This window comes from Malus sylvestris, chromosome 11 (assembly GCF_916048215.2).
Source record: "Malus sylvestris chromosome 11, drMalSylv7.2, whole genome shotgun sequence".
In the NCBI taxonomy this organism is placed as follows: Eukaryota; Viridiplantae; Streptophyta; class Magnoliopsida; order Rosales; family Rosaceae; genus Malus; species Malus sylvestris.
The window spans coordinates 30,214,454-30,286,542 of NC_062270.1; the positions used below are offsets into that span (position 1 = coordinate 30,214,454).

The 72,089-nt window shown below is 37.7% G+C and overlaps 3 protein-coding genes, 2 long non-coding RNA genes and 2 pseudogenes across 6 annotated transcripts; 4 read left to right on the forward strand and 3 right to left on the reverse strand.

Annotated features, from left to right (window-relative positions):
* Positions 1-5,756: 5,756 nt before the first annotated feature.
* On the reverse strand, positions 5,757-11,805 carry LOC126591410 (heat shock 70 kDa protein 16-like). The gene is made up of 10 exons (XM_050257086.1): positions 11,641-11,805; positions 10,065-11,305; positions 9,342-9,554; positions 8,599-8,694; positions 8,313-8,471; positions 7,885-8,085; positions 7,202-7,348; positions 6,993-7,121; positions 6,782-6,912; positions 5,757-6,383 (listed from the first exon to the last, which is right to left on the reverse strand). Exons 2-10 carry the CDS (start codon positions 11,232-11,234, stop codon positions 6,296-6,298), a joined length of 2,334 nt encoding a protein of 777 aa, XP_050113043.1. The 5' UTR covers positions 11,235-11,305; positions 11,641-11,805; the 3' UTR covers positions 5,757-6,295.
* Positions 11,806-12,786: 981 nt separating this feature from the next.
* LOC126591420 (uncharacterized) lies at positions 12,787-14,127 on the reverse strand. Its single transcript, XR_007612386.1, has 2 exons — positions 13,314-14,127; positions 12,787-13,160 (listed from the first exon to the last, which is right to left on the reverse strand). It is a non-coding gene; the product is annotated as an uncharacterized LOC126591420 (long non-coding RNA).
* On the forward strand, positions 13,055-16,326 carry LOC126591419 (uncharacterized). The gene is made up of 3 exons (XR_007612385.1): positions 13,055-13,286; positions 14,141-15,174; positions 15,290-16,326. It is a non-coding gene; the product is annotated as an uncharacterized LOC126591419 (long non-coding RNA).
* A 5,608-nt stretch (positions 16,327-21,934) lies between these two features.
* On the forward strand, positions 21,935-23,958 carry LOC126591417 (1-acyl-sn-glycerol-3-phosphate acyltransferase-like; annotated as a pseudogene).
* Positions 23,959-25,789: 1,831 nt separating this feature from the next.
* On the forward strand, positions 25,790-29,745 carry LOC126591412 (protein METABOLIC NETWORK MODULATOR 1-like). 2 transcript variants are annotated; one of them, XM_050257089.1, is made up of 4 exons: positions 25,790-25,975; positions 26,479-26,538; positions 28,099-29,328; positions 29,454-29,745. In XM_050257089.1, the coding sequence occupies exons 3-4, from the start codon at positions 28,150-28,152 to the stop codon at positions 29,523-29,525; spliced, it is 1,251 nt and encodes a 416-aa protein (XP_050113046.1). In that variant the 5' UTR covers positions 25,790-25,975; positions 26,479-26,538; positions 28,099-28,149; the 3' UTR covers positions 29,526-29,745. The 2 variants fall into 2 exon arrangements, with proteins under 2 accessions (XP_050113046.1, XP_050113045.1); XM_050257088.1 differs by lacking the exon at positions 26,479-26,538.
* Positions 29,746-31,504: 1,759 nt separating this feature from the next.
* On the reverse strand, positions 31,505-32,916 carry LOC126590378 (NAC domain-containing protein 30-like). Its single transcript, XM_050255848.1, has 4 exons — positions 32,567-32,916; positions 32,212-32,404; positions 31,979-32,153; positions 31,505-31,893 (listed from the first exon to the last, which is right to left on the reverse strand). The coding sequence occupies exons 1-4, from the start codon at positions 32,914-32,916 to the stop codon at positions 31,505-31,507; spliced, it is 1,107 nt and encodes a 368-aa protein (XP_050111805.1).
* Positions 32,917-62,095: 29,179 nt separating this feature from the next.
* On the forward strand, positions 62,096-63,153 carry LOC126591415 (60S ribosomal protein L9-like; annotated as a pseudogene).
* Positions 63,154-72,089: the final 8,936 nt, after the last annotated feature.

Sequence of the window (72,089 nt, forward strand, 5' to 3'; positions counted from 1 at the left end):
AAAAGTATCAAAACTTTATGTAATTGCATAAAAGCCCCAAAAGTACTCCCTTTGAGGGAGTGGCTGGTTTTAGGGAGGGATAAGGTTGGTGTGTGTGTTGATTTGTGAGTTTTGTCAAAAACATGCAAGTGTATGTAAGATAAGATATGTTTTTGAAATAATTCAAACACAATTATTTCAATCATCATTTATACAAATATTTAACACTTTAAATACATAATAAATCATTTAAAAACATATCACATATACTTTATGAAATAATTCAAAACTTTGAATCAAAACACCAAACCTTTTTGTTCTTGGCAAGAACATCAAGAACAATGAAGAACATCCATGAAAAACCCAAATTTTTCCATGAACTTTTTCCACCCAAAAACATTCCAAAACCATTCTTACTTAAGGGAAATAACATCTAACCAAACTAGGGTACTTAGGGGTTCCAAAGAACACATTAAAACACTTTTAACAAGTCAAACAAGAACCCAAAATTCACCCTTTGATTTTGGCCGAATTTTCCCAAAAGCATGGCACCAAATTTTAGCTCCAATATTCATGCTCATATGAACAACATCTACAACATTTGAGATAGCAAATTTTCCAACAAAATTTACTTTCAAAGAAGCAAGAATAAAGCTTGTAACAATTACAACTTTTAGATCACAAACTTATGAACTACAAAACACAAAAGGATTCACCAACTACTAGACCTAGGCGCTGATACCACTTGAAGGAATTATTTTGTAAAACATGTTCATTTGAGCAACATCATATAGCATGCAATTAACAATTAAAGGCGGAATCATGCTTGTATGTACTCAAAAACAAAACATGACCATGAAATTCAAAGCCTAGTAGATTGGTGAACCAATAATCAATTCAAAAATAAGTGAGTTGAAATTAATACCTTTGTAGATTCCTCTTTGCATAAGCAAAGGCTAATCACCCAAAGAGATAGGGCCTTCATTCCTTGCTTCTTAGATCCATGGATTTGGATGGAAGAATAGGTTCTCCAAGTTCCCAAAATTGAGAACCTCTAAGTCTCTACACCAAGGAGAGATTGGATGATGAATGAGTGACCTTGGAGGATTAGATGACTAGCTAATCACCTCCAAGGTGTTGGCCTCTTTAGAGAGAAAATGGAGAGACAATTCTCACCCATTTTCCCCAAAAATAAACCCTTATTTCACTTAATGAATATTTGGCTATAAAATCATTTATATAGTCACTTCTTTAAGTGACCTAAACAACCAAAACCCTAATTCATTTCATCATGGCTGGCCATTTAGGGATTTTTGGGCTTTTGGGCTTTAATGAATCTTTATTCATTAAATTGTCATACAACTTAAGTTAATGGGCTTGACGTTCGAAGCCCATTGGGCCTTAAGGTCCAAAACTATCCCGTAGTCTTTAACGAACTTATTCGTTTGATTAATTAACATATTAATTAATCCTTGCCATAAATAATTAAACCATTCAATTAATCTTACTCATTTCATTTATTTCGTCCATCTCTACCTTACACGGTGTACGATCCATTAGGTTCCTTTTAGCGAGGTAGTGGGCGATTAAAACCATTTTACATCGATTGTGAATTGAAACTATTTTCAATTCTCCCTTTAGTGATTACACACGTTTAGGGCTTCCACAAACCATGAGTGACACCTAGCCGTATGTCATGGTTACCCAAGCTAATCAGAAGAGGTGGAGAACCTATTCAGTCTGGGATTACAAATGCAATACGGTCCTTCTCTAATCTAATACTCTTGACCACATTGTTTGGTTTGATAGTTTATTTTCTCATGTCTACTATCCAATGTGTGTCTTGTGCTTATATGATTACCTTGAATGTGATTAGGAACGCATTCCCAAATCTCATTCATACTCTGGCCAGAGATTCAAATCATATCAGAGAGTATTCTCCTTCAAACGGTTTGAAGGTTAGAGATCCCTTGTTGCGCATTCACTTGTCTCCATAGCTAAGCGGCTTGACCCCAACGATGCCGTGGACACCCTCCTGGTGGGATGACTTTGACATAATCAAAGATCAAGGTCTTAACCACAAGACAACTATGATGCCTCAGGTCAAAGGACTACTTTGCATTATCCCAACCATGAGTTCTCATGTGACATGGAATATGAGAACTCTTCGTTGATCGCGTTCAGTGAACTCATTCTCTATTGAGCACCTACCGTACTTGTCTTGATGTCACACACACCAATGACTAGAGACTAATCACTCTCCCTGAGAGAAGACATAGTACGTACCGATCTTGACGGACTGTCAATGCCCAATTGGCAATCCTATGATCAGGAACGTTTAGGATGTGTCTACGAAAGAATGGTCTCAAGAATCTAACTTCATTAGATTACATTCTCCCAATCACAAATTCCTTGGACTTTATTGTTTAAGCATATAACATTTATATGAGACGGCTCAAACAATAATGTATGCCCTTTATATGTTAAACTGAATTAGTTTAACATGTGAAATGTCCGTAAAGTATCATCACATGATTGGCTTTAGGGCACATTTCCAACACGGAGATGGCGGAGCTGTCGATGGAATTGTTGTCGTTGGGGTTCCGGTTCAGGCCCACGGACAATTAGCTCATCAACCACTACCTGCGGCTGAAGATCAATGGCCGTGATTCTAAGGTTCGAGTCATCCCGGAAATCGATGTTTGCAGATGGGAGCCTTGGGATTTGCCAAGCCATGGTGTTCTTCGGCTTGAAGTTTCCAAGTTATCCATAAACCTACAAAGCAGCAGAAAAAGAGAAAGGGCAAAAAGTGAAAAGAAAAAAGCAAAAGCAAGTTTGTGCAGGTGAAGATGTCTGTAGGTGGAAAAGAAAAAGAGACTAAGTGAGAGTGGTGCGGTGGAAAAGAGGAAAAAGCAAAAGGAAAAAGAAAAAGGAAGAGGAAGAAGATCAAGATAAAGAAAAAGCAGACTGGTGATGGCATAGTTATGGGCGTGACCCATTGAGCAAGCCCTGCCCTTCGCAAGCACATGTTATCCCACTATCCAACCATCTGCCATACCCACATTTGGCAGCAGCTTTTTTATTTTAGAATGATGTAATTTATTTTCCTTATCTTTCGGAAACATCTGTATAAACCCCATCAGAGGGTAATATGTATAAACCCCATCAGAGGGTAAAAAAAAAAAAGCCCAAAATAATGGGTTGACATGTTGTGGAGAGCAAAGGCCCATAAGCCCAAAATAGCACCAACCAGGTCATCAAAAGTACGCATAGTACTTCCTAATTATTCGGCAACCCGCCGCTATTACCACCAATCAGGTGATGAGATGTACAACCCGTACTCTAATTTGGTAACTAGCCATTCATACCACCAACTAGGTGATCAAAAGTACGCCTAGTACTCCAAATTATACATGAGCATTACCCATGCCATTCATACATAAACATTCATGAGCAACACTCATGACAATCATACACAAACATTTATGACCATCATTCATGTCAACATTCATGAGCATCACTCATGACAACATTCATGGGCATCACTCATGACAACATCCATGAGCATCACTCATGTCAATCAACATAAACATTCATAAGCATCACTCATGTCAATCAGCTTCAAAAGCTTCATTTAAAAAAGCTTCAGCTTCAAAAGCTTCATTTACAGAACTCTAGCTTCAAAGCTTCACTTGCAAAGCTTCACCTACAAAGCTTCAGTGCAGGGTATACAAATACTGTCTCCGAACAACCGCCACTTCGGCCCATACATGGATTCAATTTGAAGTCTCCAGCCAACAAACTCTATTGACCGAAGACTTGGGGGACTACATTATGTATCATATATTGGGCCTCAACTGGGCCTCATGAAAAATACTTGGGGGACTTAGCCCATTATTTATGTATTGAGGAACGAGCCCTTATTCTATAAAAGGGACTCCCTCACTTTCATTAGAGAGCACTCATTATTTATGTACTGAGGAGCGAGCCCTTATTCTATAAAAAGGACTCCCTCACCTTCATTACAGAGCAACGCCGCCAGCTGAGCAACCGCCTCGCCGCGAGCATCACTCATAACCCATCACTTATGTATTGAGGAGCGATCCCTTATTCTATAAAAGGGACTCCCTCACCTTCATTAAAGAGCAACGCCGCCAGCTGGGCAATCGCCTCGCCGCGAGCATCACTCCTAACCCATCACTTATGTATTGAGGAGCGAGCCCTTATTCTATAAAAGGGACTCCCTCACCACCATTAGAGAGTATCGCCGCCTACTGAGCAACCGTTCCGCCGCGAGCATCAACTCTAGTCCATCATTTATGCATTGAGGAGCGAGCCCTTATTCTATAAAAGGGACTCCCTCACCTTCAACGTCACAAGCCGAGCCAACCAAGGCAACATAAGCCATGAGCCGAGCAGCCTCGTAACGTGTGCTACTTCTAGTGGAGCATAACAGACCAGACAATTTAATAGACAAAAAAACATAAACTGATACATTATAAAAACCTCATTATGTACGAGAAAATTAAAATCTCAAAACTCAGATTGAGTATGAAGATTTGTAAACATATAAAATTGGCCCAAATAAATATTCAAAGGACCCAGTCAGAACCCTAGCCCAAAAAGTGATGATCTTCTGATTCCTCCCCCATCACGCCGCTCAAAATACAACTTGTCAGCCCGCCAAAAACAAAAACTTGTACAGACAAAAAGGAAGTTTTATTTTGGAATCCCTCCAGTTTTTCCAAATCAAATCCCGCCCCTTAAATCCCACTCTTTTAGTTTCGCTCATTTTCCCTCTCCCTCCAAATTTCAAGACCCAAAATCGATTTCGAATGACCACTTAATACTACGGTCTAGTGGTTTTCCTCTTCACTTGTAAATAGGAGGTCATTGCTTCGTTTCTTGCCTAAAGCGAATTTGAACCAGATTATTGCTGTCTATTATAAGGTTAAGCCCACCACCTCTCCTAGTATAGATAAATATCGTTTGTTAAAAAAATAAAAATAGATTTCGAAGGAACAAACATGGAATGTAATTTAGGAAGTTGTTAACTAGAAGAAAGTAGTATTTTCTTTGTTAGATTTGCATAATGTCATGGGTTTATTAATGTGATAAGGGGCCTTTTTGCAAAACTAATGCTTTTTGGTGATCTGGGTATTAGAGTTATGTGCAGTGTGAAATTTGAGATGGGAAAATGGGTAATTCTGGTTGAATTGAGAGGACTTTTAGGGACAGCAGCACAAATAGGGATTTAATTTGGTAAATTTTTGGTTGAGCAGTGGGTTTTGTTAAATAGTGGGGATTGTTAGCTGTTTGTAAGCAGCACAAGCAAACGACATGAATAATAATTATCTTAACGTATTGATACTAAATATCAACGTCATATCAATAATAATTATCTAATATCAGTGAAATATCTATATAGTATGAATGTCGTTAACCCAGGGTTAATATTTGTTGCAATTTCGTTGTTCTTATATGCACACCTTTATTTCCAACCTTTAATTTGAGTAATACAATAAGAATCAACGATTGAGTAATAAAATAAGAATCAACGAATAAAAATTAACAGGAGTGTGTGATGGAAAAAAGGTGTGAATCGTTTTACAATGTTGAAACTCGAAGAGCCTTCTAACCTACTCATTTCTGCCCCTAAAATGGACCCATCACCGTCTTCGATCGCCAAGTCCGCAGCTGCATACTCACTACGCGAGAATCGATCAAAACTAACCTAAAGAAAGTTCAAAGATGTTATGAGAATGTATCAGGCTACATTTGATGAAAGATTCACAACCTCAAGCTTTTCCAATCACGGAGGTACAAAGTAATTTATTAGCTACATAACAAAACCACATACAAAAACAATTCATCCGGTACAAGGGAGATCATTTTCGGTTCTCGCTTTCGGAATACTGTCATTTCCCACAATGTTAAAACCCAGAAATGAAAAACGAACAGCCCCCCGAAGACAACCTCTTATGCAACATTTTATGCTCGAAAACAAATTCACTCTCCAACACGGTCAGATGATAATGTTTGCAACAAAACGTTCCAATGACTCCTTCACAGGCTTCAGCACCTATGCTCCGTATCACTTTGTGAGACCTCATCAGTTTGCTCAAGTCGATGACATAGGTCTTCGGTGGAAGGACAAGCCAAAAAACTTGGTCCATTATTGACTAACATGTTCTTGTGTAGCGACCCGCTGCCCATCCATTCAAAGGCGTAAAACGTGACTACAAAAGATGTACAGTTGTCAGAACAAACAAGAAACTAAGCCCTTAAACTTAGCATGCATCCTGCATCGTTGCACTCATTTGTAATCAGAAGTGTTCTGCTGGTTAGATCCCTTGTGGTCCTCTCGATTAGGAGCCCTGGATCTGAATATGTGTTTGCACATCCTGAAATGATTAGAGCATGATTAAATTCTAGAGATTGAAAAACAAATGTAACAGTAACAACACAGATGGAATTAAGTGAATCGAGAAACCAGCAGGAAACTAGGGAAATGCGTGTAGTGCATACAAGGGAGCGAGTTACTCCAATCACAATAATTACCCCCCATGTCATTTGTTTCTTATTTAACCCATCAAGGTGTGATATATTACATGCTACCACCTGTTTAGATAAATTTTCAGAAAGGATTGATTTGGCTGGCCAAACAACTTATTGGACTTGCAGTCCTACATTTAAAAGGTCTTCACATACCACGTTGACAGAAAAAAAAAAGAACATTAAAACGAACATGGAGCATTATATTTATAGTAAAGTTGGAAACTAGGAAGTGCAAGAGAATTACGAGTTCAATTCCTCATTCCTGCTCTTTATATCACTTGACCATAAGACTGGGTCAACATTCTTTGGCAACGAGTCTTGTTGTTGGGTTTTTTCCCTAAGCCACTGCTCCACTTTATAGAACTCATTAACAACCTGAAACATGAAAATTCAATCGCTGAAAATAAAATAGTCATATTTATACGAGGCATAAGTAACTAACTGAATTGTCGTACGGATTCTCTATCCATGGGTGGAAGTGAATTCACAGCCATCCGGTAATCCCCAATGCACTTTAATAGATCTCTTGTAGCTTGCATTCTTGCTTCCTCATCCTTATATCGGTTCTCAATTGGATCTACCAGCTAGAATAATCAAATAGACATCAAGAATGGAGAAAGGTAACGGGAACTTAAATTCTCAAATTTCAGGAAGTGGAGAAAACCTTCTTAAGATCTTCCAGCTTTGAAGTATAAGCATTTTCTGTTTCATCTTCTCCATCATCATAAAGCCATTCCTCTGTCTGCTGTAGGCTCCTGGAAATGCCCTCCCTCTCTTGATCACTTGCGAAGCTTCGATATGTGTTGAAGAGCTATTCACATGCATATCTTATGTTAAAAGCCAGCCTATGACAAAAAGTGGCAGCATGAACTAAAAGATCTACGAGAGTCTGACTAAGCTACAGTCAAACATGCTCAGGTATGGATGATGAGATGAATAGAGATACAACAATAAGAGGCTGATATTTGGCCCAATGATACATAGAACTGGCGATCATTCCATACTATAAGACAGTTCAAAAATTTGTTTGCTTAAAGGCAATTCTTAGTCTCAAAGCATGAATCCTAAAGTTTCTAGACAGCAATCTCAACATTATGTATTTCGATCTTCATCGCATACAACATGAAAACTAATCTCTTGAGTTGCAATATATTAAACCCAGGCTATGTAGGGATTAAAACAATTGGCCTCATAAACAAATACAGATTCCAATGCTGGAAGTAGAATGTTAGTGTTAAGTCCTTATGCTGCTTCAGAACAGGTAAATGCCAAAACAATGCAAAGTGTTTTAGGAGGTTGAATCACAAAGCCAAAGAAAACGTGACGAAACAATAATACAGGCTATACCTTATTCCGCATCTCATAGACATAAGACTCCAATGCATTCTTTTTGTCTTTGGTTTGTTCCATAATTCTGTCATGTTGAGCTAATTGGAGCTCTTTGTCTTGAGCTTCTGAAAGTTCAGCCTTTGTCATTCCACCATACATACTTTCACTAACAGGTATCTCTAGCCTCCTGCTAGCTTTATTGTTTCTTTCAGGATCACCCTGGAAAAGCGGATACCTTTCAATAAGTTTACATCTGCTCCAGAAACTTTAAAGAACCGAATTTGACAAGAACTTTGCAAAACCAAATAAGTATGCATTGCAGATTAAGTACAAGCAACAAGATTACTGTAGATTAATTACAAGGGAATTATCGCATTTATTCAAGACTCAGATTTATCTCTAGTTCTTCCAGCATGAAATAAGGGAAGAGTTGAAAACAAACTTACACTAGTATGTGAAGAGTTGTGCTGTATACTACTTTTTTCAAATCCATCTGCAACTGCCTCAGTAGAACCAGAAGCAGTTACATAATCAATGTCCATTGGATCCATTTTTGAATCGGCAAGACCCCTTGTAGAAGAGTCATCTCCGTGTTCTTCCATCACCTGAAGCCATTATAAGATTTATACCACAAAAATTTTGACCATAAAAAATGCCACAAAACAAAGATCCTAGGAAGGAAACCAGTAGATGACAAAGTTAGTAGTGTCAGAAAAAAAAATATTTACTTACCATAGCTGATTCAACAGAGACAACACCGTGGAGGTTTAAAACAACTTTAACTTTAACCCTTGTTTTTTTGCTATGGGAGCATTGGAAAGGGCCAATCTACATAAACAGCAGTCATTAGTTTCAAAGTAACAGTAATCCAGTAATAACAGGTATTTTCATTGCTAGGTAAGCTTAAAAACTAAAAGGATCTAACTGGAATTTGCATAGTAAATATTTTTAATAGCATTTTTGGTGGCATTCCTTTCCCTCTCATGCCGACACAAAAACATTTAAATTTTAAACAGATGAATTGTTTAACATGTCAAAAACTGAGGTTGTCACCCCCAAGTGTTCGATAAATTGTCCAACAAAAAAAAAAAAAAAAGGGATTTCCATCATGGCATCATCCTAGATTCTTATCAAGACTTCAGAGATTAGACATTGAACTTAGCGTTCAGTGGTAACGTGGGTTTGCCTTTGATTCACCTTCACTTCTCTCATGTAGTCATCCTTTATTCACATTTTTTCATGCACCTCCACCAATAAAATTCTCAGTGTCACATATTCCCCTCAAAGATTAGACATTGAACTTAGTGTTCAGTGGTAGCATGTTTGTCTTTGATCTACCTTCAATTCTCCCATGTAGTCATCCTTTATTCACATTTTTTCATGCACCTCCACCAATGAAATTCTCAGTGCTCAGTGTCACATATTCCCTCTCCCAACCCACGGGAAAAGGGGGAATGAAGAGCATAATATATTACCGTAAAACAACAAATATCAGAAGATACACCGGCAGGGACTTCAGTGGGATTAGCGTAGAATGCTTTCAAATGAAATAAACTGCTTCGTCGAAACGTCAGTACTTTAACACTTGGAATGGGTTGCCCTTTTGGAAACAGGATGCCATTTGTCCCTGGGCAAATTGGAGCCTCATCTATTAAGAATGCTATAGAGAAAGGAATTGAATCTTGAACCTGCATATAGATCCGGGAAAACCATTACGCACATTGTGGGCAACTATCCAGATAAGAAAGACATGTTACATATGCATGTACATTTTATAATTAAAGGCTTTAATCCCTTTGAGTCTAGTAGGGATTTTCGGAATGCACATCATATCCACAGCAAGTGCTGTTGTTACCCTTAACCAATAAAATCAAAATCAAGCAAACATCTTTAACGGATTATTATGCTTTCTTCCTTCTTAGGTGCTACTAATGTACAGAACTGAAAATTAATCCTTTTTTAAGGTGGTCCCTAAGCTTAAGCTTTGTGATAGGACTTTTCATACTCTCAAATTTCAAAAACCCGAACCGAAATAGGGAAGGGGGGGAAAACAAACTCATTTCTTGTTGTATACAGGGCATTGCATACAACAGCACAGTGATGCATTGCATATGAACCAATATGTCATAGTATTCTTAACTGAAATAAAGCACTGTATTTTGTGATTAAGATATGAAAAATTGTTTCAAAATACAAACCTCATATTCTCTGACTCGAAAAACAGGACTCAGCATTGCACATTGAAGAGCGCATCCACGTGCTACACACTCACTTGCATTCAGTGTCCGGCGGGGTTCATTCTTGAACACAGAAGCCAATATTCTAGCAACCGCTGGGATCCTAGACCCTGACCCGACAAGCTCCACAGAATGAATCTTATCAGCGGTCAAACCTGCATCAGCTAGAGCTTCGCTACAAGGAACACAAATCCTCTCCAATAAACCTGAAGCCAGCATCTCAAAGTCTTCCCTTTTAATGAAACCCTTTACATCTTTCTCATCCATTAAGCACTCAATATTAAGAGGTGCCTCAGCATTCGCACTCAAAACTTTCTTCAGCTTCTCACATGCTGCCCGTAGCCTGATACTTGCCTTGACATTAGAGTATACATCAATTCTGTACTGCTCCTTGAACTGTGCAGCAAAATGATTAAACAAGACCTCATCGAAGTCTCTCCCTCCCAAGCTTCTGTCAAAAGTATGAGATAGGATCTTCATTTGCCCAGCCTCAAATGATGCAATAGAGACCTGTGTATCACAGTGACCAATGTCAACAAATGCCACATAAGTTGGACCGGAAGTTGAGAAATCTGTTTTGTAAATCCCATAACTAAGAGCAGTTGCAGTACAATCATGCATCAATCTCAAAGGCTTCAACCCAGCAACTGTGGCAGCATCCAAATATGCACGTCTTTGCAAGTCTGCAAAGTACGACGGAATACTAATCACACAATCTGAAATAGGCATTTCCTGATTCTTCTCTATTAGATCTTTCAAATGTGCAAAAAGCATTGCCGTAACTTGAACCGGCGTAAATGTATGAGTCACACCCAAGTACTTCAAATGAATCAAAATGCCACCATCTGGGCCTTCAGAAGTTTCAAAGGGCAAAATTCGAAGGTCACGTTGAACATCAGGCTCAGTAAATTTTCTACCAATCAGTCTCTTCACCTGAGACACCGTAGATTTCGGGTTCATCATTGCAGAAGCAGCACCAGCAGACCCCAGAAACCTCTGTTTCTCACCAAAACAAACCACAGCTGGGGTTTCACGTTTCGATTCATCATTCAACAAAACATCAACTCCCCGTTGCTTCACCACCGCAATTACACAATTCTCATTTCCAACATCAAACCCCACCACACTCATTTTTAACAAAATTTCGACACCAAACCAACACACCAATTCAGTTCCACAAAACCTATAATTTGATCCAAAAACTGCAGACAAGCAAAGAAAAACAGAAATGTGAATTCAATTTACTTCAAACAAGCTTTCACTAACAAATGCTTAATCAATTTTTTTATTTTTTAATAATTGCTGTTATACGTTAATCAAATTCCTAAACGCAGCTAAATTTAGCCATCGGTACATTTCAATTTTCAAATATGAGGACCCAGAAACTCAAAATCACACCAGGATATTTAATTTCCTTCGATTTTCCCAGAAACCAAACAAAATTCAAATGTTCAATATTTCAAAAGCAAATCCGTACTTGAACGAAATCTGATAAAAAGATGATCAATAAAGTAGGTGAGGAAAGTGATTGCAGTACCTGTTTGAGAAACGACGTTCCGGAAACAATTCGAAGAACAATTTCAAAGAGAGGAAGAGTCTGGTCGAGAGAAAACCTCTGCCCTTTGCTCGCACTGCAAAATATACAGCGTCATATTTCTCCTTCATAAAATTGTTGCATTCTACGGGGGTCTGTTTGAAATTAATAATATTTGTCGGACTGCCTTTCTATTTTTCGTATTTTGAAAACACCACCATTATATTTCCTTTTTTTTTCTCAAAGTTCTTTTATCGTTCACAATAATTCGTGTGTGTTTGATTTCAATATGTAGGAATTATACACTTTGAGTTTAATTTCTATAACATTATTATTATATTGGTGCGAGTTTGATAAATGTGAGTTATAACCATTAACTTAATATTTCTTGCACATTCTGAAGTCTGATTTCTATAAAATTAAAATTAGTTTTCTACCAAACTATGTATAGCCCAAAAAAGCTTAGAAAAAAAAAAAAAAAAAACTAATGAAAATGGTTTGAAAACTTTGAGTTTTATCGATAAGAACAAAATAAAGAGTAAAGTGAATAGTATCATGATTGACTTTTTAATGTAAAAATGTGATTTTTCATTAAAATGAACAGTACCAGAAACTTTTCGTTAAAATTCTCAAAAAAAAAACAAAATAAGAGACTAAGAAGTAGTGCCTGATGAAATTTCTTCTTGGTGAAACAGGGCTAAGATTCCTTTAACCTATATCACGTTTTCAGGGGAAACTTGTCAAAGTTGGAGTTACTCAAGAGCAAGTACTTCAAGTGCAATTACCAACCGTTCAAGATCCTGCATCAAGGACGCTCCAATTTTTTTATCATACATATATGAAAATGAATATATTTCATATTTTTTTAAGGATTCTACGGTACCTTTATGTACCATTTAATTTAATAAAAGTTGAGAATTACCTGAGAGCATTAATTAAGTTTAACGAATTGTCGTGATCGTTAAATACAATTTGTTTCAATAAAAGTTAAAGATTATCTTAGACCATTGATTAAATTCAACATATTATGTTGACCGTTAGTTTACTTTATCTTCTTAATTAATTATTTTAGAATTTTTATCACAAATGATTATTGAAAATCGAAAATAGATCAATGTAGTACCTAAAAATGAGTGTGGTAAGTTAATATAGTCATTCCGTCATAATTCTATTAAAATTTATGTTATGTGATGACATATCACATAATTGAGTTCCATAAATCTAATTAAATATTTCTATATAGATTACAAATATTTAAATAATAAAAAACAATTTTTATTTTTATATAATAAATAACTTAAAAAAGAAAAAAACAAGAAGAAGATGGACAGTTCACCTTCTTCTTCGCCTCGCACCGAGCAACCACTGCAAATGGAATCATTTGTTGTCATATTTCGGCAAGATTTCATGTCCTCATCCACACTTTAATTGTAGCTCAGACAAAGTGATTATTTTAGATGTTCAGGTACTCTAGAAAATGATACAGAGCATGTTGGATCCTCTTGCAAATCGGTGAAGGAAACCTGCGATGAAATTTCTGGTATTAGAAATGATGCTCTTGAAAGGTTTTCAGATCTTGAAAATCCTGATATGGCCACCATTCCACTGAGTGACAATGCATAGGGACAATCTTTACATATACACATCTGGTGAGCCCAAAACTCTTGGTAAAATACCTTAGTTTCGTGTCCGCAAATCAAATTAACCTGTAATTTTCAATTTTTAACATCTGGGTTTCCATTAATCTGCATAATAAGAAAATGGTTGAAGAGAAAAAAGCGACCTTCACAAAAAATGTCACTGAAAAAAAAAAGAGACGATAGAAATAGGGTAAGGCTTGGATTGGTTAATATTGGTCAGGCGGCAAGGGAGTGGGAAGCCGCGGCAAGGGAAGGGGATGCCGGAGTCGTCACCAATTCTCAGCCCCACTCCCCCAGCCTGCACATCCGGGTCGATCAACATCGGGGAGGTTCCATTTCGAATTATCATCACCTGCGAACACGAGGACCGCAGGAACCGGGTGCGACGGTGCCGTTTCAATTGGAGGAGAATGGCGGGTCGCTGGGAAGGAGGGGAAGAAGATGATGAACAGTCATCATCTTCTTCTTTTTTTCCTTTTTTTTATTGTTTTCAATTGTATAAAATAAATTTTTTAAATATTTTTAATCCACATGGCAATATTTAATTACATTGTAGGATCCATTTGTGTGCCACATCAGCACATAACGAATTTTTTTACAAAATTGTGATTGAATGATGAGGGCATATTTTACTATTTATTTTCTCCCGAAAGCTACATTTTCTTGTGATATTTTGGACTTAAATGAAAGGAATTACATAGTGTTGAGCTTTTATAGTTATATTAATGAGGTGTTGGAAAATATCATGTTATAATTCCTTATTTTTAATTAAACCAAGTGGTCTGTTATGATTTAAGTGTCTACCTATTTGACTTTATAATATACTTGTGGTCTACATTCATTTTCCTTTGATTTATGTGCAGTGCATGTCACTTGTTGGAATTGGAGAAGCCTTCACCACGTGTTTATTTCATAGATCACAAGTCTATGCAAAACTGAACCGACAAGGAAAAGAAAGAAAAACAAAAGAAAGCTGCATATTTCCTCTCCCATTTTTCAAGGTTAGCCTCCATACGAAACCAGAATAAAGAGAAATCTTAGTGAAGTTAAATTGGAGAGAAATATGGTAAATCACCTACACAAAGCAATTTCAAATTCATGGGTCTTTGCCAAAAGCATAAATTTGGGATATTTGGTTGCACAATCTGTTCAATTGCAGAGTAAGTCTGATCAGCTATGATGGATATCTATTTGGAGATGAGACTTCGATTGGAATTGAGCGGATAATTAAAGAAGGCACAGAGGGGGTTTGCGGCAGCAAGTAGACCAAAAGAGCAAGGGAAAATGTTGGCAAATGGAGAAAGTAATCAAGATAAAATAGAAGAGGAAAAAGAAAAGGGGACTAATCAATTATTCTACAGAAGCAGCAAGGGACATACAAAAGACAACAGCAGCAGCAGAGCACAAGGATTTTTCAGCGTTTTTTCTAAACTCAATTTTCTTCTCACATTTGTTATGAATTAAATAATATTTTCGATTATGTTTTGGGACTCCTTAACTAGGGCTACGATGTAGCCATAACTATGAATGCTTATATTCTCAAGTGAATTATTTCAAGTTTTCAGTTTCATTGAGTATCGTTTGTTGTGTTTATATGCTTGGTTTTAGTCTTGGTGATTAGCTACCATCTTAACTTTTACTTGGTAAATTTGATGCAAGTTGTGCAAATGCCATGTTTTCAACTTGAGCTTCTTGCAAATAGATACTGTTTGCTCCCTAAATCCGCCATAGGGCCTTGCGGGCAAGTCAGGGATTTACTGCACATACGAGATTGGTGGGTGCGGGCGTGCCACTACTAGATGCCGCTAGTAGACGGGTTTTGAATGATTGAGGTTGCGCCTGAGTTTGACTTCGAACCAAGAGATTGTGCCATTGAGTGGGAGTTGCTCAAATTAAGGTTCTTTGTTTGCCTTAAAAATAAGGACTTTACTTATATAGAGAGATAGAACAATATGTAAATGATAAGGTTGCTTGGAAATATAAATGACAGAGGAAAGTGACTAAAATTGCAGATTGCTTGTAATTTATATAGCTGGAAATGAGTACATAAAAGCTACAAATGAGATCGATACCGCAAGTGAGCAGCAGAGCTAATAAACTAGATAAAAGAAGGCTTTTGGCAAATCTGGTTTGAGCAGAGTTTGTGCTTTTGTTTGTTTGTTTGAGTGTCCATAATCCTTGTGCATCTGCTCCTTTTTATAGAGGTCTGGATGAAACCCTCCTGCTGAGGTTTTGTACTTGCCCGAAAGAAGCTTGGGCAGCTTGCATTTCCTTACTTGGGTAGCTTGCATTGCTTTTGCCAACTTGCATGTAGAAACAATATTAAAAGGGGAATTTGCATCTCCACCACATGTTTTTAGCACATGTTTTCCCACTTGTAATAAACTAACATTTAAAATAAGCAAGTTGGCTTCTTTCACATTTTCTTTGCATCCACACCCCTATGTTGCCTTCCAATCCATTTGCAAGGATGCATGTATCTTGATTAAACAATGCTTGACAAATCTCCACCACCAAAACAAATTGGAAGAACAATATTATAGTGTCCAACCCCTCTACTTGCATCTAAATATCTTTCCAAGTCAGCTTTCTTGCATATTAATCCTCCAAATGCCATATTTTACCCAAATTGCCCAAATAAGTAAAAATGGGTATATTTTGAGTGCAAACAGATACCATGAATTACCTAGTAGTAGATGTCATACTCTAGGATTTGTGTAGTCTTTATATAAATTTCCACTTATCGTAATGAGTTTCATGATGTTAAACTATTCCATATGCCATGGATGGTTGCAAATTGGGATATACGTAATAGTCTAGATGCCATAGATATTACATGCATTAAGGAGATTTGACTATCAATGAGGTTGAGTACTTGTTAATAGTTCACTGCAGAAGATAAGTTTGATTGGTTATGGTGAGTCAGATGTTGTAGTGTTTTACTCGACTGAATTACAATTTATGTACTTGGCTGCCTCTTTTTGCATTGTGATCAAACTTTCTTGTTTTCATTTGTTTTTACTATTAGTTTCAATTCTCAAATCCATCTTTCACCAATCTTTGCTAATTTTACTTCGTTGTAATTGGATTTAAATTAGTTGATAAGAATTAAATCATTTTATGAGGGACGATATTAAGTGCTTGCATTCTATACTATCAAATGATTCGTACTCTTGCGAGCATAAAATTGGGAACTAAGTTGGGCTAATTTTGGTTAGTTTAAATTTCGCAACACGGAAATACCACATTAATACGCGACAACCAATTTCAGGGACTACATTAATCAATTTTCAATTTCAGGGATCATCTTGATGAGGTGGGTCAATTTCACCGACATTTATGATAAAAACCTGTTATTTTATTAATGAGATATCTATATCTTGTGAACTTCTTCTTCACGTGTTTTTCTCTTTCTTGTTTTGGCGTCTCCATATTCTCCTTTTTCGTCTTCTAAAATTATTTTAATTTTGTTAATTTTAGATTTTGGATTTCTCATTTAAGGTTTAGTTTTGTCACAATTATCATTAAAAACTTGTAAACCTTGTGGGGTCACTCTTAGTATTTTGAGTAGAGCTCGATCTCACAAGCATATATGTGAAAACCATTAGCAAATCAAAGTCGTAACGAAGGAGAAATAAGCAAGTAAAGGCAATGGCATTTTTGTCAACTACACATCTATATATAGTAGATCCTAGATTGTGGGAGTCGGCTTTATATTTCTAGAAAGGCCGACCAGTGAGATCGACTCGATAATTTGTTTCGTCTGTAACTCGACTCGAGACTGGCTAGTTTTTTTATGGTTTTTTTCAGCAAGCTTCGACAATGAGCCTCATCGCCACCACCACTATTCCAACAAATATAACTCAATCAATTTTTGTCTCGTTTGACCACATTTTTAGGTGAGGTGGAGCTCGACACTCCTAGCTCCCTAATGACAAACTTGTTGTTTTTGTTCACCCCGACACCACCCACCACCACAGTAGACAACTCTTAACCCCAATAATAAATCTCTGGATCCCATCACTCTTAGGTGCAGCCATGCCATGAAATTCCGACCAATTAGTGACTTCCATGACGATTTTTGCTGTCAACTGGTCAGTTTTGAACTCTGGTGAATTTATGAAAAAATGCTCCAATGTTCGTGACTCTTAATGTGGTATATTTTGAGCCAATTTGGTGTTGTCGAATTTCTAGCGAGATCCCGCCCGCTAGTCGTTGCGTGTGGCAGCACGCAACCTCGATGACCTACTTTGTCTTTCTAGGTTTTGATGCCTATAATCCGTTTTTGATAATTGTTTGACAAGATTCGACCTTAGGAACCTAGTTTCGTAAGTGGCCACCACTTGACCTTTGTAGTAGGCAGCAATCCGACCATTAGATCGTCATGAAATTATAGTCATTGTTGAACGATTGGGTTGATTTGGTTATACCTTGGGAGTGAAACGTGTTGTGGTACAGTTACAACCCGACATCACATGTCAGTTTTTGAGGTATCTCGAAATCGGGGTGTGACAAAGTTACTCTCATCTTACTCTTCCAAAATCGAGTTGCCACATTTTCATTCCATCTTGTTTAGGGTTTTCCGACAATGAAGATTTATTGTGAAGGATACTACAATCATGAAAGGTAGATTATGACCATTGTCAAGTTGAGGATGTCTTGCACAGTCCTTCATTATAACAAATTTCGTTACTGTTACAAACATATATCCCACAATACTAATTAACTCACTAACGCTATCACTCTAATAAAAAGAAATATGCATATTTTTAAAAACACTGATCTTCACAAAACCACCCTAAGAAACCAAAAATCCATCCCCACCATCCAAAATTTTTACGACCGGCCCCTAATTTTCGTATAATTTTGTTCTCACTAGTGGAAAATGACCAAAATGTCCCTAAAATGGTGAGCATTGACTTTTGTTGACTGTCTTTCGTGGCGCGTTTGACGTAAGGATTAGTATATTCTTATAGTACTCATTATTACAAACGCGTCATTATGTCGAGAGTACTCTGTAATGACATGATTATGTGGTCATATACTTAGCTTGTCATTACTTCGAGACTATTCAGTAATGACATGATTATATTATCCAGCTTCCACTAGCTATGGCTAGTGGATGATATTGTATCCTATACCATCGAAATCAGTAGCAGTTGCTGTGAGCATATTTGGCATTGAGGCATCTTCTCAGGCTTTGACATAACTTTATCGAGTAGGTTATATACTCCAATTTATCCGTAGAACTAGTATTAGGCAACTATGCTCTAAACATATTGTCAAACATGTAATAGAGAGTTAGAGACCCATTAGAGTTGTCTTTTAGAGATGTGTTGAAATAATTGTGATTACTTGTAGGTGTCTTAATTTGGGCTTATCCTTATTTTAGGGGAAGTTCTGCAGAATTTTCGGTTAATAGTTGAAAACATTAGTTATTTTTTTATGCATATCATGGCTTCGTCACCTATCTGGGTGATGGATAGCACGCCTTAATTTCAGTGCCAATTGAACATCATGTTCAGGCTGTGTCAAAAACAGCCTAGGTAAGAGAATGCCAGCCTTGGCTCGACTTGGAGACGAGGCATATCTTGCATGGGCTTCTACCCAAGTGGATTGATGTCAGGCTGACATGAGGACGATGTTAACCATGTTAATTAATTTTTTTTTTTACACGACCCAACTCCGATATCTCTAATATTAGGGTAGGCATGTTTTGGTCGACACCCGAGGGTGACAAAGCCATTTAAAACATGCATACGAATAAAAATATGGAACTAGAAAGACATAAACCAATGCAGAATGGTGTTCTAAGCATACAACTACTCAAGAATAGTGAGAAAGAATTATGATAGAAAGATACGAGCCGAGGAATGGGTTCTACATATAGGAGACTCGAAGATGCCAAAGCGGAAGTGTCCTGATGTCGGGACTGTGTGCCTCAAATCTACCTCTTGAGGGGGCGCAAAAACAGAAAATGTGAGTGGACCAAAGTTTATAATAATACTAATAATACGAAAAACCGATATATTTCTGAACATACTAACCTCTACTTTTGAAAACATATATAGTACTACTTAATAGTTTTTCAGAAAACTCTAGCATGCAATGAAAACGTTCGTAAAACATGTATATGCAAAACCATGCTCAATAATGATGCTATCGCCGCCTGAGGGAAAATCTTAAATCTCATAAATATTGTACTCTCTCTAGGGGTATCATAGTCACCCAGAGGCAGTACCTGTCCATCCTTGGAAGATGAAGTTGTACGACACTAGGTTACGCCAGTAAAGAAATAAGGAATGCCCCATCACCCTAAGGTGAAGCTGTACGACTCTGGGTTACGCCAGAGAAGAAACATATAACATTACACATTGACACTAGCCATGGCTAATGAAGTTGTCCGACATTGGTTTAGCCAGTAAAGCTAGGGGTATGTCATCAATATCATTAACTCCTCATTCGCCCGAAGGCAATACTTGTCCATCACCCGAAGGTGAAGTTGTACAACACTGGGTTACGCTAGTGAAGAAACATGGTAGGCCTCATTACCCAAAGGTGAAACTGTACTGTCACATTCCAGTCTTGACTCTGCCGTAACACAATATTGTCTGCTTTGGGCCTCAGTCACACCCTCTCGGTTTTGTTTTTGGGAACTCACGAGCAACTTCCCAGTGGGTCACCCATCCTGGGAATGCTCTCGCGTGAACTTGTTTAACTTCAGAGATCCGATGGAACCTAAAGCCAGTGAGCTCCCAAAATGCCTCGTGCTATATGGAGGTGGGCATGTACATATAAGACACATCACCCCCTCTCCGTTGGTCGATGTGGGATGTTACATGTACGACTCTGGGTTACGCCGGAGAAGAAATATATACATAGATATCCTCAACTATGTCTTATAGCCATAGACGTCTACATAACCGTGTTATGTGGATGTGTTGTATGATAACCTGCTAGATAAGCACCGAAATCATATCTCAAAATCTCATCTCATAAATCCATATTCATAATTTCGTAATATAAATCATATTTGGAAGCCATAAAATTTCATATACGAGAATCCAATGATTCATAATCTTTCTTAAATTCGATAAATCATAAATATTTCATAAAAGCTATTTGAATAAATCATAAATTCTCCGTAAAGCATAAATATAGCAATCCATAAAACATAATGGAAAACATACTCAAACCATGAAATATGAAATGCATGCAAACCTAATATTTTGTAAAAACATGCAAGTTCAGAAGGGGTCTATTCACAAATTTTTTGTTGCTTGGGAACTGCTCGAGCTAGCGAGGATAGAGTCACTTTCCAGCGATGCACCTGGGCCGAAGTCCAATTCGGCCGAAAAACACCTCAAATCACCCTTAATCCGTTGGAACCCTAGAAATGCGTATTCGTTGATTTGCCTCAAAACGAACTCTGACGCCCCCAATCTTGTTTCGGGCTTGTTCTTGGGGTTTAAGGAGGTCCATTAGTGGTGGTGGTGGAAAGAATAAGCTTCAGAAATGGTCGATCATCGACGAAGGGTTCTTGAACCTGTAGGTATTGTGCACCACGAAATGTGGCCAAAACTTGTCGAGTTTTGGGTGGAAATCACATGAGGGATACCGTGGTGATGTTTACAGGTGGTGGCTGGCCATGAAAAGCTGGGAAAACGCTGTGAAAGGCATCAAAAAAGCAACAAAACATCGGGTCAGAGACCGGGTTGTGATTGGAAACGGGTTGAGGGGTTTGGGTCGAAATGAGGTTCGGGTTGGCTAGTTCCTCCGTTCCCTCCTTTCCTTTCTTTCTCTCATCTCCCATTGGTTCATTTTCCTCCTTTCTTCCCGATTGGGCAGCTACCCCCCTTATTTCTCTCCTCTTCTTTCCATCATAGCCACACACGTGGCACCAGTTTGATGCTTCCATAAAATCTGGAGCCTTCTAGATTTATGGTCAAATGACCATTTTGCCCTTAACTTCATTCGTTATAACTCCAAATTCGACTCTGCTTGTGCCCACGTGTCTGTAACGCTAAGTACTACAAGAAAACGCCAAGGAAATGGATCTTACGTGACACGATGAGACGGTCAACAAAAGTCGACGTTTGGCCTTGAAGGGCATTTTCATAAATTTGCGTATTAAAATTATAAAAAGCATAATAATTAGGGATGGGTTGTTACATTTTTTTTTCTTCAACTGAGTGCATAAAAAACACGCCCAGGAGAGCAATTGGTTGAATCTCCAACTACAATGCAAAATTACACGTGGTGCACTATAGGCCTTTGGATCTCCAACAACCACAATATCCAACGACCAAAATATTGTAAGTAGTGGTTGTAAGTTACAACATGTCTTCCTGAAATATGATGAGTAAGACTAGTCATGACCCAAGTATTGTAATCCTTACCCTGCTCGTATTAAACATATCAATTTTTAAAAGGTAGTGCTACCCACACATGTATTTTTACTTCTCATATAACACTTTCACTTTTCGACCGTCAAATCGAATGAATTGAAGAAGATTAGTGGAAAAAAATTAACATAAGTGTGTGGAGGTGAAAATGAGTGTGAGAATGCTCTTTTTAAAATTTGATTCTAACATTTTAATTTTTTTTTCCCAAAAAGGGTTTTTTTGGACTCACCACTTTAATTCTCATACTTAAATATAAAATAAAAAAAATTAAAAAAAAAAGAAAAAAAAGAAAAGAAAAAGAAGAAGTTGAGATGCTCTGTCTCTCTCTCCCTCTCCCATTGTTAGCGCCACCATCACAAGTTTATTGTCATGTTCTTTTGTCCTTGTATCCACAGACCCATAAATCTTATTTTCATACATCTTTCTACGTCATCTCCTTTTTTCTTGCACGTTCTGTGCAGCAATTTCTCGACCACAAAAGTGTGCAGCAAGTTCTTTGGTGAGAACGTTTGGTGGGTATTTGTCTAAACTCCGAGTGCTCTGTTTGGCTTCCACGACAACACAAAACAATTTTTCTTTGAAATGAAACGCACGCATGTTAAGCACTCACAGCCCGAATAAAAGTTCGAGGAGTTTCAGATTGTTTTGAAGCTGTTATACTTTCAATCAGTTTTGTTATCTGCCCAGATTCGAACTAGTAAGAGTTTAGACGTTTCTTTGAAGCATCTGCATCTGCATTGTTTTGTTTTCATATTATTACTTTTCTATCTGTTTTGTTTCTAGAATATTATTCCTTAAAAAATTATTCGTTTTGACAGGGTTCCGATTACAGGACTTGTTTGGTTGCTCAGAAATTGATACAAGCAAAAATATATAAAGGGAAGATTTTTGAATAACAACTTGTTTTCTAGTATATTTTGAGTTTGATTGCATATTCTGTTCTATCTGTCCAGACAGCTTCTGTTTTCACTTCTATGAACCTTTGGTTAATGGAAAACACTGGAACTAGTCCTCTTTTAAGAAGTAGAAGGTTGGGGAGCTTTTTGAGCACAAGCTCTGGTCCAGGAGTGAGAGGAACACCGAAAATTCCGGTGAAAAAAGTAGGACAAACGCTGAGGCATGATGTTTGTGTCGGTGAGGACGGTTGGGGATCCACACTGATATCTTGTGGTAGAATGGCCACATGTTTTATAACGGTGATGGTTTTAACTGTGATATGGGCAGTGATCATGGTTGTGCTCATACCATGGCCTTATGAGAGGATTAAGCAAGGAAATGTTTATGGACATGTTACTGGTAGATTGATGGTAAGCTCTCCTTCATCCTGTGATTCATGCCAAGCTCGTTGTACGGTTGTACCTATGATCTCTTTCTAGTTTCTTTGATCATATTTCCTGAGGGCACCAGGTCAAGAGATGGACGACTGCTCCCCTTCAAAAAGGTAATTTCAACAACTTGTTAATACCGATCGGTCATAGAGTGGAATGACACCTCCTGGCCTCCTCGATAGTTATCCTTGTCGATATCTCATGCATTTGGTGCAACACATTTACTTAAAAAGTTGAGGAAACATGGGTAACCTCTAATGGATTGTGTTCTGCAATCACTCTTATGTACTGATCATACTTCTTGAATAATCTTGTTCGTCGTTAGGCATTAACTTTCGTACAGAAATTCAATTTCTTTACTTGTCTTCTGCATTCAAGTATATAATATAAGTTCTGTAACTTTTCTTTGCAGGGCTTTGTTCATCTGGCATTGCAAACAGGTCTCCCAATAGTTCCCATGGTCCTGACGGGTACCCATCAAGCATGGAGGAAGGGTAGCTTACATGTTCGGCCAGCATCTCTAAGCGTAAAGTATCCTCCTCCGATAAAAACTGATGGTTGGACAGCTGACAAGATTGACGAACATATTAAAATGGTACATGACTTGTATGTCCAATACACCTTCCACAGTCACAGAAGCCTCTTGTGTTAGAAGAATTCACGAATGGTACAAAGTCGTAGTTGTGGAGGCTGTGGTACATTTTTTAGTAATCATCCATTCTTTAAATTACAATTCCCTATTAATTGTAACTCAATTAGTTTCGAAATGGCGAGGGGCTTGTAGCTCAATCGATTAAGAGCAATAACCTGACACTAAGGTCCTAAGTTCGACTCCCCCTCCCCCAACATTGATTGTATAGAATTATTTTTAAAATGTAAAAGTATCTGTTTGTTGAGGGAAGAATAGATAAGGCATTATCATACGTAAGGAAATTGTCTCTCCTACCATTGTGTTCTGATTTTCATCACATGACATTAATTTTTAGCAATTTTTCGGATTCGTTATTGGTGAGAATGTATAGCTGGGCAGAGTAAGAACTTAAAGGAGCTTCAGAGGGATCTCAAGCAACAAATATAAGCAGATTTTGATACTAGAGAAGCAGAAGATCAAGAAAACATGCAACGGTGACACCATTAACTCAGTTGTGTAACAGTAACAGTTTTGGAATCTTGGTGGAGAGAGAGAGAGAGAGAGAGAGAGAGAGAGAGAGAGAGAATTGAGTAGACATGAACTTGAATGCAAACGTAAATGTTTTTAATTACTTGAGTTACAAGTCTTCTGTTTTTTTATATGAGTATTAAAAGGTAGAGTAGACATGAACTTGAATGCAAACGTAAATGTTTAATTACTTGAGTTACAAGTCTTCTGCTTCTTGATATGAGTATTAAAAAGTAGACCAATAAGTACATTGCAAATTGACATATTGTACATAACGAAGACTTATGTTGGGAGATTTGTAATTAAAGAGTTGTGGAAAACATATGTCCTCAAAGATTATAGTTCGAACTTTCTCGTACCCCAAAGTGTAGCCCAAGCACGAATGCTTGTGCGTGTCGTGTACGGTTGGATCACTTAAGAGTCTTCATTTTCCTTCCAATTTAGAGTGGTTGAGTTGAACTTCTACTTTGTAGACACCTCACAGGAGACAAAAGGGCCATCGAATAATGGTTTCGATGTGATATCGGTCAACTGCTCTTTGATTCCTAAATTTGAATTTTATTCAAAGGCAAACAAAATTCATCTTTAAGAAGCAAGTTTAAGTTAAGTTGGATGCTAAAGTACATCAAGGTTTATCTAGGTTCAAAGATTCTTTCCTATTTTTCTGGTCATTTATGTCGGAAAAATAGGTTCGTGTTGATGCGACAACTTGTGATTTAATGGTTAACTTTTGATCATTTAAAGTAAAACATTTAACGTTACTCGTCTATTTTAAGAATGTTAACATTAGATGTTCACCATTTTCTTGGTTAATGCTTTTTTGGATCTTCTTGATATTGATGTAAAAGATGAACGCTAATAACTCGTAGAAGGTAAGCGTTAATGATGCGTTGAAGGTGAGCGTCACATTCCTTGGGGCCTTGAATGTTTTGTGCACAAGGGACCATGTGGGTCCTTCCAAACTTTATAGAAAGCGAATCGGTTTTAGTCGGACTTTGTTAAGTTCTAAGACAAATTCTTTAAATTGTTGCTAGTACATATTCAATCGTGGCACGGTTGGGCACTCAGTCAGCTTCTAACCTAATTCTTATGACTAGTTTTTTTAAACCTTTTAGTTATATGGTCTTAATAATCAATTTGGCATGCTCCTTAATGATAACATTTATAGATTCAATATGGATGTCATAGGTGACACACAATTACTAGCCTCTCTAGATGTGTTCGAATATACATTTCATACTTAAACATATATTTGAATTACGATAAATGAATCTCATTGAACTATTATGGTTAGAATGAAAATGTGAAATTAGGAGAGTACAAGATAAGTGACCAAACTATATGCTAATGTGAGCTAAATCTTGTCCATTTAAATTTTTCTTAGCAAATTTATCTCGATTCAACAGTTTTAATCGAATTCAAATTTAAATTCAGATCTTTATAAGCATCACATTATCTTTGTGAAAGAAAGAGAGAATTAGGGAGGATAAGAACAAGTAACAACCCACTTTTATGTGTCACCGCACTGTTACATCGTACAATGTAACATATCATACCTGTCAACTTTCCATCCTCCCACGGTAATTAATTAATTAATTAATAATATAATTTCAGCATCGAAAGTGAACCAAACAACCACATTTTCTCCGAACTCAATTTTTGTGTTTCTCTAGAATCTTAGTTTCCCCACCTCGTCCCTTCCGCCCCATACAAAACAAAACCCAAAGCCTAAAAATTCCCAGATAGCGTCAACCATTGAAGCTTTTGGTTCTCCGCTCGACGACGTCGTTGCAACACTTGGAAAAGGTACTGCCAGTTTCTTCCCCAGCCTCTCTCAATCCCCTACCTCAGCTTTCTTTGTTTGTTTGTTTTTTTTTTTACTTGGGTTCACTTAAATGTAATCAAAGCTCAAAACTTTTCCTTGGGTTTAATAGCAAAGTTAATATCCAAGTTTTGTTGGGTATCAAGTAAAAAATAAAGATAAAAATTTTAATTTGGTTTATCTATATTCTAAGTTGCTATTATGCTCAAATTTGACCTGAAAAAAAGAAGAAAAGAAAACAGATAAAGCAGAATAAATACGAAAGTGTGGTTGTTCAGGTGAGTGAGTGGAGTTATTTGCTTTTGTTGACCCCATTTGTGAAAAAGTTAGGAAATATTTATAACATTTCTCGGCAACCAGGTGGAATATTAGCTCTTTTTATAAATAAAATAAAATAAAATATTTATGATTTTTTTTGGTTGAATCTTCAGTATTATTTTGAAATTACCATCTGTATTCAGTTCGGACTTGTTGCTGAAATTTGAAGGTGAATAATAAGGATCGAAAAGCTTCTGTTGCCTGGATTTTATTTTGTCTGTTGCTTCAGGTGTGTCTATTTTTTTGTGGTACCTGGATTTCAATTTTAAGTTGAGTCACTTGTATAAAATCAATGTCGATATAATTATTCATTTTGGTTCACTAGCATCTGTTGTGGCTTATATTTGCCTCTGCCAATTTCTTTTGCTGTCTTTCTGATGACATTTTGCAATCATGCTTATCCATTGATGTTTTTTGTTGATTCTAAAGCAATCATTTTTCAGTTATTAGGAATCGGGTTTGTCCGAAAATCATAATTGGCGAATGGTTTTGTTTGTCGCTTGACTTGGAGCACCGGAAGCTAGCGGCTAGCCTGTTCTATATAAGGGTATTAAATACATAACTTATGAGGGACAAACAATTGAGGTTAAACCAAGCTATGAGAATTTTGAGACTAGGGAACGTAAGAACTAGAGAAGTAGTTCATGACGGGATGTTGAGATGGTGGGTGCACAAGGGTTTTCTTTGTGTTTGTGTTTGTGTTTGAGTTGTACGATTAACTCAACTGTCTCTTATACTATTTATACTGGGTGAAAGAATAAATATTTTGGTGTATTTAGAGTCTAGACAAGAATTTTACAAAGCACTTGCTCGTAACATTTTCTTTCTCGTTCGTGTAATTACTTCTGTTGTGAATAGCAAAATGGTGATTCTTTTGTATCTAAGTTTGCAGTTGTACGTACGTCCTAACAAGTGGTGTCAGAGTTGGTTCCTAGAGTTTCAGATTACTTTCTTATTCACCATTTGGTCGAGAAGTGTAGTCGTGTAGAGATAGACAAAACTAAGTAGTGAGTCAAACACACATTTGTATTTGGTGTCCAAGCTCTGCTTGTCCAAAAACTCACAAAACTTAATAAGGAAAGTAAATCAAACACGACGTGAAAAAGGATAGAAGGGGGTGGACTTTCTCTTGGTTTTGGAAGAGTGGACCCAGCGGGAGTCCCACAACAAGCTATGAGCCCTGTGGTAGAGTGCGTCTCTGATAATTGTGTACTCAAAAGAAGAAATCAACCCATGAAAATAACTCTTTATCGATGATTTCCTTATAAAAGTTCCCTTTCTCTTCGTTTTTCCTTTTCAGTTAGAATTTCTTATTGGGTTAATGTTACTTGCATGTAATGCACTATTACATACTAAGTGGATTTTTCATTTATTATCCAGCATCTTTTGTAAACGTTTGCTTCCTTTTTGCTTTGGAAGTTTACTATATTTTCAGAATCACGATTATTTAAATTATGGAATTTACATGTGGCTAAGTTTTAGCTTCTGTAGCTCAAGAATACTCAATAGATTCATTGCCTAATTTAGAAGAGAAATATAGATCCTTTTCTTAATGTTTTTTGTTTTCGTTAATATTGTTTGATATGGTAAAATTTTAAGCTATTAGCAGCTGGCTTGTAGCTTGTGGAGGTTAGCTTACTTAAGTGTTCAACTTAATAATTTTGAGGACTCTGAAAGTCTTGGTGCATATGAATATGATTTCAGATTGAATCCAATATATCATTGACATGTAATTTAAATATCATGTTCCATATCAATTCTCTCATTTAAACTCTTCGTCTTGCTGTAGGGTGGGAAAATTTCGGGGAAGAGGACGAGAGTTTGGTAAAAGTGCCTGAAGATGAGCCAATCGGATCAAGGGAACACCCCTGATGGCTCGTCAAGTATCCCCATGAAGCGAAAACGTGGCCGTCCACGGAAATATCCCAAACTAGATCTGAAAGAGAATGCTCATGTGAGAAATGCTCCAAATCTGAACTCGGGGGAAAATGCTGGTACTGGTTTTCCTTCTGCTCCTCCTGGATTTCTAGGGAGGAATGGATACCAGCCCCATCATGGAGCTCCCAGTAATGGTGCAGCTGATGTCATGGTCGGAACAGTAGTTTCAGGTGTCATTGATGCAACATTTGATGGAGGATATCTACTTAGTGTTAGGGTTGGCAACTCTGCCACCACTATGAGGGGTGTTATCTTCAAGCCTGGACATTACGTTCCTGTTTCAGCAGAGAATGACGTGGCCCCAGATGTTCAAATGATAAGGCGAAATGTGATTCCAATTCCAGCTGAGATCTCTCATTTCCATGGTTCGAGTCCTCGTTCTAGAGATGCCATTCGGTCTGTTAATCATGTAGCATCAAAACGCAAACATATGGTTCCAGTGGCACCCCAAACTGCTAGCCCACTACTGTCCAGAGGCAACTTGTTGCCTGTTATACTGCAACCTCGAAATTTATCTGAAGGGGTACCACTCACTGGTTTATCAAATTCTGTTGCACCAGGTGCTCCTCCTACCAATGCTCCAATACGCACCATCCGGGTGCCACTCACCAATGAAGTTGTAAACCAATCTTCAGATCTGGCAACTTCAAAAGTTAAGCAGGTTCCATCAGTTCCTCCATCAAATGGGTCGATATCTACCAACCAGATTCCAAGGGTTGGAAATCAATCATTGGTCTTCGAAGGTGGACAAAATGAGAATGGTACTTGTAATCAACCATCAACAGAGACGCTGAAGGCAGAAGCCAAATCACCGAGACTCCCAAATATACCTTTTGAAAAATTGGTTACCGAGGTAGTTAAGAGGATTGATACACCCTCACAAGCCCCTGCACATGCCCCCTCACATTCAACTGAGATGAACATTGAGGGTAGCAAGTCAACTGGCAGTGAGCTGGAGAACGATATGGAACAGCCTTTAGTTATTGAGCCTCTGCAATCCATACAGCCTAAAGACTACTCTATACCACATTCAAAACCACCGGAGGACGATAGAAATGGAAAAATGTCTGAGCTGTTGCAGGTAAAAGGACTCGTCTATTACACATCTGCTTTAGCAATAGTAGTTAACTTAAAATGTCTGAAGATATACACTGATTCTAAACATCTCAACAAGTTTCTTTTTCTTTTGGCTGGAAAATCAACCAGGTTTTGCAGGAAAGCATGAGGGAAAGCGAGTCAACCACAGATTCGAGAGCGAAGATGGATGAACCAAGCTAGACTGTGCTCGGAAATGAAGTATCCGATGTTTCAAGAAAACCTTCCGAGGCATGAAATGTTTAATTTTATGGTTGCCACCTTGTATGGATATTGTGTACATGCTTTGGTGATGGACATCAGGTCTTTGCATGATGTGGTAATCATACCTGTATGCGGAGTGATTGTGTTTTTAAACAAAGGATGTTGGATATTAAGTACATAGAAGGTTGTTTTCTTAAAATAGTTGCAGTAGAAGATTTGTCTTTACCCGTTTTGTAGTTTATTTGAGAGTTATAACTTCTTGGATATGTTTACTTACCTGCTCTAGTACTGTCAAATTTCCCCAAGACATAGGGAAAAAAAGTCAACAGGCTTGGAACAAAAGTTGTATGGTGCTTTGGAATATAAAGATATTTTGGTTTTTTTAACTGTTAGATCTTGTTTTTTGTGTTTTAAACAAAAATTTAACGGTTAAAGAATTCGGAGTATGAGATACATTGGAGCACTACAGAACATTCTGGGTTGGAAAACACAAGGTTAAAATTCAAACCATCAGACAAGATCAATAATCCCGGACATGATTGAAAGCTAAACAACTTAAAAAGGGGACAAGGAAACCTGGGATTTCTCAACATACGGTTGTTCCTCTCCTTCCAAATAAAGGACTTCAGAGCATTTATCATGGAAGTTTGTCAGTTTATATTATATTTTGTCTGGTTTATGGTCATTCATACCCTGGAGAAGGATAGCTGCTTGGTAGTATTCAGTACTCTTTCCTTTTTCTTTTAACAAACAATACAATATTTACAAGGGATGTGATATTCACACCATTTTTTACTTCTATCACACCCTTTTAATTGTCGGTCGTCGGATCGGATGAATTGAAGAAGATCAAAGGACAGAGATTAACAGGGGATGTGGGAGAAGTAAAAAAGATGTGTGGATAGCACACCCCTATTTACAACTATTCCAATCGACTGCTGGCCCACATAAAACAATCCATTGCTGACCCACGCATAACAATCCACAATGAGTCAATTTAGTATCAAAGTCAGTTTTCTCTGTATTCGTGAGTCAAATTTGAGATCTGTAATTAAGTAAAGATCGAGTGTTGGTAAATCAAGTGACCATGTGCAATTATATGATGGTACTATTTAGAAGTGAGCAATTGTACGAGTACCACTATGTAATTTCCATTATCAGGACCAAATAGATAAACAATGCTACACGGTCCTAGATGTTTACCATTTTTTGGCCAATCGACATGGTACTATATATGTAATTGAACTTTACAACATAATTGGTAAATATTAGTAAGTTTTTACCAACTAATTTGCCAGTTTTTGGCTAATCAACATGGTACTATATATGTAATTGAACTTTACAACATAATTGTGTAAAGATCAGTGAGTTTTTACCGACTAGCATTATTTGACTAGTGATACTTCTCTTTTCAATGTTAAAACTTAAAAGAGATCCAAAGAATTCCCTTAACTTAATTGTGTTCTTTTCTGGGGCAATAACGACCGTTGCCACGCCGATTACATTATCCTGGCTACTTGGTAATCCAACTCGGACATACAAAATTCACCTTCAAAAATTGGTGCCGTTTTGTTCCATGAGCCTTTAACCTATGTCTAACCAATAACCCAACCCTCAGATTATGGTTCCCAGGTTTATATAACATATTATATATATATACATCTAAACATGCACCACCAGACATTTTCAATGAAACAAAGACATGAAGCAGATTTGACAAAAACAAGATTGCATGCAAGCATACATATATAGAAAGTGGAAAAAAAAACCGAAGAGTGCAATATATATAATGGGATATTGATCGATTACGTACAAATTAAATGTAGTATATCAAGTAAGAACACTATTACATTAGATCAAAAACCGTAGTGTAAACAATATGATCGATGATACTGGTCAAATGAAAAATCTACAATTTACAACAACATAATCAAACAAGTACAACAGGTTGATCCACATTAATTGTTCCAAAGGTCGTCCAAGTCTATCATGATGTCACCAGGGGTGTAGTCAAAAGTAAGAGGGGGAAGTTGATCCTTATCCATGATATGATGATTATGATCAAGATCGGATGGACTAGCTAGTGAAGAAGCCACGGTGGCATCGGCAACAACGTAGTGTGGCTGGTGGTCTTGTGTAACGAAATAGTGTGGTTGATTAGCGAACCCAGTAGTAGCAGTCTGCGGCGGATCATACTGAGAGGAAACAATACCACTACTTGGGTCTTGTGTACTGGAGTAGTAGTACTGTGTCAAGTCCGTCATAACATTACTCACCAAACCATTGTGCTGAAGATAGCCTTCTTGGCTAGATATTGACATACCTAGTGAAGAGGCCATAGCTGGGTCTACGACAAAATTTAGCTCAGGGAGACATACGTAAGTATCTGGCATCGCCATCATAGTAGTATTGTGGCAAGTCTGTTACATTACTCTGCACTTGTTGCTCTTGATTGTCTGGCCCAGCCATAGCCAGTGATGAGTAAGCCACAGTTGGGTCTTGCGTAACAAAGTAGTGTTGCTGCTCAGCAAGCCTAGTTGGCAAGTTTGTAACGTTGAGAGGATCACTAGTAGCAGTCGCGTGCTCCTGCTGCTGCGGAATATCATACTGATTAATAACCTCAGAGTCACAATAGTAAGTAATGTGGCTGATCCACATTAGTCACACTAATACTACTACTAGTACTAGTTGCATTAATACTAGTCTGCTCCTGCTGCTGCTGATTGTAGTGATCGCTATTAACCTCAGAAGACATGGGAGTAGCATAAGATTCATCAATATTCTCTGATTGCATCCGAATCCTTTTGCGCTGGGATTGTACTACTCCAGTCTCCTCGTGATCATCCGCCTTTCTCTTTCTGTCAAAGTTCTTTCAAACCCGGCAGACTACATATTCGGCATCATTCGGACGACTACTTGGACTTGATTTAATGCGCATGACCTGTTTAGGGTAAAGGCTGAACTCGTGAATAATCCAGCAACCGCTTTCTTGAGGATACTTAGTATTCTTGTATTGATACCTTTTAAAGAAACCTATCGTCTCCTTAGTCTTGGGATCTTTGACTTTGGCCCCTGCGGTCTCGCCCTTCCATGTCCCAGACCCTATGGTGCGAGCCACTCGGGAACCCGTACCCTTGGCCGGCTTCAGCTTGGTGAAGAAATAAAGGTCTTCATCCTTTTCTAAATTCTGTTCGCCATTGTTATTCCATATATCTCTTGCCTCCATGCTACCATAAGGATCGATCTCAGGAATAACATTCTCAACCCTAAAAGGTGTGCCACGAACCTTGTTATACAGATAGTATCCGACTAACTCCTCGTCTCTTGGATGACACTTGTAACCCACGGGAAAGGTATCAGAATGTGCCATAGATTAGGTAAGGTAGATATAGCTAGGTTTTCCTTCGACTTTCTTGACAAGATGGAATATTTCTTGTGAGACAGATGGTACGACGTACGTAGTAGGGTTTAATATGTGGAGGAGAAGAAAGTTTGATTGGGTTAGAGGGATTTCTTGGAGTAGTGAAGTGGGTTTAATGTGAGTGAGTTCTTTGCTTGCCCTCCAACATATAGATGTAGGGCACCGCCTCTCAATCATTTCCATTTAATTAGCATGCAATTTGATTCCGAGTAGATAGGGTTTCAAATTTTTGGTCGAAAAATCAGGGTTTTAATTATATATCAGAAATCTGTTTGGATTAGGAAAACTCAATATAGACTACTAATAATTCAGCTAATGTAACCCAAAAAAAAGAAATTAACTAAAACACCCACCTCATTTTTACTTTTGGAAATTAACACCTAGCTCAGCTCATTACCCCTACCGTACTTTAACCTAACGTTTGGATTAAAAAAGAAATTGACATTTCAAATTGTTGTGCGGAAAAAAAAAAAAAACTTGGGACCTCCAAGTCTCAAGTTTAAAATCTATTAAAATAGTTGTTATTTCTAAATTTTCATGAGGGAGCGAGGGTTTTTATTTTATTTGTTTTTTGTAATCTGAAAATTTTGATACAACTGCTTTCGAGTTTTTTGTTTCGAATGTTTGTCATGAGAAGAAGGGAGGAGGTGGAAAGACTAGGAACCGAGTGTATTTGAGAAGCATGTTGTTTCACTAATGATTATGCAAATTAGCAAGTTGTTGTGATTAATTTGATCAATCAACCACATAAAATTTTGCATTTTCCTAGCATTTCATCAAAAAAATTGGAACATGAAAATAGTGGTAAATTAAACTGAAAATAAAAAAAGCAAATTTAGGTTTAGTCAAGTTGGTTAGAGTTGTCTGCTCCAACATCTATATCCAAATTTGAATCTCTCTTCCCATAAATTTAGATGAATTTGGTATAATTACCTTATTAAATTTACAAGTGAGCAACACTTTTAAATCATAGGGTGGACACTTGGAATCGAAAACAGAAACACGAACCAAATCGAATTGAAGGTTCAGTTTTGCGGGTTTTGAAACGGTTGCGGTTTTGAAACCAAACCAGAGTTAGGAAAACAGTTTGGTTTCGGTTTTGGGTTTTCAAAACCGAACCGAAACCGAAACCGCACCATATATTAAATGTCATGTTTTAATTGGTTCTTTATTAGAGTCCATATATTTATAGTATAGACTCAACTATACAGTGTATGCCATAGTCCGGTAGCAATGTTTTTCACTTTAGTTTCGGACAATGATTTCACATAACTTGGTCTTAGCTGAACTATTGTATTCCCTTGCCCACACTCGATCAAAATGGGAAAAGAAGAGAAATGCAGCAGATAAATAACAAGAACAAGATAAGGAAAATGCGGTTCTAATTGAAAATCTAATCAGTAGTACTCCTAATTATCAAAGTATACAAGAAGAGCAATCAATTCTCTCAGTTCCGCTTAAACAACATAAGACCTTGACTCGCATAGCAAGCTCACATGTAAAAGCAAGCCCCCCTTTAGCATAAGACCTTGTGCTCGTCCTAAACAACGAGCACAAACCTGTAAAAGCAAACCCCCCTTTAGCTACCAGTTTTGGAATATGGTTGCTACCGTGACTGGAGAAAAAACGCACTCAACATTTTCCCTTCCTTCTAGGACCAAAACCAGAAGAACCAGACCGAAACCTCAAACCGAGAAGAAAAAAAGAATCTCAAAAACCGAACCGAAATCGTTTGAAACCGTACCGCAAAATGTTTCGGTTTTGGTTGTGATTTCACTCGAAACCGCACCGAACTGCACTACGCCCACCCCTATTAAATCATGTTATGCCATGCTTTGGGAAGAAAAGTTGGGTGTTGGATTGTTCATCCGCTATATGCGCTTTATCAATAATTTAGACAAAAAGACTAATCTTGGAACTTGAATGATAAATTTAAATCACCAGAATTAAAACATATAAGGGAATTAGACATCCAAAAGCTTAAAATTGTCAAACAGACTACATATAATATATAATGGATAAAATAAATCTTTTGGTGAAACATGAATTTATTACATACTATACTCATATGTCATAATACAAATGAAAGAAATGAAATATTTTCTGTATCCCACATATTTTGTTACATGTGTAATACTTACTTGAGTACCAGACACTTGAAAAAATTTCTCGATCACATGGTAATTGTACTAGTCAATGACAAAAATAAAGTTAAAGATAGAAACACGAGGGGAGGTGAAATTTCAAATCAAACGAATCAATACATTCATTGTTCGAATACTTTGCAAAGCATTCCATCGTCAATTATGAAGTTGAAGCAAAAACCATGAAACCCCCTCCCTTTTCGTACTAGAAAAGTTCATTTTTCACAAGATAATGTAAAAGTTCTCCGACTTTAAGGTAGACAAATAACACAACGAATGAATACAATTTGAAAGAATTTAAGGCTGAAATGGGACTTCAATGAGATGATTTTTTTTTTTTGGTGGGGACAGAAATGATAGAATTTCATTACCATAATCAACCACTTACAAGGATACTAGATGGGCACATATGCTCCAATGATCAATTTCTTGATTTGGAGGTAACAAGCACAAATTACAAATAATTTTAAACCCCTATATGGCCATCACACAAATTACACCACTAGAACGAGGAATCCCAAGATTAATATGTCCCATAGACAAGACGTGACACACCAAGCACCAAAACCCTCACCAAAACCATCGCAAGACAACGAGGCTACAAAATTGTAGAAGCGACACAAATCACTTGTTGAAGCAACACAGACCAATCATAAAAACTAAACTGAAAAAACAAAAGAACAAGTCGACATGTCCACAATGGAGATGCAGCTGCAATTTGGCAGTAGGCATGGGTAGCGGAAGCAGAGGCTCATGCAGGTGTGCGAGGCTAGCTGTAGCCGGGATAGACTCAGAGGGGCGGGGCAGAAAGGAATCCAGCCAGAGCCACCAAAGTCATCGGAACGCCACTACAATCCAAAAACTTGCATAAAACATGTTAGCACCAAGAGCCGCTAGAAATTCCTCTGATCGGTGTTAGTCGTAGTGTTGGAGAACAATTCAGAAATAAACAATATAATAGAAATAAACAGAACTTGAAATTCACAATTTTATTTCACAAAAAGTACTTGCTGTACAGAATGAAAAGTATACAATAAATACATAAATTAATATAAGAATATCAACAGTACTAACTTGATTACAGAAGGTAGAGGCTAGCATAAAAGCTATGTCCTTCGAACAGTAATTCCGTCCCACTCTTGTGCTTGTGGTTCTATAACGTCTGCTCAACCAGGATACAACTACCTAATCCTACAACTTGCACTGGATTATAGAATTCTAGCGAATTGCTTTGTGTGTTTACTATCTCTGGAAAGTTTGTACGGAAGAAAAGGAAGGAGAAAAGATGATTGATGATGAACTGAGGACTCCAGTTATATAGGCTCTTTCATACCTCTTCAAATACCTTTTGGATGTATATGAAGCTTTACAACTCTCTACAAAAGGTTGTATCTTTAATCAAAACGTTTTTAATTAATTTAATTAAAAACTTAATTCGAAATTAAAACTAATTGGTCAGATTAATTTTAATTCTTAGGCCCCAAGTGCTCCAAGGCCCAAGGCCCTTGTCTTGATTAATTAATATTAATTAATATTAATATTATGGTATAATCATCAAGCCCAATCCACAAAAATGGTGGCCCAAGCCTCAATTCCCATTCCATGTGGTCCAACACATAACTAATATTGTAGAAGACAAAACATATATAAAGGTACTTGGGAATCTTGTTTTCACCAATGTGGGACAAGAGTCTCAAAACTTCCAACAATACCCCACATTTTGAGACGACTATTTGGTCCTAGAGAAACTAAGATACGAGAGTAAACAATATATGTGACATACATCAGGAAATGTGTCTTTTGGACTTGAACCTACCTTAGTATATACTTATCGGATTTACTAGATGACGCAGTGAATATAAAATCTTGAACTGTTCATCTCTGCAGTAAACAAAGACAATAAGCAAAACATATGCCACACCAACACATCGCAAATTCATACGTTTGTGTTCATTTTGGTCCTGAACAAATCCTGGATTCATGAGAGCTTTAGAGAATGTAGCCATATAATTCTCATAAATGCGACCCCACATTTTCTCTCATATAGGTGATATTGATTAAGAATAGGCTGCTACTATTCCACTTGACTTACAAGTATCAATATCATTAAACTAATGTATCCTACACTCATCAACAGTCACCACACTTCTTCCATCATAGGAATGGGTATGTAAGTGTGTTTTTTCTTGAATCTAGCCAAACCAGTTTGCCTATTGAACCTAGACCATGGGATCTCCAATCAACTAGGTTAGGTTTCCATTTGGCAGTTTCATTTTACTCTATTGGCTTTAAACCTATTCCCCTCAATGTATGCTTAACTTGCTCTCTAGATAAGCCTTTAGTAAGCGGATCTGCAATATTATCTTTTGACTTGACATAGTCAATAGAAATTACACCACTAGAGAGCCATTGCTTTATTGTATTATGCCTTCGTCTAATTTGTCTAGACTTCCCATTGTATACACTATTTTTAGCTCGATATTGTGCAGCTAAACTATCATAGTGTATACATATTGCCGTTACAGGTTTAGGACAGATGGGAACATCTTCCAAAAAATCTCTTAGCCACTTAGCTTCTCCTCCAGCCATATCAAGAGCTATAAATTCTGATTTCATAGTTGATCGGGCTATGCATGTTTGTTTGGAAGATTTCCAAGATATTGCTGCTCCTCCCAAAGTAAATACATATCCACTTGTGGATTTCGTATCAGTACTATCCGATATCCAATTCGCATATGTAAATCCTTCGAGCACGGGAGGATACCTCGTATAATGCAATCCATAATTCATTGTATGCTTTAAGTATCTCAAAACTCGAATTAAAGCTTCCCAATGATCATGCCCAGGATTGCATGTATATCTACTCAGTCTACTCACGGAGTATGCTATATCAGGCCTTGTACAGTTGATAATGTACATAAGGCTTCCAATAACTTGTGAGTATTCACGTTGAGATATAGCATCACCTTTATTTTTCTTAAGTTTGTTATTGGCATCAAAAGGAGTAATTGCATCTTTACTTTCCAAATGACCATATTTCCTAAGTGTAGCTTCTATATAATGGGACTGAGTAAGAATATATCCTTCTTGGTTTCTTTTTATTTTTACACCAAGAATCACATCAGCTAGTCCAAGATCTTTCATATTGAAATTTGATTTCAATATCTTCTTAGTCCAATTTATTATCTCTTTGTTAGTTCCCATTATAAGCATATCATCTACATATAAACACAACATAACGCAAGCATTATTTTGAGTTTTTGTGTAGACACACTTATCACACTCATTGATCTTAAAACCGTGTGTGATCATAACATGGTCAAATTTTTCATGCCATTGCTTTGGAGCTTGTTTAAGCCCATATAGCGATTTCACAAGTTTACACACTTTGTGTTCTTTACCTTTAACTACAAACCCCTCGGGTTGTTCCATATATATTTCCTCATCCAAGTCTCCATTTAAGAACGCAGTCTTTACATCCATTTGATGTATTTCCATGTTATGGAGTGCAGCTATAGCAATCAATAGTCTTATTGAGGTAATTCTCGTTACAGGTGAGTATGTATCAAAGAAATCCAAACCATGTTTTTGACGGTATCCTTTAGCTACCAAACGAGCCTTATATTTGTCAATTGTACCATCTGGTTTTAATTTCTTCTTAAAGATCCATTTGTACCCAATTGGCTTATTGCCAGGGGGCAAATCGACTAATTCCCATGTATGATTTTGCATAATAGAATCTATCTCACTGTTAATTGCGTCCTTCCAAAATGGAGCTTCAGGAGTGGACATGGCCTCCTTGAATGATTGAGGTTCTGACAACGGGCTACAGTTCGACACGAAGAAGGATCTGCATATTGGTGAAGGCCAAAAAATGGCCTCAATCAATGAAAAATCCATGAAAATGGATATGGTTGTAGGAGACCAAGCTAACATATCAAAATCGATAACGGCTAAGATGGAGTTTATGGCTATTGTAGGCCAAACACCTACGCTGGGAGGGCTTGAACTCACACCTCATGTGGAGCCCGAAGGAGAAGAAAAGTACTCCTACACTCTTCCCCGTCACCACAAGCATGTCTTCCGTGCCTAGATCTCAATGGGGTCATAGCTTGGAGTGAAACATGAATAGCCTCCTCCTATGATTCCCAGGCTACTTGATATGGCAAATTTAAATGATGGGTTTGATTTGTCTACACTCAATTTTAAGAAGAGAAAAAAATTTGAGTGTTAAGAGAAAATAACACCTGGACAACCAAGGGGCTTCACCCAACTTGCCCGAATGGCTTTCCCTTGTGTTATCAGACTGGGCATTTTCTCTCGGTTCCTTTCTTTATCCTCGTCTCTCTTTTTCTCTTTTTCTTTCTTTTCCTTACTTTTTCTCTTTTCTCCTTTCTCTTTCTTCTCTTCTTTTCTTTTTCTTTTTCTCTCTTTCTTTTTGCCTTCTCGCCTGAAAGGCCTTTCTTTTGTTTGCTTGATTTTTTATTCCAATAAAAAACAAAACACAATAAAAAAACAAAAACAATAAAAAGCATAAAAAAAAATCTGGGTAACCTTTTTGACTTTGCCCGAGTGGGCATTTCTGTTGCTCGACAAGAGCTTGCTTTTTGTTGTTTTGATTTGCCCGACTTGGCCTTTTCTCTCTCTTTCTTTATGTTGCTCGAACAGGTTTATTTTGTGTTGTCTTGTTTTCAATTTGCATGGGCATTTCTTTGTGTTGCTCAACTGAGCTATATATGTATATATTTATGGAAAAGAAAAAAAACAAACTGTTAAGTAAATAAAGTAAGATCTGGGCAGTTAGCCCGAATGGACTATGTACAAGTTTACCCGACTTGGGCTTTCTTTTCCTTTGTTTTGTGTTGCCCGAGAGGGCTTTGTCCCTTTTGTTTTTCTTGTTTTGGTTGCCTGACAAATCTTCTTATAATTTGCTCTTTTTCCTTTTTTCTAGCCCGACAAGGCCTTTAATTTCCTTTTTCTGTTTGCCCAAAAGGGCTTTGTTTCTTTATGTGTTTCTTATGCTGTTACAAAGAAAAGACATAAAAATTAAAGTGCCAAAAAACCACAAAAAGACTTTGCTTTCTTGCTTTTGTCTTTCTTTCAAAGTCTGTGTTAAAAAAGTAGTAGCTTTCTTTTTTTTTTTTTCCTTCTTTTTATTATCTCTCTCTTTCTTTGTTTCTTTTTCAGTTTTCCAACCCGAACTGGGTTATTATGTAAGGTGTATACAAAAACAGAAAATATAAAGATCTGGACAGTTTGTGAGTAGCCATTTTTACCTTTCTTTCCACTTTTCTCTTGTCCAATGAATGTATTTAGCCCAAACCCTAAAATTTGAAATTGGAAAACAATCCAATGACTATATCTTCCACAAATATCACCCAAATTCATGGAATTAGAGGCTTCATAAAAGCCAAAATCATGGCTTTCATGTGAAAAATTCTATCAAAGAGCTTATTAATAGATATTCCAAGAAGAGCATGGGGTTATCTTGCTCGACTGGTGGTGCCCGATGGAACCATAATCATGCTTGGCGGGAATGGTGTCTTCCCTGCTGATTTTCACATCGTCACCAACAGACTTCGCATGCCTCCCCAACTCTCACCAGCACCTACGACCAAAGCTTGAGCTACTTCGGCAAATACCATTGACGGCTACAGCAAGAGCTTTTGATTTAGCTACTATTAATTATTGGGGACCAGCTTTCATGGGTGAGAAAGTAGTAAAATGGAGCTTCATTTAAATATGGATTCCCAAATCGATTTGAACATCGAAAGCTGGAGGAAGTTGGCAGAAAATGGATGTTGCAGTTTGCCCAACTAGGTCTCCTTTGCATTTACCCGACAATTTTTCACTCAAGTGTAGCTGGGGGGCTTATAAAAAGTCAAAGCCATGGCTTTTCTATTAAGGATCTTGTCACATAGCCTCCAAAGTCTCGACAGCTATTTCAGGAAGGACATGAAATTATGTTGTTATTGCCTGAGGGAGCTATGATCTTGCCCAATGTGAATGACATCTTCTCTGCTGCAGTGTTTTAGATTTTGTTAATCAGACGTGGGGCCCCATGTTTGATTTGGCAAACATATTTGAGGTGTTCTTGCCACAACTGCTGTAGGTTCAATGATGTGTTACCAAGCTGCTTACAAAGAGTTAAAAGCTTAAAGGAGATTGTGAAAATTGCACTGACTCCTCCAACAAACCTATCAATCGCTTCCTGACCCAAAGTTGCTTAAATGGTGGAGGACAAATTAAGCTACTGTGAGAAAGTTGCCATGCGTTATTGTTCCTCTAGCAATTTGAAGTTTCATGTGAAGAATAAGGTTGATGACCACCCCACGGTCTCCACTGCTTTCTGCTTCTGCTTTCCCATTGGCTTCATTGGTTGCAATTTGCAGCATTCAACCTGTCGATGCACAAAATCAGTGAGGACTTTGGTACAACAGAAAGTGTTAAGTTTGTGACCTTCGCTAGATTACTCCGGTCACTAGTGTGGATAAGTATGTAAATGGATGGAGACAGGGAAGCAAACACAAGATGTACGTAGTTCACCCAGATTGGTTACGTCCACGGGGTAGATGAGTTCTCATTAATTGTGAAGGGTTTACACAAGTACATAGGTTCAAGCTCTATTTTTGTGAGTATTAGTGAATGAATTAGTACAAATGACATTAGGAAATATTGTGAGATAATGATCTCTATTTATAAAAGAGAGTTTCTAGTTTCATTCTGACATTGACACATGTTGTGTTGTGATTGGCTTCTGATGTTGACATGTGTCGCACTATGATTGGCTTTTGATGTTGACACATGTCGCGATGTGATTGGCCTCCTGGTTGGAGGGAAACTCTTCTGGGTCCTTGACGGTATAACGTTGATCGGTGCTTAGTAGTTTTGAGATTGGTCAAGTATGGTACAAACAATGCTCCCCTAAGTTCCCGAGTGAGGGAAGCTCCTCGGTTGGGGACTTGTAAGATCCAAGCCATTGAGTAATCACAAAACTTCTAAGTACCGAAGTGTGGTATCATTTTCACTTGCCTTATCTATCTCATATGTAGATGTGGCATCTTCTCTGGAAGTACTTTTCCTCCATCCAGGGGTGGTATCTTTAACCGATGAAGATGCACAAGGTAATGTATCAATTTCACTTGAAGCTTACTTGTAGTTTCAGGGTTGGTCAAGTGCGATACAAACCCTATAGTAGGAGTCCCCCAAGTCGCCGAGCTAGGAGATTTGCCAAAGGAGGTAACAGACAAGGTAAACAATTAGACTTCCAAGCAAGCAACCTGGATCGGAGGTTCGACTTCGGCTTCCGGTTGATTGTTCTCCTTCTCCTTGTGTCGTAAACATCAACAAGGATAAGGAGAAGCAAATGGAGAAGAGATGATATGAGATACTTTTGATTTTGAAGAAGTAACTTTCCACAGGCTTATTCTTAAACTGGGCTAGAGGGTTTTTTGGTTTCCTCCAGAGTATAAGGCCGACTCAAGAATTTGAGGGTCAAAACAAGTCCATCAAATCTAGAGTACGTTCAACCCTGATGATATGGGATACTTTTGCTGTTGACAAAGTAGTGGATGTATCAGCACGTGTTCTGTTACACTTGTCTCCACATGCTTCCTTGTATCCTTCTCACTTGCCCTATATGTTCCTCAGGCAGATGTGGTATCTTCTCTAGAAGCATAAGATGTTGAAGATCAGTACTCGTGAGCAATGCCAGGTAAGTAATCAGGCAAGGGGTTCCAGGCAGTCAGTTCCTAACTGGAAGCTTGATTTCAAGTGCTGACTGAGTGCTCTCTTTCTCCTTGTCTTGCAGGTAAGAACAAGGCCAAAAGAAAAGATAGGCAAGAAGCATGATATGGGATACTCTTGCTTTTAACCCTGATGATATAAGATACTCTTGCTCTGGTGTGGCTTGTTTGCAGAGGTATTATCGGGAGGAAATGAAGCTGAGTATTTCGAGAGACTCTGCTGAGAGTGCCTTCTCGGATGTGAAGAAAAGTTGAGCATTTTTTTTATTTACAGGTCTACCTGGCTGTGGAAGATGGAGGTCGACATATATAGAAGTCTCCCTAACACCAAGTAGTAGTGCTATTCCTTTACCCTTCTTGGTCATAACAATGTAGTGGGAGCTGCAAGCTTCACGTGTTTTAACTTGTCAGAACACTTTGAAAAAGTGGTCTGTGGTATCTGGAAAGCTGATGTTGTGTGTGAAGATTGCAGACAAGCTTTATCCAAGGAAATCTGGCTCTCGAAGTTCGAAGAGCAGTACCTCTTTGGTTTTCAAACAAGTAATCTAGTCGGGGATCTGGCTCTCAAGATTCAGAGAACGGTGCCTTTTCAATTTTTGAGAAAACAATCCTGTTGGGAGTCTGACTCTTGAGATTCGGAGACCAATGTCTCTTCGATTTTTGAGAAAGTAATCCTGTTGGGAGTTTGGGTCTCAAGATTGGAGGGCGGTGTCTCTTCGATTTTTGAGCACGTAATCCTGTTGGGAGTCTGGCTCTCGAGATTCGGAGAGCGGTGCCTTTTTGATTTTTGAGAAAGCAATCTTGTTGGGAGTTTGACTCTTGAGATTCGGAGAGCAGTGTCTCTTCGATTTTTGAGAAAGTAATCTTGTTGGGAGTCTGACTCTTGAGATTCGGAGAGCAGTGTCTCTTCGATTTTTGAGAAAGCAATCTTGTTGGGAGTCTGACTCTTGAGATTCGGAGAGCAGTGTCTCTTCGATTTTTGAGAAAGTAATCCTGTTAGGAGTTTGGCTCTCGAGATTTGGAGGGCGGTGCCTTTTCGATTTTTGAGCACATAATCTTGTTGGGAGTCTGGCTGTCCAGATTCGGAGAACCGTGCCTCTTTGATTTTTGAGCAAGCAATCTTGTTGGGAGTGTTTTCTCGAATGTGAGTAAATTTTGGGCATTTTTGCCAGTCTGCCTTGCCACGGAGCACGGAGGTTGATACACATTGGGACTTTCTAGTTATCAAGCAGTGATGCTATTCCTTTACCCTTGTGGGTAATAGTAGGGTAGCTGGACCTTCAAAATTTATGTGTCTAAACTTTGTCAGAGATCTTTGGCAAAGTTATCTGTGGTACCTGAGGAGCTGATGTTACGTGTGGAAAGTGGTGCCTCTTCGGAATCCGGAGAGTGGTGCCTCTTCGATTTTTGAACCAACGACCCTGTTGCCCTTTCTTTTATAAGGGCACCAATTGTGTGCAAGAAGTACATTCAAAGAGTTATTTCTTGTAGAAATTTTCCCTTTACTTCAGAGATTTATTGCACCTCATTTCTCCTTCATCATTTCTGAGAATCTCTGGCCCATCTGACCGTGGTTTTGACTTGAACTTTGGTGAAGAGGCAGCCATGCCTTCTCAAGACAACATATGGCGCTCATCCTTCTTATCCCCTACTGGTTCTCTTACCGTTGGAGACTCTGTGATGAAGAATGATATGACCGATGCAATGGTGGCCAGGAACCCTCTCACTTTCAAAGATAACAGACTACTTTCCAAACGGTCTAATGAGTTGGCTTTTAAGGATTCTTTGGCTCTTAGTGTTCAGTGTGCAGGTTCTGTGTCTAATATGGCCCAACGCCTATTTGCTCGAACCTACCAAGTTGAATCATTGGCGGCTGAAGTGATAAGTCTCAAACAAGAGATCAGATGGCTCAAGCATGAGAATAAACAGTTGCACAGACAGTTACACAGGCTCGCACATGACTATGCTACAAACATGAAGAGGAAGCTCAACCAGCTGCAGGAATCTGATGGTCAGATTTTACTTGATCATCAGAGGTTTGTGCTTTTGTTCCAAAGACATTTATTGCCTTCGTCTTCTGGGGCTGTACCGCGTAATGAAGCTTGAAATGATCAACCTTCGGTGCCTCATCCTTCTGGGGTTCTGCCTAGTACTGAGGCTCCAAATAATCACCCTCTGGTGCCTCCTCTTTCTGGGGCTCTGCCGACTGCTGAGACTTCTCCTGAGCAACGTTTGTGAAGGCTCCCTCTTGTTTGTTTATTTTGATTTATGTATATGTACATATTTGTAACTTATCGGAGATATCAATAAACAAGCTTTGCTTCATTTCAACGTATTGTGTTAAATACACCAAGGCCTTCTTCACTAAGTTCTTTGAATTTTTCCTTTTGTTGAAGCTTGTATGTTGAAGCTTTGTGAGTGAAGCATGTAGGTTGAGGTAGTGCTCCCTTAATTTCCTGAGTGAGGAAAACTTCTCGTTTGGAGACTTGAAAAATCCAAGTCACTGAGTGGTCATGAGACTTCCGAGTATCAAGGTACAGTAGCATATGGTAGGAGTCTCCCAAGTCTTCGGTCGAGGGAGTTGACGAATGAGGCATTTCCTTTCTAAGTGATATCCCAAAACTCCTTCCTCATATATATTTGTTATGAAAGTTGTTAGGCCCAAAGAAGAAGAGGCCTAGGCAAATTTTTTTTTTTCGAAATTTTTTTTCGAATTTTTTTTCGAATTTTTGAATTTCCAAATTTTTGAATTTTCGAATTTTCGAATTTCCAAAAATATATATACATACACACACACACACACACACACACACACACATATATATATATATATATATATATATATATTTTAATGCTTTGTAGGTGAAGCTTTGGTGTTGAAGCTTTGTAGGTGAAGCTTTGAGGTTGAAGCTTTGTTGGATACCATGAATTGATTTTGCTTCACACTATCTTGATCAAGATAGTGTGAAGCTTTTATAGGTGAAGCTTTGTGGGTGAAACTTTTGTGGTGGGTGAAGCTTTTGTTGGTGAAGCTTTTATGGGTGAAGTTTTTGTGGTGGGGGAAGCTTTTGTGGTGGGGGAAGCTTTTGTGGGTGAAGCTTTTGTGGTGGAGCTTTTATGGGTGAAGCTTTTGTGGTGGGGGAAGCTTTTGTGTGTGAATCTTTTATTGGTGAAGCTTTTGTGGTGGGTGAAGCTTTTGTTGGTAAAGCTTTTATGGGTGAAACTTTTGTAGGTAAAGCTATTGTGGGTGAAGCTTTTGTAGGTGAAGCTTTGGAGTTGAAGCTTTGAAGGTGAAGCTTTGGAGTTGAAGCTTTTGTTGGGTACCATGAATTGATTTTGCTTCACACTATCTTGATCAAGATAGTGTGAAGCTTTTGAAAATTTGTAGTTGCCCTCCATTGATGAAACTTTTGTTGGTGAAGCTTTGGAGTTGAAGCTTTTGTTGGTGAAGCTTTTATGGGTGAAGCTTTTGTTGGGTACCATGAATTGATTTTGCTTCACACTATCTTGATCAAGATAGTGTGAAGCTTTTGAGAATTTGTAGTTGTCCTCCATTGGTGAAGCTTTTGTGATGAAGCTTTGTTGGGTACCACAAATTGATTTTGCTTCACACTATCTTGATCAAGATAGTGTGAAGCTTTTGAGAATTTGTAATTGTCCTCCATTGATGACGCTTTGTTGAATTTCCCAATTTTTTTTTTTTTGGGAAACTAGAAATTTGAAAATGTGGGAGAGACAACATATACAAATTTTGCTTCCATACTGTTGAGCAAGAGATTGTGATGCAAGCCACACCTTGTAGTAGTCGAAGGTTTGGATGAACCATATAAATTGAATTTGCTTCGAACAGTCTTGAATTTGCTTCGAAGGTTTGAGAATTGTAGTTGCCCTTCATTGATGAAGCTTTTGTTGGCACCATAAATTAGTTTTGCTTCACACTGTCTTGATTAAGAGTGTATGAAGCTTTTTAGAATTGTTGTTGCCCTCCATTGATGAAGCTCTTGTTGGCACCATAAATTGGTTTTGCTTCACACTATCTTGATCAAGAGTGTGTGAAGCTTTTGATAATTGTGGTTGAACTCCATTGATGAAGCTCTTGTTGTCACCATAAATTGGTTTTGCTTCACATTGTCTTGATCAAGAATGTGTGAAGCTTTTGAGAATTATGGTTGCCTTCCATTGATGAAGCTCTTGTGGGCACCATAAATTGGTTTTGCTTCACACTGTCCCATAAATTGGTTTTACTTCACACTGTCCCATAAATTGGTTTTGCTTCACACTGTCTTGATCAAGAGTGTGTGAAGCTTTTGAGAATTGTGATTGAACTCCTTTGATGAAGCTCTTGTTGGCAACATAAATTGGTTTTGCTTCACACTGTCTTGATAAAAGTGTGTGAATCTTTTGAGAATTGTGGTTGCCCTCCATTGATGAAGCTCTTGTTGGCACCATAAATTGGTTTTGCTTCATACTGTCTTGATCAAGAGTGTGTTAAGCTTTCTACGAGTTGTAATGATTGTATTGTTACAGAGGGGAAATGTTTGAAGCAGATGCAAGAGGGCTGAATAGCTTGATCTTCGCATGCCATGCATTGAAGTTGTTGTTGGCTTGCAATAAGACTTTGTTGGTGACTATAACTCTTGTTGTGCATAAGTGCTCCCCTAGTTGAGTTGTCAAGCTTGAGGGTTTTTGATTATTTGTGAATGCTAGGAGTTCACATGTACAAGTTGTACCACTCACCTTCTGGTAGGTGGAATGAATGATGAGTTGCTTTCATCACTTGGTTGGTGGTACGAAGGTGAGTTCCTTCATAACCTTTCATCACATTTCATCACCTGGTTGGTGGCAAGAGGATGAGTTCCTTCTTCCCCTGGTTGGTGGCATGAATGGCCAGTTGCCAAATGATATTAGAGTATGGGTTGTACATTTCATCACCTGGTTGGTGGCATAAAGGAAAGTACAGGTTGTACATTTCATCACCTGGTTGGTGGCATGAAGATGAGTTCCTTCTTCACCTGGTTGGTGGCATGAGTGGCAAGTTGCCGAATGATATTAGAGTACGGGTTGTACATTTCATCACATGGTTGGTGGCATGAAGGAGAGTACGGGTTGTACATTTCATCACCTGGTTGGTGGCATGAATGGCAAGTTGCCAAATGATATTAGAGTACGGGTTGTACATTTCACAACCTGGTTGGTGGCATGAAGGAAAGTACGGGTTGTACATTTCATCACCTGGTTGGTGGCATGAAGATGAGTTCATTCTTCACCTGGTTGGTGGCGTGAGTGGTAAGTTGCCAAATGATATTAGAGTATGGGTTGTACATTTCATCACCTGGTTGGTGGCATGAAGGAGAGTACAGGTTGTACATTTTATCACTTGGTTGGTGGCATGAAGATGAGTTCCTTCTTCACATTTCATCACCTGGTTGGTGAGAATAAGGGCAAGGTGTCTAGGCACATTGTAGCAAGTGCCAAATGACACAAAGTATGTTGAACCCTTTCAAAGTACATTTGGCTTATGTATGAATATGTTGGAATGTATGATTGAACGAATATACTGTGAAGCTGTTCGTTTAATTTTTAGTCTCGTTGACATATACTGAGACTTTGTTTCATGTTGAAGTTTTGAACCCAAGTGTTTCATTGCTAGGAATGTAAGAGGATTAGAACCGAGTTGTCTAAATCACATTTGTATTGAATTTATGACAAATAGTCTTCGTTACATAGGATGCTGAACGGCTGAAGCTTAACACTTGTACAATGTGAGTTTACTTGTAATAGTACTTCAAGTGATCAGCGTTCCATGGATGGCCAAGGGTTTTTCCATCAGAGCTTCTAAGCTTGTAGGAGCCAGGGTGACTGATGCCAACAACTTCAAACGGTCCATCCCAGTTTGGACTAAGTGTTCCTTCATTCGGGACTCTATCGCAAAGTAATCTTTTCTTCAATACCCAGTCCTCCACTTTGAAAGAACGAGGTTTGACCCTTGAGTCATAGTAGTTGGAGATGCGCTGCTTGTAGGCAACATTCCTCAAGTGAGCCTGGTTTCTGTGTTCCTCGACTAGATCTAAGTTGAGGGTAAGTTGTTTGTCATTTTCGCTTTGCACGTAGTTCTGGACTCGAAATGTTGCTTGCTCAAGCTTAAATGGGACAACTTCCTCTGTACCAAAGGTAAGTGAGAATGGGGTTTCTCCTGTTGATGTCTGATACGAAGTGCGGTATGACCAAAGAACTTGGGATACAAATTCTGGGTAACAACCTTTAGCCTTGTCCAAGCTGGTTTTCAAAGTTCGCTTGATTCTTTTATTGATAGCTTCAACTTGTCCATTAGACTGGGGATGAGCTGGGGAGGCAAAACATAAGTTGATGTTGAACTTAGAGCAGAACATCCTGAACTTATTATTGTCGAACTGTAGCCTGTTGTCAGTAACTATTGCATTGGGAATACCGAATCTGTAAAGGATGTTCTTCCATACGAAGTCTTCTATTTTTGCCACAGTAATGGTTGCCAAGGGTTCTACTTTGGCCCACTTTGTAAAGTAGTCAACAGTAACGATTGCATAGCGAACCTTGCCCTTCCTTGCAAGCATTGGGCCGATCAAATTAAGTCCCCATTGGGCGAAGCGCCAAAGGCTGATCATAGGAATGAGCGGCTCGGGTGGAGAGTGAGGAATATTTACGTAGCGTTGACACTTATCACATGAGCGGGATATTCTGATGGCATCTTGGTGGAGTGTTAGCCAATAATATCCTTGGTAAAAAGCCTTGTGTGCTAGGGATCGAGATCCAGCATGATCTCCGTAAACTCCTTTATGTATTTCCCAAAGGACAGTTTTCGCCTCTGCGGGCGTAAGGCATCTTAGGTATGGTAGGTTAAAACCCCGCTTGTAGAGTTGGTCATTAATGATCAAGTAACGGGTAGCCTTGTATCGAATCTGCTTAGCTTGGACTTTGTCAGTTGGAAGGATGCCATGAGTAAGGAATCTATAAATCGGAGTAATCCAACTATCCCCCTGTTGTAAGTTGGACACTTCCGCAGCCCTGCCAACAATTCGACCTGAATTTTTCTCCCAATCTTGTCTTCCACCATTGAGGCGAGGCGAGCCAAAGCATCTGCATGACTGTTTACTGCTCGAGGAATTTGGGTGATCTGGTAGTGGAAGTGCTTGAGCAACAATTGTGTTTGTGCCAGATATGCTGTCATTGAGCTATCCTTAGCGTTAAAGTTGTTGGTGACCTGGTTAACCACTAAGTGGGAGTCACTAAATATATCAATTCGTTTCACCCCAAGGTGTTTGGTCAAACGTAAGCCTGCTAGGAGGGCTTAATATTCAGCCTCATTGTTCGAAGCCTTGAATTTGAAACGAAGAGCATACTCCATCACCACTTTGTTAGGGGTCGTAAGGACTAGTCCTGCTTCACAACCCTGTTGGTTGGACGAGCCATCAACATATAGACTCCATGTTGGGGCTGTTGGTTCTATTTCCTGAGCTTCCGAGGGTAATGAAACCACTTCTTTAGGCGTAAAAACAATGTCAACAGGATATGTGAAGTTGGCGATGAAGTCTGCCACTGCTTGGCCCTTCTCAGTTGGTTTTGGTTGGTAGGAGATGGCAAACTTACCCAATGTTATTGCCCATTTGATCATTCGCTCAGAAGTGTCAGGACTTTGGAGTATCTGTCAAAGAGGATGATTGGGAAACATGATGATGAGGTGTGCTTGGAAGTAAAGGCGAAGTTTTCGAGCAGACATGAGCAATGCTAGAGCCAATTTCTTAATGTTGGAGTATCGTGTCTCCACATCTTGTAAGGCTTTGCTAGCATAGTAGACATGCCGTTTGATATTACTCAAACATGATATTGAGTAAGCATCCATGAAGCCCAGAAGTTCACACCCTGCCGTAGAGTCTATAAGTCTGTTTATGAGAGGAAGATGAAAGCTATCTTTCGGGCATCTTTTGTTTAGGTCGGTGTAATCAACACACATTCTCCACAAGACCTTTTGGAGCATGAGACTTTCCTTGGTCGGATTCTTCTTAACAAGGACAACATTTGCTACCCACGTTGGATAATTGACTTCACGAACGAAGCCTATGCCTTTGAGTCTGCCTTTATTGCTTCGTACCGTTCATTGTTATAAGATCTTTGCTTCTGTCTCACTGGCTTGGTCTTGGGGTCAATACTTAAGCGATGACAGATTATATCGGGAGAGATGCCTGGCATGTCCTCGTATGACCAGGCGAAGACCTCAGTGTTCTCTTGCAAAAAAAGAGATCAATGCCAACCGAATGAGTGGTGACAAGGTGGTACCAATCTTTACCATGCGATCCGGATAATCTTTTGAGATAGAGACATTCTCCAACTCTTCAGCGGGTTGTGCTTGCTGGGTGAAAAAGTCATCTCAAGGATCGTTGGGTTGACTGTTGCCACCGTGAAAATCCAAGTTGGCTTCGTCTGGGCTGGTTTTTATGACTTAGTCATGTATATAAAGGGTTTCCTTGGGCACAGGCAAGTGTTGTTGCTTGACCGAAGTGTTGTAACATGATCGTGCACTAAGTTGATCTCCTCTGATGTAACCATTGCCATAAGGGGTTGGAAATTTCATCAACAACATATGTGTGAATACTATGGCCTTGAGATCATTGATGCCTATGTGTCCGAAGATGACATTGTATGCCATTGGGCAATCAACCACCAGGAAGTTAGTAGTAATGGTAGCTGTGTAAGGGCCTATACCAATGGTGAAAGGTAAGTGTATGCTACCCAAAGGTTGCACGATATGACCGAAGAAGTTTATCAGAGGGGAAATCGAGCGATCGAGCAAGTGTTTAGCTACATTAAGTGCCCTGAAAGCTTCAGCAAACATGATATTGACCGAAACCCCCATGTCTACCAGGATTTGTCATACTTCAAAGTTGGCTATGTGAGCTTCCACGATCAGTGGGTCGTTGTGAGGGTAGATGATACCTTTTTCTTCCTCAAGGTAGAAACATATTGGATCCCAGTTAGGCTTTTGATACTTACCTCCCCTGATGTCTTCCACGTGAAACACTTGGTGGCCAGACCTTAAAGCTCGTTCACTATTTTTCATGGCCTTGTTGGAAGATTTAGATATGGGTGTGCCACCGCTTATGGAATATATCATATTCACCTGACGTTGGTTACGGTTACCTCTTGGAAGGTGAATGAGGAATTGATCAAATTTTCCTTCACGTGCCAAAGCTTCAATATGATCACGAAGGGTGATACACTTCTCGTCGTCATGGCCGTTATGCTCGTGGTAACAGCAAAACATGCCGGTGTTCTTCGTAGGCTTGTAATCCAGGTGCCTCGGCTTTGACTTCGGTATCAAGTGTGCTATGCTGGGATAAATGGCCACGCATGTGGCGTTCAAAGGTGTGTATGCCTCATACCTCGGGGTAGGGGTTGTCCTGACACGTGTTTGACCCACTGTGTTGACTGCCTGGGGTCGGGGATTATCATGGTGATACCCTTGGTTATCACGGTAGTGTCCTTTACTCATTTTACTAAAATGAGACTGGTAAAGATGTAAATCTTTCCTTTTGCCCTAAGATTGATATGTCTGTTGATTTGGCAAAGTATTAAGTAAAGGCAGGGGGAGGTACCGCTGTCGTTTGGAAGGTCGAGGTCTTCTCATTTGGTTGGATCTGGCTTCCATTCCCTACTTGCTGATAAGGGGTGGCTGTAGGGGGTTTTCCTTGATATGTCCTTACCTCGGCGGAAACATGGTTGTAAGCCTGTGCCATCACCTCAGAGTAAGTCTTCCAAGTGTTGACATTGATCATGTACTTGAAGAAACAGTCACGTAGGCCTGCCGTGAAGGCTTTGAGGGCAGTCTTGTCGTCTGCCTCGGCACAACAGGAATACTTATGGCTGAAGCGGCCAGCATACATACGTAATGACTCGTCTAGCTTTTGGCGAATAGTGTATAAGTCATCCGCAGAGTGCAAGCGATCGGTCTGGAAAATGAGTTGAGAAACAAACAGTTTCCTCAATTCCTCAAATGAGTCTACCGTCTCAGGTAGAAGACGACAATACTAGTTTAGAGCTCCACCAGATAGGGTAGAAAGGAAGAGAAGACATCGCTCTTTGTCGATGTGCATCCTGTATGCCATGGTAGACTAAAAAAGGTTAAGGTGTTCAATCGGGTCCTCATTTCCAGTATAGAGTTGTAAGCCAAGCTTTTGCTTTGTCTTTGCTTAGAGGGGATGTCGAGGATACTCCTTGTAAGAGGGCCAGGCCTAGGTTGGTTCCAATCAGGTATCTCAACTTGTCGTTCGGCCTTCAACTTGTTTACTTCCTTAAGAAGTTGTAGGACAAGAGGGTCCTGAGTGGAGTCATGTACCACTGGAGCTTTCTTTCGTAAATCTCCATCTCCTCTTGGAAGTATGAAGGTTTGATCAAGAGCATGTGATTTTTCCCTAGACTCACCGTACTAACTTCCAAGGTATGTCTGTCGGAACATCTTTGAGTCCCCTATACCTTCGTGTTTCTCTAGCACATGTTGCCCCTTCCCCAAATTGGTAGCCGGCCTGGGACATGGGAGGGGACCGAGTCTTTCAGAGACCCTTGGGTCATTGATCTTCGAGCTTACATGGATGGGATTGTCTCGAAGTTTATTTAGGAAATCTCGACAGTCGTAAAAGACGGTTTTTTATCATTCTACTCTTTCTGTAAGGAGGTGTCTTCCTCCACTTCCCCTACTTCGGGTCGAAGCAGCTGGGTTGAGAGAAGTCTCATGTTGATCAATGTTTTGATGATTAGCTCGCTCCTCATCAGGGATACATATGTCGAAAGAAGGCGACCCTCTGTGTTGGGGGGCACCCCAGATGATGGTTGATGTCCACAGGGGTAACGAGCTCGCGTGTTTGAGTACGCTTAGTTTCGTGGAGCGTCTTAAAGAGCTTCTCATATTGCTCCTGGAGGACCTTATTCTTCATTGCTATCTTGTTATTCTGAGCTTCTAGCTCATCGACTTTAGGTTGAAGAGCAACCCTCTTTCATTCCTTCTTTCGTTGCCTCGCACCAAGTGCAAGAGGAGTGTCATTCTGCGTGTTATGGCTTCCTTCGCTCCCCATGTTGGAGAGGGATGCCTGATCAAAAGAGAGTGTACGAATGGTGGAAACCAGCTTAACAAAGCTGAAGAGAGTGGGAATAAGTGTCGTTCCCACAGACGGCGCCAAATGTTGATGCACAAAATCAGTGAGGACTTTGGTACAACAGAAAGTGTTAAGTTTGTGACCTTCGCTAGATTGCTCCGGTTACTAGTGTGGATAAGTATGTAAATGGATAGAAACAGAGAAGCAAACATAAGATGTACGTGGTTCACCCAGATTGGCTACGTCCACGGAGTAGAAGAGTTCTCATTAATTGTGAAGGGTTTACACAAGTACATAGGTTCAAGCTCTCATTTTGTGAGTACTAGTGAATGATTTAGTATAAATGACATTAGGAAATATTGTGAGAGAATGATCTCTATTTATAGAAGAAAGTTTCTAGTTTCATTCTGACATTGACACGTGTCGTGTTATGATTGGCTTCTGATGTTGACACATGTCGCGCTATGATTGGCTTCTGATGTCGACACGTGTCGTGCTATGATTGACCTTCTGGTTGGAGGGAAACTCTTCTGGGTCCTTGACGGTATAACGTTGACCGGTGCTCAGTAGTTTTGGGATTAGTCAAGTATGGTACAAACACAACCAATAACATGGCAGCTGCAGCTTCGAAACCAGCCGCTACCCTTCAGCCATGATCCCTTGGAGGTTCGCCACTAGCTGGGGGTAGTGTGCAGAAATTTGCTTTTGCATTTCGCCTGAATGCTCGCTTGGGCTTTATTTGCATTTGCCCAATAACTATGGGAGAAGGCTTCGATAGATCCAAGCAGTCACAAAGATCATAGCTTGATGTGCTTATGACCCAGAAATGGAAGAATATTAATTGCAGTGTGGCCCACGAAACAACAAAAAATCCAAAGAACACACTTGCCTCAAGCTCCTTATCAAAATACTTGAAAACATTGGCAGTTTCCAAAAATACATCACTTCCATCGTGCAGGGCAAGAATGATTGAGCCAATCTGAAAAAAGCTTGTTATGTATGAGAACCCAATCAGGAGAACAGTAATTACATGACCCTTTCCTCAACAACCCGATGGAAATTTTGTGAAAGATGAATTTGTCGAAGATGAGGTGAGCAGTTAACAGCCGAAAGCAAGGTAGACAACGACAAGGAAATCCCATGAGCCTGGGGTGGCATTGTGGCTCCAGAATGAACACATGAGCGGTGTCTTGGAACCGCATCTTGGGCAAAGAACATTCATAAGCAGATCAAATTCTAGTACAGCTTCCTTCCAATATCATATATCTTCTTGTCGATGAAGTTAACCCAGAACTTGGCCTGGGCTCTGAGGTAAGAGTCAGAGGGCAAGAGTGAAGCCTTATCATTCCAAACCTTATCAATGTATTGAAGCGCAATAAGGGACTCGCACAGACCAGTTTTCCATTATGAATGAGAACCAGGATCAATAAGAACCAGGATCGTTTTGTGAACCAGGTTCATCTGTAGCAACAATGGACTTTTGTTTCTCAAGTCCTCATCTTTATACTCATACTAGATGCCTTTCTTAGCCAGAGCGATCCTCAGCCTCATCCCAAACTGGCTGAGTCAGAAATCTAACAAAACCACCTCATCCGCCATTGAAGGTTGAAATTTGAACTGTTTGATACAAATTTACAAAAAGGTTGCAGAGGGTTAGCTTATCTTATATTATATGGCATTTGCCTAAAAAGTTCTCTCTCTCTCTCTCTCGTCCTTCTTCTTTTCTTTCTCTCATCTGTCCCCTTCTTGCTAGGTGCCTCCCTCTTTCTTTTTTCTTTCTTTCTCTTTCTTTTCCTTTTCTTTTTATTTCTTTTCTTTCTCTTTCACTTTCTTCCTTTCTCTCCCTCAGTGATTGTCTTTCACTTTGCCCAAAAGGGCTTCATATATTTATATTATATAATATTACATGAAAAGAAATGAAAAGAGAATCTGAGCAGTTTGCCCGAATAGGTTTTATATTATATTATATGAAAAGAGAGGCAAAATTAAAAAGACAAAAAAGAAAAGAATTGTTGCCCAAAGTCTGTCTTATCCTTCTTCCCATTTCTTTTTCTTTTTTCTTCTTTTTCTCCCTCTTTTTCTATGTTTTCTAGTTTGCCTGATTGAGGGCATTTTTCCAGTTTCTCATCTCTACAACCAACAAGGATGCTCACATGTTTTTTGGTATCAATGAGAAGGAACACAAGCCAAACAACATTCTTTCTAATGCTAGTTGCACTACCAATTGCCTTGCTCCCCTTGCCAAGTTTATCAATGATAGAAGAATCGAAGAGGTAGATGTGCCTCTTCCTTCAACATCATTCCTAGCAGCACTGGAGCCACCAAGGTTGTTGGAAATTCATAGCAAATAAAGTTGCTTTATGATTAGTACGTGGAAGGACTTCCACTCAATGTGCCTTTATTGTCACGGTGGGCTTTCAAATATTCCTACTTGCTGTAAGAGAATTCATGTGTTCTTCATACTCAATGTCTATGATGCCTGTTATATCATTAATCTTCTAGAAGAGCTTATTGGAGTCGTAAGTTTCACAAACTTTGCTCAAATTTGTAAAACTTGCGGGGCTTCTGTTTGCACCTAAAAAGTACCAAATTTTACTCAATTGGGCCATTTGGGCTAAATATGGCATCTGGAGGATTATTGTGCGAGGCGGCTAACTTGGAAAGATATAATATTGCTTTTCCCTTTTGTTTGGGTGGTGAAGGTTTGCCAAGAGCTTTGTTTAATCAAAAGAATTACATGCTTTCTCATTGCAAATGGATTAGAAGGCAACATATGGACATGGAAGTGGACATCTGGTGAAAGAAGCCAACTTGCTTCTTTTAATTATTAGTTTATTGCAAGTGGTGGAGACATCTGGTGGAAGTACAAGTTGCCCTTTTTAATATCATTTCACATGCAAGCTGTTAGAGAAGTTTCTTTCGAGCAAGCTCAATGTTGTCAGCAAAAGGCTATCTTAGATCTCCATATAAAGAAGCAGATGCACAAGGATTATGAACACTCAACCAATCAAACAAACAAACATACAAACTCTGCTCTCAAGCCAGATTTGCATCCAAAAGCTGTAATCAGCTCAGATCCCAGTATACATACTAAATTTCAGAGTTGACCCCTTCGTGAAAGTTATAAAGCTTTTCATTACGAGTGATTACATTTTTCACACTTCTACAATAATTATTATTAATTTTATTAATTTTTCACTCAAATAAAAAACATTGTTCATGAGATTTGGAGGGTTTTAAAAATCTAAACGACCATTTAACCATCGTCTAAGTGTTGAGGATGCAATTATGAACGTTTATTATGTTTTCACATCTTTCAGACTTATACATTAATGATTATGAATTTTGTTTATTTTGAACTCCCTTAAAAATGTTATTCATGAGAGTTTGTATGGTTTTAAAAATTCACACGATCATATACCCATCCTCAAAGCATAAAGGATGCGACTACGAGCGTTTGCATATTTTTCGCACATGTAAATTAATTATTATAATTTTTTTAATGTGTTTGGTATTTTAAAATTACTTGATATTTTTATTTTTAATGTGTTTTATGATTTTTAATCTCAATCTTTGCCTATAATATACTATAAAAATAAATAAATAAATACAACTTCAATTTTAAAATTATATAGAATAATAATTAATAAACAATATATACATATTCATTATATCTATTGTATTTTATAGTAAGTTTCTTTTAGTAATTTAAAAAATTAAAATCATCAAAATAACTTTTTTTTATCGTGTCCGAAACAGGTTACCCGCGTGTAACTCTCGTGTAAACCTATTAAGGACCCGTTATTAACGGGTTATTATCATGTGACCCAATAATGACCCGATCATTTATCATGTTAACCCGAAACCCGTTATTTTCGTGTCATTTACGTGTCGTGCTAACGAATCGTGTAAGAAATTGCTAGGTCTAATTCAGTATTCTTTCCTTTTTCTTTTAACAAACAATATGATATTTACATTTATTACAATTGATTGTTGACCCACATAAAACAATCAACTGCTGACCAACACATAACAATCCACAATGAATCATAATCTAGTATTAAGTGACTTTTTTTTTTGTTTCCATGTGATTCAAATTTGAGACCCCTTATTTAAGTAAAGACCGAATGTTACTATACCAACTGATCATGCAATTATATGATGGTACTATTCTGAAGTGAGCAATTATACGAATCAAAGAACTGTACCACTAATAATTTCCATTACAAGGACCAAATAGATAAACAATGCTACACAGTCCTAGATTTTACCATTTTTAGGCCAATCAATATTATGTATGTAATTGAACTTTGCAACATAATTGTGTAAAGATTAGTGAGTTTTTACTGATTAACTTTTGACTAGTGATACTTCTTAAAACTTAAAAGAGATCCAAAGAGTTCCCTTAACTTAATTGTGTTCGTTTCTAGGTCAATAACGACAGTTGCCACGCCAATTTCACTACCCTACTAGGTAATCCAACTCAGACATACAAAATTCACCTTCAAAGATTGGTCCCGCTTTTGTTCCATGAGCCTAACCTAAGTCTAATCCTCAGATTATGGTTCCCAGGTTTTTATAACATATATATACACATCTAAACATGCACTCAGACATTTTCATTGTAAACAAAGACATGAAGCAGATTTGACAAAAACAAGATTGCATGCTTGCATTTATAGAAAGTAGATTACGTACAAATAAATGTAGTATATCAAGTAAAAACACTATTACATTAGATCAGAAATCGTAGTGTAAACAATATGATCAATGATACTGGTCAAATGTAAATCTACAAATTACAACAACATAATTAAACAGGTACAGCAGGTTGATCCATATTAATTGTTCCAAAGGTCGTCCAAGTCGATCATGATGTCACCATGGGTGTAGTCAAAATTAAGAGGGAGAAGTTGATCCTTATCCATGATATGATGTTTCTGATCAAGATTGGATGGACTAGCTAGTGAAGGAGCCACGGTGGGATCGGCAACAAAGTAGTCTGGCTGGTGGTCTTGTGTAACGAAGTAGTGTGGCTGATCATCAAATCCAGTCGTAGCAGTCCACGGCAGATCATATTGAGAGAAAACAGTACCACTACTTGGGTCTTGTGTACTGGAGCAGTAGTACTGTGGCAAGTCCGCCATAACATTATTCACAAAACCATTGTGCTGAAGATAGTCTTCTTGGCTAGACATAGACAGACCTAGTGAAGAGGCCATAGTTGGGTCTACGACAAAATTTGGCTGAGGGAGACATACGTAATCATCCGGCATCGGCATAGTCGTAATTGGTACTACTGTATCATAGTAGTATTGTCGCAAGTCTGTTAAGTATTGTGGCAAGTCTGTTACATTACTCTGCACTTGTTGCTCTTGATTGTCTGGCCCAGCCACAGCCAGTGATGAAGAAGCCAGAGTTGGGTCTTGTGTTACAAAGTAGTGTTGCTGCTCAGCGAGCCTAGTTGACAAGTTTGTACCGTTGAGATGACCACTAGTAGCAGTAGCCTGCTCCTGCTGCTGCGGTATATCATACTGAATAATAACCTCAGAGTACTGTGCTGGCTCACAATAGTAGTAATGTGCCTGATCCACATTAGTCACACTAATACTACTACTAGTACTAGTTGCATTAATATTAGTCTGGTCCTGCTGCTGCTGATTGTAGTGATCGGTATTAACCTCAGAAGACATTGGAGTAACATAAGATTCATCAATATTCTCTGATTGCATCCGAGTCCTTTTGCTCTGGGATTGTAATACTCCAGTCTCGTGATCATCCGCCTTTCTCTTTCTGTCAAAGTTCTTTCGAACCCGGCAGACTACATATTCACCATCATTCAGACGACTACTTGGACTTGATTTAATGCGCATGACCTGTTTAGGGTGAAGGCTGAACTCGTGCATAATCCAGCAACCGCTTTCTTGAGGATATTTAGTATTCTTGTATTGAAACCTTTTAAAGAAACCTATCGTCTCCTTAGTCTTGGGATCTTTGACTTTGGCCCCTGAGGTCTCACCCTTCCATGTTCCAGACCCTATGGTGCGAGCCACTCGGGAACCCGTACCCTTGGCGGCCGGCTTCAACTTGGTGAAGAAATAAAGGTCTTCATCCTTTCCTATATTCTGTCCGCCGTTGTTATTCCATATATCTCTTGCCTCCATGCTACCATAAAGATCGATCTCAGGAATAACATTATCATCCCTAAATGGTGTGCCACGAACCTTGTTATACAGATAGTATCCGACTAACTCGTCATCTCTTGGATGAAACTTGTAACCCACGGGAAAGGTATCAGAAGGTGCCATAGATAAGGTGAGGTAGATATTGCTAAGTTTTCCTTCGACTTCTTGACAAGATGGAATATTTCTTGTGAGAGAGATGGTACGTACGTTGTACTGTAGTAGGGTTTACTATGTGGAGGAGAAGAAACTTTGATTAGGGTTAAGGGGATTTCTTGGAGTAGTGAAGTGGGTTTAATGCGAGTGAGTTCTTCGCTTGCCCTCCAATATATAGATGTAGGGCACCGCCTCTCTATCGTTTCCATTTAATTAGCATGCATTTTGATTCCGAGTAGAATTCTATATAGATTATGGTTTTAATTTTTTTTTTCGGTCGAAAGATTAGGGTTTCAATTATATTTCGGAAATCTGTTTTGATTAGGAAAACTCAATACTATTACTAAGTTTCTTTTTAGGGTTCTTTAGATATAGACTCTTACAACTCTTATGTCCTAAACAAAAACTTCACATGGTTAGAAACATCCAAATAAAACCCAAATTTAAAAATGATTGTCAAGTAAAAAAGTAATTGACCTATTATTATAAAATATTTTCAACTTGTACCACAATATTTAAAATAAATCAATAAATGTAATTACTCACCTTAGTTACAATGAACAAATAGTTATTGCGCATATTATTACCCCTAATATATATATACACACACACGTTCAAATGTATATAGTACTACCATAAGCTCTATATATGCACACACATACAAACATATTATATATATATATATATATTTGTAAATTTATGATGAGCAACTAATGTATATTTTGTAGGTAAATTAAAATTGAGTTAAATAACATTCTTTTTATTTTGTAGGTAATATATTTTCCATGTATTATTACATACATTTGGCACATTTTATTATTCTAAGATATATGTTCAAATAATAGGTAAATTAATTTAGAATCAAATAAAATTGCTTTATTTTGTAAGTAAATTAATTCTGGGGTCATTTTGGTTCCGGTCCCTAATCAACCTAATTGTTAGACTGAAACCTTGTTTGTTTAAATATTTTGATCGAGGTCCTTAGCCTTATTAAAGAGATTTAACTCATGCATTTAATGTCCCACAAATTATGAATTTAAACATATTGAAATAATATTTTTAAAATATAATAAATACTTAAAAATTAGTTTTGGAGTAATCTTGTTCTTCACAAAAATTATAGCAAAAAAATAATGTATTATAGCAAAAAAATAATGTACCCACATAATTATTAACATATTTTATAAAATAACTATTGATATATTTTAAAGCATAAAATTAGCATGGGTACATTTAGCAAAATTAAAAATGGGTACAAATAAATTAAAAAAATATGGGTACATATACAACAAAAGTTTAAAAAATATGGGTACAAAAAAGAACTAATATAAGGGTACAAATTAAAACTGAAAAGAAAATTGGTACAAATTGAAAAACAAAAAGTTGCAAATTAAAAATGGGTACATACTAAAAATAAAAATATTGATAAAAAAAATTAAGGACTCGTGCTAGGTAGGGATGGAAATATAGATATAAGGATCACTCCCTTGGGCGCTGTGGGATCTTACAATTAATGACATATATTAAAATCTAAGGACCTTGATAAAAAATTGATAAGGAATAAGGTTCCAATCAAAGGAAAACTAATGATAAGGGCTTGAAAACTTTAAATGTTAACAAAAAACTATGTACTAACTTTATTTAATGGTTAGGACAAAGCCCAATATTAAACTAGTCCAATTAAAATGGTCCAAACTACAAATTTTCGATTTTGCCCCGACGGCAAGTCTTTGTTCGTTTATCATCTCTTCCTTTCTTCTCTTTGTTATTCCCTGCCTCCATCACCAACCGGAGCTGCAAAGCGAGAGAGAGAGAGAAGCAACCAGAGTAGCAAAGATGATGACCATCCTCTCCTCTGAGACCATGGACATCCCCGACAGTGTCAAGATCAAGGTCCATGCCAAGATCATCGAGGTCCTCACGGGAATAAGACCAGAAAGAGGAAGCTGAAGGTCAAGGCCTGGTTCGGCTCCCTCAAAATCAGCCCCCCCATCCACACCGCTCTCTCCCACATCGGAAATCTCATCACCGACATCACCAAGGGGTATTGCTACAAGATGCGTTTGTGTATGCTAATTTTTCCATCAATGCCTCCATCACTAATGAGGCCAAGTCGATTGACACACGTAACTTTTTGAAAGAAGGTGAGTAAGGTGGATATGATGATGTTTCTATCACCCAATGTGAAAAGGTCAAGGATAACCCCATCTTGGATGGAAATGAATTTTTCTCGATCTTGTGCTCTGATCAACCAGAAATGCCATCTTGTATATCAGGAAGTTTCTTGATGGTATCTATATGAGCAAGAGGGGAACCATTGTTGCAGAGGAATGAAGGGTGTTTGTTTTTGTGTTCTTTCTGAATGTAGTTTAATTTCTTCATGGGATTGGCTAGTTATTCCTTTTGTTGGAGAGTTCCTGTGGAAGAAAATATATCAACGGGCAGATGCGGGCTGCGGGTTCTGTTGAATGTTTGATTGTATTGCTGTTTTTGGTAAGAAATTAGAGAGGAAAATATTAAATATCTGCCATGGTTGATATATTTGATACATTTCATAGAGGAATAATGGAGAAACTGATGGATTTAAGTACTTGAGGGAAAGCTGCCCTTTTGTAATCACTAAGCTACTGCGTTACGGTGCAAGTGTTGGTGAGCAATCTTTTGTTACTTCTGGGTACAAGAAAGCATTGATTGGAATGGAAGGCAGATTTAAGGCAAAGTTGTATTGATTTGGAAAATAAGCCATTAGAATGCTAAAATAAAAATGAGAGTTTGGTTCATTTAATTTTTTTGTTTGTTTGTAATATCTCATGTTCTCAAGGATTTGTTTTGTGATGTAGTTTTTAAACCTTTGATGATGGCTGGCTATTATATGTGTGCATTTGGGGTGCTGTGTCGTGTGTTTGTGAATGAAAATAATAAATTTGTAAATGAAAATTTATGTGGTGTATTTGGAGGTGTTTTGAAATTGTGTTTTTGTTTCATGCATAACAAAAATAGTCATTGTTTAGTTTAAGAAATAATGATATTACTCGTGTTCAGTTGTATAAAATGTTAATGTTCAATTTTAGAAATAGTGAGTACTCATATTCAGTTTCATAAATAGTACTAATGTTCAGTTTCATAAATAGTTCTCGTGTTTACTTTCATAAATAGTACTTGTGTTCAGTTTCAGAAATAGTGATAATATCCATTTTCAGTTTAAGAAATAGTCAGCGTTAAGTTTAAGAAATAGTGATAATATCAGTGTTCAGTTTAAGAAATAGTGACAATACACATGTTCAATTCTAAAAATAGTGTTTAGTTTAAAAATTAGTGATGACATCAGTACTCAGTTTAAGAAATATTGATAGTATCTTTGTTCAATTCGAAAAAATAGTTAGTATTTAGTTTAAGAAATAATGATAGTACAAGTTTTCAATTTAATAAATAGTCAGTTTCCAATTCTAGAAATAGTCAGTGTTTAGTATAAGAAATAGTGACAGTACATGTGTTCAATTCTAAAAATAGTCAGTGTTCAACTTAAGAAATAATCAGTATTCAGTTTAAGAAATAGTGATAATATTAGTCTTAAGTTTAAGAAATAGTGATAATACCCATGTTTAGTATACAAAATAGTGAGTATTCAGTTTAAGAAATAGTGATAATACTTGTGTTCAGTTTATGAAATAATGAATGTTCAGTTTAAGAAATAGTGATAGTACCAATACTTAGTTTAAGAAATAGTGAGTGTTCAGTTTAAGAAATAATGATAGTGTCAATGTTCAGTTTAAGAAATAATAATAGTACTAGTGTTATATTTAAGAAATAGTATCGATACCCCTATCCAATTCGAGAAATTGTTAGTTTTTAATGTTTATAATTGATAATTTTGTTTACTTGGGGAAATATTGAAGCTATATGATTTTCCTTTTTTTACTTGAAGACGCAAAGTATCAAATTGTTAGTATGATATCAATACGTTTTTTGTTGATTTGTTTTCAAGTTGTTGCTGGGACAGAACAAAGCCACAAACAACACTGTCGGTAAAGGCAGATAATAAGAAGAAGGCGGTTTGTTGAAATCACCTGAGTCGGTGAAAATACCAGAGTTTTACGAGCAAATCTACAAGACCATTGTTTTATCCGTCAAGAGTCGAGACCCCACTGGCAAATGTACTAAGACTCACAAACTGAAAATGAAATTGGGATCATTTCCAATGGAGTGGCTCCTGCATTCTAGGAAAATGGGTTCTAAGTGGTCAGCAAAATTAAGGGTGGAAATTGATCAACAAAAGAATCTAAACCACCTAATTACAAAAAAGTAATAAAATAATAACAATAATATATATATATATATAATAAAAGAAATTGGGGAAGCAATTGCACCCATTTTCTTCAAACGTGCAAAATGGTTTGAGGAGGTGGGCACTCTCCTTCACCCACGTTGAGTTTTACCTCCCTTTCAAGAGGAAGGGGGACAACAAGAAAAAAAAAGAAGCAAAACCTGAAGAGAGAACAACCGGCCAAAAGAAAAATGAAAGAGAGAAAGAACTGGCTGGCATAATGGTATATTTGTAAATAAAGGGAAGTTTATTTCTAACAGAATTGATTGACAGAATAACATTGCTGTTAGGGGTGAAAAAAAAAATCATTTCGTTTTGGGCTTTTAATTCAACCCATGTGTGTTAAATGTTTGTAGGTCTGATATAAATTAGTTTTGTCCTTAATAAAGCTCTTTTGGTTAAATAATAGTATAGGGTGGTTTTTGATTAAATTAAACTTAGCTCAAGCCATTTTCATTAAAGCTCCCTTTAATCAATGGAGTAGGAGAAATAGGGATGGGAGCCTAATTTTTCCTTAATTCTAAATCAAATAACATTTCTTCATTATGTAGGTATTTTATTTTTGTATGTATTATCATATATATTGGGCACATTTTATTATTATATGTACAAATAATAGGTAAATTAGTATTGGATAAAATAATATTATTTTTTATGTAGGTACATTATTTTTCATATATTGGGTTTGCTTTATTATGTAGGAAAATTAATGGCTTATTATATTAGCACCCCACAAATTGTTGAATAAACTCGACATACTTAATACACCTCACATTTACTTTTTCAATTAAAAATTATCTTAATACACCCCACTTCCTTTCCCATAATACCCTCACACCCCACATTCTTAATATAAACCTTCCATTTCTATACACACCCCACATTTTTTATACAGCCCACATTTCTCAAATCTTATAACAGTTATTTTTAATTTTCCCCAATGATTTCAAACCATCTAAACTTTAGTTTGCCGAATGATTTCAAATTGAATGATTTGAAAAAATGTTTAGGTTCACTTGAATGTTTTTCAATAACAATAATAATGATTTCAAAACGTTCGAAACACCAATTTCGTGTTCCATTCGTCAAAAATAATTTTTCTTAATCAACATGTTTGTAGTTTCATTGCTTAGAATTTTATTCAACAATGGAGGGTGTGAGGGGTTTTGATAGTTGAAGGAGATAAATAATACGTTAAAAGTTAATTTTATTATTATTTTTTAAACCTAATAAGGTCAAAATTGTCATTGCATAGTAGAGTAAATAAGTCATTAATATTAAATTTTAATGTAGAGTGCATTCAACATTTTATGGGGTGCTAATATAAAAAGCCAAATTAATTTACATGTACATTACATTTATTGGGTAAATTATTTTGTTTTTTTAAGCAATCTAACATTTTAAAATTTGAAATCTAACATCTTTTTTGACTAAAAAAAAACATTTTAAAATTTGAATAGTAGGTGCACTGAATCAAATAGCATTTTTTTTGTAGGTAAATTATTTTGCATGAATATTTTACGTATATCAGGCATTTCTTTTTTATATATGTGTGTGTGTGAAATCATTTATTTATGTAAAATGTAATTTGATTGACTAAACTAAGCATGTATTATTACATATATTAGGCATATTTTATTGTTATTATATATTAGGCAATGAATTTGTTGTTTTTTTATTTTTGTAAAATCATTTAATATGTTGGGTTTTATGTGAAAAAAATTAAATTTCAGGAGCTAAAGTCATATTTTTAGTTATTCTTTTTTAATATTCTAGTTGACGATATAAACGTTTAAATTAAAATTTAAGGTGTGATATTCACACACCTCATGTTTATTTTTTGGAAATTAATACTCGGCTCAGCTCATTACCCCACCCGTACTTTAACCCTCCTTTTGGGTTCGAAAAATAAATTTGAATTTAACAAAAAAATCCTTAGAATTTGGAACTCTACGTCCAATACCAAAAACCTGGTCTTTGGGAACAAAAAAAGGACACAAATGATGATTTTGTGTCTCTTGAGACACCAATTTAATAAAGGGCACCATGGATTGTGCCCATTGTTAAAAAAATAGGCACAAATACATTATCTGACAGCTTTTTTGATAAAATGGACTCTAATATATTTGTCCTCGTATTTTGAAGGTCAACCCACTTCCATCTCCATCCCCCCTCCCCCCCCTCCCCCCACCATGGATTGTGCCCATTGTTAAAAAAATAGGCACAAATACATTATCTGACAGCTTTTTTGATAAAATGGACTCTAATATATTTGTCCTCGTATTTTGAAGGTCAACCCACTTCCATCTCCACCCCCCTCCCCCCCCCCCCCCTCCTTCTCTTCTTTTAAGTTTTTAACCCATCGACACCCTACCCACATCCATCCAACTCTCTCTCACTCTCTTCACCCACCACACCCTTCATATTTATCCCCACAGAAAAATTATTGCCAATTGCCCAAAATAAGAAGCTAAAATATTCTAATTAAAACGCTCCTCAGTAATATCATAATGATTCTCGAAGTCGTGCGGTAGCAATACCAAGCCGAATACGATGAGTAGTGGGATCCTAAGTTAAGCTTTGGCTAAACCTTGGAAATATTAATGCCATAATGCCTTTTAAATCCTTCTAGTCATTATCCTACTGCAATAATTCTTGCTAACAAGAACGCAAGATAATTTACTGATGCTAGAAAGTAATAACTTAAATTAAAATAAACTTAAGACTCACTAATTGTAAATTTATAAATGTCATTAAATAATGAGTAAAAGAGCTACAAACATAACCTTCAAAAAATTTATTTTTAAAGTTTGACTTGAATATATAGTATTATTATATAATAGAATTGAAAAAAAAAATTGTTTTTAGGGTGTTGTTATTAGCATTTTAAATATCTCATTGTAAACTCTAAATATTTATATTTAGAAAGAAAACAAATTTACACTTACAAGGAAATGCACAATGAGATTTTAAAGTGCTAATAAAAGCAATTTTTTTTAATATATAGCATTATTTCATATAAATTTTAGATGGAAATTTTTTTTGGAACCCTTCAAATTTGGGACTCTACACAATTGCACGTTTTGCTCTCCCTCAACGCCCCTTTTGGCCAAAAGTCTCAACGAGACTAAGAACGAATTAGCCTCCCAAGAAGAGGAGATCTCCAAACTATAATTAGGTAGGTTTTATTTTGATTTTTAAGGTCTTTTATTTATGTATGAGAAGTACTCATAAGATGATACATTCTACGAAAGGGATTATAAGTTGTTGAGCTGTTTCTTGTTAAAAAAAATATATCTTGAGATCTGACTTAGCTGGGTGTTCATAATTTTCTTTTTTATTGAAAAATATTTTCAGGTGACGGGTACAGTTGCTGAGTTGGAACACCACTTATTGACATTTGACACCTAAGATGACTTATGACACCTATTATATATTTTTTAATATATAATGGTTGTGAATCTTTGTAGATTGTACCACCTATCAAATACAATTTTACCACCTATCTTTCTGGATGACTTATGCCACCTATCATATATAATTGTTTGGAGGAATTTTACCACCTAAGATGACTTATGACACCTATTATATATTTTTTAATATATAATGGTTGTGAATAACTTTGTAGATTGTACCACCTATCTTTCTGGATGACTTATGACACCTATCATATATAATTGTTTGGAGGAATTTTACCACCTACTTATATATAATAGAAGAGATTGTATGAGTACCACCCATTATATATTATCCGTTACCTAGAAAATTTTCTCTTTTTGAATATGACAGATTTTTCAGTGTGACCGATACATGGTGTGGTACACCATGTGTCATTATACAAATGTTGGGATATGTGTGCTAAAAAGTTATTAACTTAAAAAATAAAATTTCCCACTACTTCTATTAAAACATGTGGTGTACCACTTGTGTTCCTGACATAATTAAAAATTTCTCTTTGAACAGAAGGATGGTGAAAGACTTTGAGAGTTTTGTGAACAGAAGGATTATGAGGTGAAAGACCTCGAGAAGATGTAGTTCAAGAAATATATTTTTTTAACTTTTTTCAATGTCATTTTTTTGTACTCTGTATTCTATAATTTTAGGTTTTTTTAGTTGGGATAGAATATGTAAAAGGGTATGTAAAATCTAGCTGTTTTAATATATAATGGTTGTGAATATCTTTTTGTAGATTGTAAAATTATAGATGTCTGTTGTTGTGGGCTGTTTTAATTTTATGAAAAAAATTTAAAGTTTTTGGTCAGCCACAATCTCAATTTGTAGGTCCTTTCGGTTTTTTTTTTATTTTTATTGGGTAAATTACACAGAACTACCTCAACTATTGGGTCATTAACAATTTCATACTTTGTCTTTAAAAAGTTTCAATATCATACCTCATCTACGAATTTGTTACAATTTCATACCTTCCGTCAGTTGTCTGTCAATTCCTCTGTTAAAATGCTGACGTGGCAAGTGACGGGACCCATTTTTTCATTAAAAAATTAATTAAATATTAAAAAAATATTAAATTAAAAAAAAAACCCCAAACCCAGATTCGATCCCCCCATCCCCCTTCCCATCTTCCTCATCTATCCCCCCTTCCAAACCCAGAACCTCACCCCCACGTCCCCCGCAACCCCCCATTTCTCCCTCCTGAGCCTCCCAACCACCTCCCTCTCTTCACCTCCCCTCCTGAGCCTCCCAACCACTCGTCTCCCCTCCCCCGCACCCTTCCTCCCTTCACTCCAGAACTCCCCGGGCCCTCTCTTCCTCCATCTCCTCCTCCCTCCCATGGCGCTCTTCCCTTTCCCCTTCCTCCACCTCCTCCTCCTCCTCCTGCTGCTGCTTCACTAACCTCACCCCCCCCCCCACCCGAGCCCAACCTGCAACCCAGAAAAAAAAAGAAAAACCACCATCTTCATCTTCCCCGAGAGGGTGGGTGCAAGGAAGGGGGTCGGGGAATAAGGGATCTGGATTTTTTTTTCCTTCTGGGTTGCAAGTTGGGCTTGGGTGGGGGGAGAAGGGGGTGGGAGGAAGATGAACTGGGGGTTTTGAATGGGGGGAATGGGTGTGGATTGAAGGAGTGGGGTGTGTAGAAGAGGGAAGAGGGTGGGTGTGCAGTGGGTTTGGGGAAGATAGGAGGGGGAAGAAAGGGGTGGGTTGCAAGGAAGGGGTTCTGGGCTTCGAAGGAAGGTTTTGGGGGGGGGGGGGGGGACTGACGGGGAAGATGCGAAGGGAATGGGGGGAGAAAGAAGAGAGGATGTGGGGAAGGTTGGAGCTGTTGGTGTGGGTAGGGAAGGGGTCGAGGGCGAATGAGGTGGTGGCGGGTGGAGATGTTGGCGTGGGTGGGGAAGGGGTCGGGGGTTGCAAGGAAGTGAAAGGGATCTGGGTTGCAAGGAAGGGGAAGGGGTCAGGGAAGATGGGTGTGGGTTTATTTTTTTATAATTATTTTTAGGGTAAATTATTACTTTAATAATTTTTTATTAATTTTTTAATAGAAAATGGGTCATGCCTCAAGCCACGTCAGCATTTAACAGATGAATTCACAGACAACTGATGGAAGGTATGAAATTGTAGCAAATTCGTAGATGAGGTATGACATTGAAACTTTTTAAAGACGAGGTATGAAATTGTCAATGACCCAATAGTTGAGATAGTTTTATATAATTTGCCCTTTTTTATTTTATAGTTTTTATTTTAGTTTAAATAGTTGACAAATTGAGCACAATAACACTAAATGTTCTAACATAGGTGGCAGAAGCCATCTGACACAGGCACAAAAGAATGTATATTTGTGCTTACCTTTCTTAGCACCGCACACTTTATTGTGCTCTTTGATCAAAGGGCACGACCATAGAGGGCACACTTAGCATTTTAGTTGTTGCATTGTTGCTATTGTTCTATGAGCACATATGTTGGTGCTCTTTGGCCTCATAGGGCACAAATAATTTATTATGCACATTGCCCATATTTTTTGTAGTGGTCTCAAGTCTAAAATTTATGTAAATAGTTGTCGTTTCCAAATTTTTATGAGTGAGAATTTTATTTTATTTTATTTTTTAATGGTGATCTGAAAATTTTGATACAACTGTTTTCGGGTTTTGTGCTTCAAGAGAAGAAGGAAGGAGGTGGAAAGACTAGGAACCAAGTGTATGCGAGGAGCATGTTCTTTCACTAATGATTTATGCAAATTAGCAAGTTGTGATTATTTTGATCAATCATATAAAATTTTCCTAGGAATTCATCTGAAAAATTGAAACATGAAAATAGTGGTAAATTAAATTGAAAATCAAAGAGCAAACCTGGATTTAGTCAAGTTGCTTAGAGTTGTGTGCTAATCATTTAGATGTGATGATTAGATTTTGATAAATTTGAATCACTCTCCTTATAAGTTGTAGATAAATTTGGTGTAATTATCTTATCATTCAAATGTAATGATTAAGCAAGTGGTCCTTTACTATAGTGGTCGAAAGATGTTAAGTTCTTGCATGACGACATGAGTTCGAACCCCGTCGGTTACTAATTTTTAACATCTATTCGAGTTCGAACCCCGTCGGTTACTAATTTTTAACATCTATTCTAACAAAATCTATCGTTTGATAAAAAAAAAATTGTAATGATAACGTTTCACCTTTTTGTTTTGTTTTAACAAACGATGTTATCTACACTAAGGGGGTGGAGGAGTGGATAAGCCTCACAATGAGCTTGCAATAACGTGGTTCAAATTTGCTTTTGGCGAGAATCGAATATAAGACTTCTCACTTATAAATGAAAAGGAATATTACTAAACCGTAATATTAAGTGACATGTGTGTGACACTTTTAAATGGTAGGGAGAAAACTATTAAATTTATTCCGAAACTTAGAATTTGATATCATATGGACATTACATGATTGCCTGCTAAACAAAATCATATTATGCCGTGCTTCGGGAAGAAAAGTTGGAAGCGTCTTGGATGGTCCATCCGCTATATGCACGTTATCAATAATACGTAAAAATTAAAAAGACTAATATTGGAACTTCAACGATACATTTAAATCACCAGAATTAAAACATATAAGCAAAGACATCCAAAAACTTAAAATTGTCAAACAAACTACATATAAATGGATAAAATAAATCTTCCTCAATACTGTAAACAACAAAAGTACAATGCTCCTGCATAATTGTTTGAATAGGTTCTTGTTATCCATCAAGGACCATGAATCCTTTTGACTATCTTATTAATCATATCTCCGAAGACAATTAAGGAAAGGCTACAAAATGGTCCATTTTTAACCTTCGCAGCTACCAGGTCATTGGGAGTTCATAACCCATTTGATGGTGGTGGAGGAGTTGATGGACCAGAAGATTATGAACCAAGAACATCTAGAAGTCCATCTCTTCCTACCACAGGGCGGCCCAAAGCCACGTTGTTCTCTGGCAAGAACATCTAGAAGTCCACACTTGTACAC

Excerpts from the sequence above, each read along its gene's own strand:
- LOC126590378 (XM_050255848.1), bottom strand. The coding sequence starts at position 32,916 with ATGGCACATTCTGATACCTTTCCCGTGGGTTACAAGTGTCATCCAAGA. Across the intron at positions 32,405-32,566 it reads ACGATAGGTTTCTTTAAAAG|AAAGAGAAAGGCGGATGATC; the intron begins GTATCAATACAA and ends GAACTTTGACAG. Across the intron at positions 32,154-32,211 it reads GTACTAGTAGTAGTATTAGT|TATGATATTCCGCAGCAGCA; the intron begins GTGACTAATGTG and ends GTTATTAATCAG.
- LOC126591410 (XM_050257086.1), bottom strand. The coding sequence starts at position 11,234 with ATGAGTGTGGTGGGGTTTGATGTTGGAAATGAGAATTGTGTAATTGCG. Across the intron at positions 8,695-9,341 it reads CTGATATTTGTTGTTTTACG|ATTGGCCCTTTCCAATGCTC; the intron begins GTAATATATTAT and ends CTGTTTATGTAG. Across the intron at positions 7,122-7,201 it reads AGCTGGAAGATCTTAAGAAG|CTGGTAGATCCAATTGAGAA; the intron begins GTTTTCTCCACT and ends TGATTATTCTAG.
- LOC126591412 (XM_050257089.1), top strand. The coding sequence starts at position 28,150 with ATGAGCCAATCGGATCAAGGGAACACCCCTGATGGCTCGTCAAGTATC. Across the intron at positions 29,329-29,453 it reads AAATGTCTGAGCTGTTGCAG|GTTTTGCAGGAAAGCATGAG; the intron begins GTAAAAGGACTC and ends AAAATCAACCAG.